Raw genomic sequence first — 72,089 nt, 5'->3', positions numbered from 1 at the left:
ATTATATTAATTGATTTTTTAATGTTGACTCAGTTTTGCATACCTGAAATAAATCCCACTTGGTTTGGTATGAATTCACTTTGTACATTTTGGATTTGCTGTGCCAGTATTTTGTTGAACATTTTTGCATCTTGGTTCATGCGAGAGATTTGTCTGTAGTTTCTTTTTCTTCTAATATCTTTCCTTAAATGTTTGGTAAAACTCACCAGTGAATTCATCTGAGCCTGGTGCTTTCTGTTTTGGAAGGTTATTAATTATTGATTCAATTTCTTTAATAGATATAGGACTACTCAAATTTCTATTCTTTTTGTATGAGTTTTGGCAGATTGTATCTTTGAAGGAATTGGTCTGTTATTATTACTTTTTTTTTTCTTTTCTTTTTTGAGACAGAGTCTTGCTGTGTTACTCAGACTGGAGTGCAGTGGCATGATCTCAGTTCACTGCAACCTCTGCCTCCTGGGTTCAAGCAATTTTCGTGCCTCATTCTCCCAAGCAGCTAGGACTACAGGCATGCGCCACCAGTGCCTGGCTAATTTTGTGTGTGTGTGTGTGTGTATATATATATATATATATATATATTTTTTTTTTTTTTTTTTTTTTTTCTTTTTTGAGATGGAGTCTCGCTCTGTCACCCAGGCTGGAGTGCAGTGGTGTGATCTCAGCTCACTTCAAGCTACGCCTCCCGGGTTATCGCCATTCTCCTGCCTCAGCCTCTCAAGTAGCTGGGACTACAGGTGCCCACCACCACACCTGGCTAATTTGGGTGTGTGTGTGTGTGTGTGTGTGTGTGTGTGTGTGTTTATTAGAGACGGGGTTTTGCCATGTTGGCCAAGCTGCATAGTATTCTTTTATCATCCTTTTAATGTCCATGGGATTTGTAGTGATGTGCTTTCTTTTATTTCTGATATTTGTGTCTTCTCTCTTTATTTCTCTAGTTTGTCCAATTAGAGGCTTATCAATTTCACTGGTATTTTTAGAAAACCAGATTTTGATTTATTGATTTTCATACTGATTTCCTATTTTTAATTTATTGTTTTATTTCTGCTCGAATGTTTATTATCTCATTTCTTCTGCTTGCTTTGGATTTCATTTGCTCTTTATTTTCTGATTTCCTAAAGTAGAAGCTTAGGTGATTGATTTTAGATATTTCCTTTTTCCTAATCTATGCACTCAATGCCATAAATTTCCCTCTGAGCACTACTTTCTCTGCATCCCATGAATTTGAAAACTTTGTCTTCATTTTCATTTAGTTCCAAGTATTTTAAAATTTCTCTTGACATGTTTTCTTTGACTCAGGTACTATGTAGAAATGTGCTTGTTCAATCTCTAAGTTTTTGGGGGGATTTTCCAGCTATTTTTCTATTATCAATTTTCAGTTTAATTCCCTTTTGGTCTAAGATCAGACATATACTGTATGATTTTTATTCTCATAAATTTGTTAAGGTCTGTTTTATGACCCAGAATGTGGTCTCAGTTGGTGAATATTCCAATGTGAGTTTGAGAAGAATGTGTATAGTGGTATTGATGGATAAAGTAGCTTATGGATGTCGATTATATGTAGTTGATTGATGGCACTGTACAGTATCATCCTGAAAACCCCTACTGATTTTCTGCCTACTGGATGTGTCCATTTCAGATACAGGGGTGTTGAAGTCTTCAACTATAATAGTGGATTATCTATTTCTCTTTGCAGTTCTGTCGATTTTTGCTTCATGTATATTTTTTAAAAAAGTCTCAATTGACTTTGTGATTCTAGAATCAGGCAACACTTCATTCCATAAATAGAATTAATGTTCCAATGGGCTGAGAAGAAAAGCTTGGCTTTATAGATAGAGAAGGGCTAAAGAAGCAGAAGCAAAGAACAGACTATATTAATCCTTTCCAAGTTGTTTCTTGTAGGGCAGGAACAGGAAGAGAGAACAATAGAAAAATAACTAATTAGTTTACATCAGGTTACTTCCCTTTAGGCTACTGTTGTTTTTTTTTTTTTTTTTTAAGGACTAAAGCAGAGGAAACTTTATTTTCATGTCAATTGGATATTTAAACTGGCCTATCTGGGAAATTGGCTGTTCTCTCTCTCTCCTGATTTTTGGAAGGTTCGATAGCAGTTTAGGTCCGGTAATGTGGAACTTTAGCATGAGTGACTTCATTTTGATTTTTAGCCTGGTCTGTTGGGGCCTAGTGTAGGAGCTTAGTCCAAAACAATGGACTTCTATAATTTTTTAATTAGTTAATTAATTAATTAATTATTTTTGAGACGGAATCTTGCTTTGTCACCAGGCTGGAGTGCAGTGGCGCCAGCTCTGCTCACTGCAGCCTCCCGCCTCCCGGGTTCAAGCGATTCCCCTGCCTCAGCCTTCCAGGTAGCTAGGACTACAGGTGCACACCACCATGCCTGGCTAAATTTTTGTATTTTAGTAGGCCGTGGGGGGGGTTTCAGCATGTTGGCCAGGATGGTCTTGACCTTCTGACCTCATGATCCACCTGCTTTGGCTTCTCAAAGTGCTGTGATTACAGGTGTGAGCCAGCGCACCTGGCCCCATAATTTTTTATTTGACAATTTCCCCCTTTTGGTCATCCTCATCTAGATTTCTCTCCTCCCCATTGAGAGCATGACCAAAATTTAGGGCATCAGGACTACTCTCAGTTACCATCATTTTGGGTTTCTGGTCTCAGCATGCCATTTATAGGTAATGGTGGCCTCCTCATTATCACGTGTTTTCTTTGAGTTTCTGTTTTTCCAGCTGGAGAGAGACCATTTGACATTAGGCAGATGGCTGTACTGGAAACATTTAAAACTTTGAGAGGATACAGCGCACCAGAGAGACTACTACTATGACTATCAGGGGTATAATACCAAGAATTTGAAATATGTTCCTTAGCCAGAGTCCCCATGAACTGAATCAACTGAAATCAAATGACCAGACAAGGAGTCTATTCATTTTAACCATGTGGTCTGCTCTATAATACTCAATGTATTTTATTTATGTGCAAGAAGAAGTGCCATCAATTGCACAGATTCCTCCCTGTTTAATTAGTAGGTAATCTAGCATCCTGGATTAAATTAAGACAGTGAGTATAAATAATCTGCAGAAACTACTGATTGTGAAATAGTTACCACAGCATTATGCTGTGAAGTGAAAGAGGTTGTCTCATGTTGTTCTGTTGTTAGGTGCATATATGTTAAGGTGCATTCTGTTGTTAGGTGCATATATGTTAAGGTGCATTCTGTTGTTAGGTGCATATATGTTAAGGTGCATTCTGTTGTTAGGTGCATATATGTTAAGGATTGTTATGTCTTCTTGGAAAAAATAGACCCCTTTATCATTATTTAATGTCCTCTATTTCTAATAACTTTCTTTGGTCTGAAGTCTGAGATTAATATAGTTACTACTGCTTTCTTTTGATTAATGTTAGTCTTGTATACCTTCATCTATTATTATTATTATTATTATTATTACTTTGTAGAGATGGAGTCTCACTACATTGGCCATGCTGATCTCGAAACCCTGGCCTCAGCACTTCTCCCACCCTAACCTCCCAAAGGTTAGGAGGTTAAGGTGGGAGTAGGATTATGGACATGAGCCACTGTATCTGGCCTACCTCCATTTACTTTTAATCTATATGTGTCTTTATATTTAAGGGAACTTTCTGGTGGGGCCCGGTGGTTCATGCCTGTAACCCCAGCACTTTGGGAGGCTGAAGTGAGCGGAACACCTGGGTCAGGAGTTTGAGACCAGCCTGGTCAACATGGCAAAATGCTGTCTCTACTAAAAATACAAAAGTTAGCCAGGCATGGTGGTGGGTGCCTGTAATCCCAGTTACTTGAGAGGCTGAGACAGGAGAATCACTTGAACCTGGGAGGTGGAGGTTGCACTGAGCTGTGATGGCACCACTGTACTCCAGCCTGGGCAATACATGAGACTCCGTCTCAACAACAACAACAACAACAGCAACAACAACAATAACAATAAAAGAAGTAACTTTCTTGCAGAGAACATAGAATTGGGTCTTGGATCTTGCTTCTTTTCTTTTCTTTTTGAGACAAGGTCTCACTGTTACCCAAGCTGAAGTGCAGTGGGCGATCTCGGTTCACTGCTCCCTTGAACTCCTGGGCTCAAGTGATCCTCTCACTTTAGCTCCTCAAGTAGCTGGGACTATAGGCACATACCATCATGCCAGGCTAATTTTTGTATTTTTTGTAGAGATGGAGTTTCACCATGTGCCCAGGTTAGTTTTCTACTTGCTGCTCTTGTTCTGTGTCCCTGTTTTTGTCTTCCATTCTTTTTCTGCCTTTTGTGGTTTTAATTGAACAATTTTTATGATTCCATTTTCTCTCCTTTATGAGCATATCAGTCATACTTCTTTTTAAAGTTTTTTTTTTTTAGTGACTGCCCTAGAGTTTGCAGTGTACATATTTACAACTAATCCAGGTCCACTTTCAAATAACATTATGTCATTTCTAGGGTAGTATGAGTTCCTTATAATACTAAAATAATTCTAATTTCTCCTTCTCATTGATTTTATTATAGCTGTTATTTATTGCACTTTATACAAGTATAAATAGCCATATATATGCATATACACAATCAAATATGTTGTTGCTATTATTGTTTTGAACAAACTGTTATCTGTTAGATCAATTAAGAATAAGAAAAATAAAAGTTTTTATTTTACTTTCACTTATTGCTTCCCTAATGCTTTTCCTTTCTTTATGTAGATCTGAGTTTCTGACCTTTCTCATTTTCCTTTTCTCTAAAGAATATTCCTTGCAAGGCAGGTCTAATGGTAACAATTTCCTTCTATTATTGTTTGCCAAATAAAGTCTTTATTTCTGTTTCACTTTTGAAGGATAATTTTGCAGGGTACAGAATTCAAAGTTGGTGAGGTTTTTTTTCTCTCACCACTTTACAGATTTTATTCCACTCTCCTCTTGCTTGCATGGTCTCTGAGAGGAAGTTGGATGTAATTCCAGCCCCATTATCATCTAATGGGACCAACATGGTATATGCAGTCTGTCATTGATCAAAACACAGTTATATGGTGAATGACTCTATATTTAAGTCCCAATTCACATTCAACAAAGAGTTTACCTAGTCAATGTCTACTTGTTAGGCAGACAAATGTAATACCGTTTATAGTATGCTTCCTTCGGCCCACAAACTGGACATCCACTAGGTTTATGGTATGCTGAATGTTAAGTTAATATGTTCATAATTGCTTCAGAAATGTGTATAATTACTTTCTTAAATCTTGCCATAGAAAAAAAATTCAATTTTCCATGTACTGAATCATCTGTGGACTGATTATATAGAGTGCATTCAAACAAAAATATTGTTTTCTTCAAAATTCCCCGCAACTGTCTAAAAATAATTACTTCTAAGAATATAAAACAATATTTTACAAACAATAAGCCCAGAAGATCAGTTGAAATGAACAATCACTTAAAATATTAAATATTTATTCCCCACCCCCTTTGCTACATTCGTTATTTTTGAGAAGAACATCTAGAAATCTAGAAATCTTTTTCTTTAGTAGCTTTAACAGAAGCTACTTCTGAACATTTCAGTTGTTTTTCAGCTGTGCTAAGTGGAAGAAAGGGCCCTTGGAACCAGATCAACATGGTTTTGAATCCTCTTTCTACTACCTACTAGCCATGGAAGCTGGGTCAAATTATTTCACCTCTCAATATTCTCTTCAGAAATTGAAGATTAATTCCTACCTGGAAGGCTTTTTTGAAGATTAAAGGAATAATTATTCCTTTACCTCACAGGTATACAAGCTCCTGTGAAAAGCACTTTGCAGGATATCTGACTGGAAATGTGCTCAGGGTTGGAATACCATCCAATTCCGTTTGGGTCAGTGCAGTGTTTCCCAATTTAAAAAACAACAAGCCCGGTGCAGTGGTTCACGCCTGTAATCCCAGCACTTTGGGAGACTGAGATGGGTGGATCACTTGAGGTCAGGAGTTCGAGACCAACCGACCAAACTGGTCAACGTGGTGAAACCCCAAATCTACTAAAAATACAAAAATTAGCCAGATGTGGTGGCACGTGCCTGTAATCCTAGCTACTTGGGAGGCTGAGGCAGGAGAATTGCTTGAACCAGGGAAGCACAGCTTGCAGTGAGCCAACATCATACCACTGCACTCCCATCTGGGTGACGGAGCGAGACTCTGTTTGAACAACACCAACAACAAACTCTAAAAAGGGTCAAATAAATGTTGAGGAAGAGTATATTACACACTCTTTCTTCGGTATATGAAAATGCACATTAGCATTTATTAAGGGCTCTAAGGAGGTTTAATCTGCTGTTTCCAGTCTTATTTGAGTACAGATTTTCATTAATCTCTAGAGAACATAAAGTAATGGTTCTGGGGAGCTCAGTTTGGGGAAAACTGGGCCAGAAAATGGGGATGTATGGGTAATGGCTTTAAAGCTCCTGAGAACAGGATAAAAACTTAGAAAAAAAAATCGGGACAGTTTGTGTAGCCATCCATTCCCATTAGAGTTTCCTCCATTTTCCAATTAGAGTATGGGTCCCTCTGAGGAAGGCTTTTAGAATTTCCCATCAAAGTACCCCTAAAGCAAGGGACAGTGAACACTTATTTTACCATAAAAGCCCATGAGTATCTCCCATGTTACTCCATAAGATATGTTTGTTTAAATATAAAAATAAAAGTTTAATTATTTAAAAGTAAATGATTTAACTATTTCCTACATACATACACACATACACATTCCTACACCCATACACAAATGTACACATATACACACACTTTGTTTCTGATCAAGTTTATGTTTCTAGAAGATGTGTTATATTTTATGCTTCTTGGATATATAAATGCAGACTCTCTGATGTAACACCAAGCAGTCAGGGCAGGAGTACATATACCCCACTATGAGAAGCAAGGCCTTAGGTCAGCCAGTCTACAGATGTTGACTAGGTCTTCTAGTCTGGATACTTTTAGGGGCTGAGCAAGGAAGCTGAGAGACAGTCTGTGCCTTTAAGGAATTCTTACAATGTTGTGTCTCATAACTGTGTCTGGGAAGTGTGCTGAGTGTGAGGACAGAAGAAGTGAGGCAGCTGATAAACTCATGGAATTTAAATCAGATAACATTTAGCACTGACTGATGCTATAAAGAAATTGCAACAGGGATAGAGTGACTGATGGAAGTTACTTGAACCAAAGGGACAGGGAGCTCTTTAAAGATGAAACATTCAGGTTGAAGCCCACTGCTGTGGTGTGAATGTGCCCCCCACAAATCCACACATTGAAATCTTATGCCCCAATGTGATATATTAGGAGGTGGAGACTTTTGGGAGGTAATTAGGTCACAAGAGCCCTCATTAATGGGATTAGGGCCCTTATAAAAGGAACTCAAGAGAGATCTCTCACCCCTTCTGTTATATGAGCACATAGCTAGAAGATGCCATCTGGGAACCAGGAAATAGCTCTTCACCAGACACCAAGTCTGTCAGCATGTTGATCCTGGACTTCCCAGCCTCAGAACTGTGAGAAACAAATTTCTCTTGTTTATAAGCTTACTAGTTTCTGGCATTTTTGTTCTAGAAGCCCAGAGGGACTAAGATATCCACTGATGAGAAGAAGACATGCAAAGGTTTGAGAGAAGTGCTTTCTAAGTCGAAGGTAGAGCACCTGCAAAAGCTAGAGGCTGAGAAGAGTCTGGGCGTGCGTCTTCCTTTGAATTTCTTATAACAGATCCTGAGATAAGGACTGAGTGCAGGTAGTTTATTCAAGTCACCCCAGGAAGCACCAGAGAGGAAATGGAGAAGGTGACCAGGGAGAGAGAAAAACCAATAAAGGGTATGTTATAAGTAAGTTACTGCTGTGGATGATGGAGGCTCATTTCCCCTGGGGCCCTGGGGCTCCTTTGATAAACCACTTGGAGCTTAACTCAGGATCATCCTACCGGAGACCCAAGAGTCTGGGCTGTGTATCTGCCTTCTCCCCTATCTCATTGGTTGAGTACAATTCTTGTGTATTAAGCCCCAGCACTTCTAGGTTGTGCCTGTGGAGGTCAAGCAAACCCCTGAAGAAAGCCCTCAGGCAAACGCAAAAAGAGACACTGTGCTAAAGATGAGAAACTGTCAGAATGCTGAAAACTCTTCAACTCCAGGCAGGATAAGGATAGGCCATCAATAGTGTGTGTCTTCTGCAGAATCTAACTTAAAGCTAACATAGGCCAGGCGCGGTGGCTCATGCTTGTAATCCCAGCACTTTGGGAAGCCAAGGCGGGTGGATCACCTGAGGTCAGAAGTTGGAGGCCAGCCTGCCAACATGGTGAAACCTCGTCTCCACTAAAAATACAAAATTAGCCGAATGTGATGGCTTGTGCCGGTAATCCCAGCTACTTCAGAAGCTGGGGCTGGAATCCAGGAGGCGGAGGTGACAGTGAGTCAAGATCGCACCACTGCAGTCCAGCCTGGGTGACAGAGCGAGACTCCATCTCAAAACAAAAAAAAAAGAAAGAAAGAAAGCTAACTTAAAGCTAACATGATTGGAGCATAGCAGGGGGAACATGGAGGGAGATAAATTCAGAGAGGCAGGCAGAAGCCAGATGATGTGTAACTTTGCTTTTTAAAGTCCACGTGGAATGAGCAGCCATTGGAGGGTTTGAGTGGAGAAGTGGTCTGATATGATTAAGCTTCGGAAAGATCACTGTGGATTTTTTGTGGAAGACAGCCCATAAAGAGGCCTAATGAGAGTCAGCAAGATAGATTAGGAAGCTTTTGTAGTAGTCTGGGCAAGAGATCAATTGGGTTCGGTGGTTAATATTAGTTCTCATCGTAATCTATAAGAAGTATTTGGCACAATTGATCACTTCTTCCTTTTGAAACACTCTCTTGCCTTGGCTTCCAGAATACCACTTTCTTTTGATTCTTCTACTATCTCTCTGGGACTCTTACCCAGTCTTCTTTCTTGGAGTACTCCAGGGCTTCAGTCTGGAACATTTTCTCTATTTTTATATACTCCCTAGGTTATCTCATGCAGTCTTATGGCTTTAAATACTACTCGCACCCACAAGTCTTTCAAATGATATCTCCAGCCCAGAATGCTCCTTTGAAGTCCAGAGTCATTTATGTTACTACCACCTTCATCATGATTTGGGTGTCTGGTTGACCTTATCGTTAGCCTTTCAAATGGCAGTAGAGATAAAGGCTGTAGCAGTAGAGGGAGTGAAAGTGGTAGATTGATGAAACATTTTGGAGGTGGAACCAACACTTAATGATGGATTAGATGAGGATGAGAGAGCAATCTAAGATGGCAACTCAGTTTTGACCTGAACAACTGGTTAGATGGTGGTGCTATTTACTGAAATCAAAAGAAGTAGATTTAATAGAGAAAAATCGGTGGTTCTCTTTTTTTTTTTTTTTGAGACGGAGTCTCCCTCTGTTACGCAGGCTGGAGTGCAGTGGCGTGGTCTTGGCTCACTTCAACCTCCCCTTCCCCAGTTCAGGTGATTCTCCTGCCTCAGCCTCCTGATTAGCTGGGATTACAGGCATGTGCCACCATGCCTGGCTGATGCTTTTATTTTTAGTGGAGACAGGGTTTCACCATGCTGGCCCAGCTGATGTTGAACTCCTGACCTCAAGTGATCTGCCAGCCTCAGCCTCCCAAAGTGCTGGGATTACAGGCATGAGCCACCACGCCCAGCATGTTCTCTTTTGACTATATTATGTTTGAGATACCTGTTAGGCATCCAGATGGGATGTGTGAGATATTTGAGTGCTCCTTTTAAAGGAGAGATTACCTCATGCATTCAATCATATCTCTATTTAAAAAGCCAAGCTAGAATTTTACAAAGATACAATCCATATAAAAGCTCACAGTTTCTCTCTGTGTACTGGGACTAAAGAATTGAAGAACAGTTATCTAACCATCAAACATTTGAAAGGAGTGGAGAACCATCTGGTCTGATAAACGTCCTCTGTAGTATATCCTAAAACATTCACAATCAGGTTAACAATTGAAAAGTCTAGACAAACATTGTCAAATAGACTTTGGTATATAAAAAAATATATTATAGCTAAGTCAATCCTTTTTAAATCCCTTGCTCAAATCCCTCCAACGACTTCCATCCCACTTAGAATAAAAGACCTTACTATGTCTGATCTGGCTGTCCCTAATCTGGCCCCTGCCTTCCTTTTCACCTCCTAACAGCCCCTTTGCTTCTTCAACTCTGCCCACAATGACCTTCTTACGCTACCCTAAACACTCCAAGCTGCACACTCAGAGTCTTTGCCCTTCTTCCCTCTGTTTTAAATTTTCTTCCTTCCAGATGTGTGTGTTTTTTCCCTACCCTCATTTTGGTCTTGCTCCAATGGTTCCTGCCCAAGAGGTCCTACTAAGGCCATCCTGTGTGAAATATCTGACTCTGTCACTCTTTATCCTTTCATTTTGTTTTTGTTCATAATTTTTATCACTACTTAAGCTCAGTCTAAATATTTGTTTGCTCTGTAGTCGTCTCTTTTTTTTTTTTCAGACAGAGTATTGCTCTGTCACCCAGGCTGGAGTGCAATGGCGCGATCTCGCCCCACTGCAAGCTCTACCTCCTGGGTTCATGCCATTCTCTCGCCTCAGCCTCCCGAGTAGCTGGGACTACAGGTGCCCACCACCACACCCAGCTAATTTTTTGTATTTTTAGTAGAAACGGGGTTTCACCATGTTAACCAGGATGGTCTCGATCTCCTGACTTTGTGATCCACCTGCCTCGGCCTCCCAAAGTGCTGGGATTACAGGCATGAGCTACCGCGCCTGGCCAGTAGTTGTGTCTTTCATTAGCATATAGGTATCAATAGGCTAGGGGCTTTACTTTGTCTGTTTTGTTTAATGCCATATCCCCAGATTCTCTTACATTGCCTGACACACAATAGGTACTTGGTAAAGGATTTACTTGAATAAATAAACGAATGATTCTTTTTAAATGTATGCCATCAATTATTTCTTATGTGGCTATAGAATGCTATGTAATAAATATTTGATGGGCAGGAGAAAAATGCCGTGATAGGAAATCTCAGAGCCAACAATGTCAGAGCCCAGATTTAAAGATCCAGGCAAGCAGGCACTATAATCAGCATCAAGGAAAATTTTCCAAATTTAGCAGATCTTTACCAGTCATTCAAGGAAATGCTCCAGTGTGTGATTTGGTGGAGGTCCAGGCAGGGGGAAATGAGAATGGCAATAATTATGTCATGTAGACTTTTGAGACTAGATCTCATACAAAGTAGAACAATCAAGGACCTAATTATTAGACCTGGGGTATATATTAAACCAATGTTTCTTAAACTTTGTTGTACATTAGAACCAACTGCAGAGTTTTAAAACTCTCCATGGTCCATTGTACCTCGTACCAGAAAAGTCAGAGTATCTGGGGATGGGATCCAGATATCAGTGCGTAATTCCAAATGCAGTCAAGTTTGAGAATCAAGGTACTAGACTTTGCTGTTCAAAGTGTGGTCTCCTGGCTGGGCATGGTGGTTCATGCCTGTAATCCCAGCACTTTGGGAAGCGGATCACTTGAGGTCAGAAGTTCCAGACCAGCCTGGCCAACATGGTGAAACCCTGACTACTAAAACTACCCAACTTAATCGGGCGCGGTTGTGCATACCTGTAATCCCAGCTACAGGGTGTGGTAATGCACGACTATAATCGCGCTAATTGGGAAGCCAAGGCAGGAGAATCGCCTGAACACAGGAGGCAGAGGTTGCAGTGAGCCCTGATAGGTCCACTGCACTCCAGCCTGAGCGTCACAGCAAGACTCTGTCTAAAAAAAAAAAAAAATGCGGGCTGGTTCCAAACTGTAAATAAGCTGGAGGTAGTAAGGGTGTTGGGGCCAGTGAGTGACATGATTCAATCTGCATTTGTGACTCATATTGGAAAGGTAGAAATTTTTGATGCATTCTTAAAAAAAACAATATGAGGATAGGATAGTGCAAGAATGAGAATAAGTGAGACTTTTCACTGTTCTTTAATATCAATGTATTTCCACAAGTCTTATAAAATCAGGTTGTGTAGCTTCGTAGTGTAATCACCCAAATATTTAAAACATCGTTTAAAATTAGGAGACTATGTAGAATCCAGCAGTAGATTAGAAATTGTTTTGCTTGGTTGGCTTTGTTAAGATTCTGCTAAATTCTCTTCTTCAGAAATATAACTTTTTATTTCCATATCAATAACATAGTTGACAGGGTTTTTGCCACTTCATATAATTATTTTTATGATTGCAAACTTTAAACTTGTAGCATATTTTACATATTTTTGAAAAATGTTGGTATATTTAAAAATTCCTTTAGGCTGCTAATCAAGCCCCATATGTAACTACACAAGCATATCACCTCATTTTAAATGCATGTGCTGGTTTCATTGTAGAAAGTTTAAAATTCTAGGAAAACTGAGGCGTAAAAGAAACTGAAAGGTCATATGAGGAATTTGATTTATGACGGAAATAACCACTTTTCCTGTTACAAAGTGTTCTATCATATGTGTTTCACCTTTTTAAAAAAATTGCAGTTGGACTTTGATCTAGTAAACTATAATCTCTATGAGATTGGTTCAGACTCTAGGGCTTCCCTCAGTTCTGGGCATGGAGTAGGTGCTCAAAAAGTATTTGATGATTAAATGAATAAAAAGTTATTAGCTGAGAGGAGTCAGGCTTGTCACTGCCCACTCCTCTGGATGGGGACTGCTCTTGGCTGATGGGAGCTGCCTTTCCTGGAGAAAGCTGGGAGGTTAGACTTTTGAAACCACAGCTTTGCCTTGCTTTCTCTCCACTGTCTTATTCAGCTAATGTCCCTGCCTTACAGGTGTCTCCTGCCAGCACTCTCTCAATATGTCACTTGCGCTAAAATCCCTATCTCAGCTCTGCTTTTAGAAAATTTGTCCTGAAACATTAGATATATGTATGTGCAATTACTATGTATTATATATGTGTATATGTGTATACATGTATGTGTGTGTATATATGTACCTATATATATAGTCATATATACATATGGATATGTACACACACACAGAGTTTTCCAAAGTTTATAGCCTGTCCTACAGTAAGAAATACATTTTACATTACGATTTAGTATAAAGGATTAATAAAAAATTAGGCTGGACATGGTGGCTCACACCTTCAATCCCAGCACTTTGGCAGGCTGAGGTAGGAGGATCACTTGAGACCAGGAGTTCAAGACCAGCCTGAGCAACATAGCAAAACCCAATCTCTACAAAATATATATGTATACACACAAACACATACACACATACACATGCATATGTATACCTATAACTACATATATACACACACACACATATATATATGCATTCATTCATTCAACAACAAATATTCCTCTGTTGCCTGTTATGATCCAAGCACTATTCTATTTGATAAGGAAACAGTAATGCATATGGAATTAACATTCATAATATAAAACTTTACAATGTGTTATGTAGGCTAATACATTCTATTTTATTCTAATCTTTTATTTTCAAAAATAATCTACTCTATTCATTTTTTGTAAAAAATGCTGCTCATGACCCACTAAATAGATTTAACAATGTGCTTCAGAGTTGTAGCCATTAGTTTGAAAATACTGCCTTAGATAGTGCCACATCTGATTTTATAAGGTACAGGGATGTTTTTGTTAATACCTTCAGGCATTCAATGTGATACAATATTTAATACTAAGGAAAAATATATTTAACTGCCATATGCATGGTATTATCATCTTCCTCCTTGAAGGCTTTTAGGATTCAACTTTTATTTTTATTACTATTTCCTTTCAAAATACCCTTTTCATCTTCTTCAAGTAGAAGTCAATAAATGAAGCTTTTGCCCTATGTCTAAACTGTCAAGGTCTCTAAGAGAAATGTGCTTTAAAGACGTAGGAGTTAATGGTCACTCTTGCACTATAAATTCTATTGGCAGATATTCTACTAGCTGGTAGATATAAGGATGACTTTCTCCTTGAAAACTCTAATGAGACTTGGGAATAATATACAATCTGTGATTCAGGTACTATCCTCAAAATGTAAGAGCTTTTAAATAATCTTAAAACCTTATCTAAAATAAATCATATTATTTCTTGTTATTTCTTAGAGAAGTAAAGAAATCTGCAGTTCATATAAGTATTTGTAAAGTAAAACAACTTTAGATTTTTTTGCCTAAAAAATTCACTCTCTTATTTGAGAAGAGGTTATAACATATGTATGCCATTTGATTGATTTACAAGTGAGAAAGTTCTGTTTTCCCTAAATATTCTGCCTGGAGAGAGCTTGGAAAAGCCAAGACTGAAGCAACTGTGAATGGTGGAAAGAAAGCATTCTCTTCAGCATCACTTTCGTCTAAATACTAATTTGCTGAGGAAATTGGTAGCCTAGAACCCTAAGGTTATAGTTTCAGTTTCTGGATCTGGTAAATGGGATTATAATCTCAAGTTCCTCACAGGGTTATTGTGAGAAAAAAATATGTTAACATATTGAGTGACTGGCTCATTGTCACTCAACAGACACTTAGTAAATGTTGATTTACACCAATCAAGATTTATCAACACTGGACATTTAGTTAGCTGGTGAGAGAAGCCACAGGACCGTGAGAAAATATTACAAAGTATCCGCTGTGATTGCTTAACACACTTACTGGGACTTACACACCCACATGACAGCTCTGAGAGGGCACATGTAGAGCCCAGTAATGATGTCCTCACTCTGGACATCTTCGATTCTTCACTTTTCAAGTTGCCCTCAGAATACATTTTCTTACTTACATTTTGTGACTGATGTTATTTAGTATCAATATTATTTACCTAGCTGACTCTCCACCTTTCTCATCAGGCTTAGATCTCAATGACTTTGAGTGGGTCCAAGAGTCTAATTCAACCTTGAAAGAATAATATGTATATTTTTTTCAATGTGATGCAGGGCCTGAAGGTGACATTGAAAGAGCAGCTCCAAAAATGCTGTGATTGGCTGCAATGAATATGATTGTTAGACTATCAGCCTGGCTCTTCAGGAAGCCAAGAAGATACAAACCACTGACGGTGATTCTTGAATCAACTAGCCAAGAATGGCTCCTGGCTGCTCAGGATCTAAGCACAGCAGTGGGCCATGGCCAGGCTGTGGCATCTTGTGCTGAGCTGAGGCCAGGAATGTGGCATTCTAGAGCTTCAGAGGATCTCTCAAAGTCCCCTGTTCTGACTATTTTAGCTGAGATATGCCTGGATTTATACTTCTGATCCAGTTCAAGCTCTCTATCTTACTGTTGTCAGTTTGCTCACACTTCTCAGGCTGCTTCCACTCAGAAAATAATACAGTTCCATGATGATCATAGAAAAGTTATTATGTTTAATCTTTCTGAGCCTCAGCTTCTTCACAGGGAAAATAGAGGTAGTAAAAGTACATTTTAGTAGGATTGTTGTAAGATTACATAAAGTAGTGAAAATAAAGGGCTTAATGGAGTAATTGGCACATAGTAAACTCTCAGTAAATGATGGAGCTATTATTATTATTATTCCTAGCAGCAAATATGGCTCATCCTACCTCAGTGTCCAGCTCAATGACTTGGAACGTCAGCTCAATTAAAGGCCTGTCCCTCTTAGATTTACCCAAGAGTTGATGCTGAACAACTATTCTGGGGCAGGGAACCTTTTACAAAATGTCTGCAGTTCCGATGATGGGAAAAGACACAGGCATGAAGGCACCAAGTTAGTTGGATAAATCGAATATATACATTTAAGTATGTGGCTTTTTAAAAAAATGTTCATGGGCCTTTACACATGCATTTGCTATGGAAATATGGTTTTGGTTTTCATGACTCTGAACCCATTATCCATTTCAAGAATAACAATAATAATGGTAGTAGTAATAATAATAATAATAGCTAACATTTGCTGAAAATTACTAGGGGCACTACAAAAACCCTTTGAAGTGGGATGTGTACCTGGCTTGGCGTGACTATAGTGAACAAAGTATTGAAGCAAAAAGAACAGATCTAGCCCCTCTCCTTATTTTTAACTCAGCTCTCCCCACCTACTCTCCACCCACGCCCCTTACCATTCTGGTGTTCCCTAATATATAAGACATCATTAAATTCTAACTGCCGATATTCTCCTCCCACTGGTAAAGTATAGGTACAAAAGCTTTTATTCACACATCAACAAATATTTATGAAATTCCTGCTCTGCGGCATTGGTCAAAGGACTGAAATAGAACATTCCTTCACAGATCACCTAGTCCAGAGGCCTCAGAGCGTCTCCCATGTCCACTGCCCTGGCCAGTTGACTCTGTTACAGTGAATAATCTTTTCAGCTAAACTGCCCATGTGTCAGTTTTTACATGTTTTAATAAGGACAACACTTGTCCTGTTTTATAGCTTATGTGAAAGTACAGCGTTCAGGCCAGGCGTGGTGCTCACGCCTGTAATCCCAGCACTTTGGGAAGCAGAGGGGGGCAGATTACTGAAGTGGTGAAACTTTGTCTCCAAAAAAAATACAAAAATTAGCTGGGTGTGGTGGCTTGCTCCTGTAATCCCAGCTACTTGGGGGACTGAGGTGGGAGGACTGCTTGAGCCCAGGAGGTTGAGGCAACAGTGCGCTGAGATCGCACCTCTGCACTCTAGCCTGGGTGACAGGAGTGAGGCACTGTCTCAAACAAACAAACAAAAAAAAGTATAGAGTTCATTAAAGCAAAAGTTCATGTTCACTGATTGGTAGCTACACTACGATCTTTGTCTTTAGTGTTGTTTGTTGGTCTTTGATATTTCCCAGGCAAGGTGTGGAAAAGGGTGGAGTAGCTCTAGGGAAGTACTGCTAGAAAAGCCAGCTGGAAAGCATGCAGTTCCTGATGGGGCTTTGTGACACAGTGTTTCAGCTCCTGTGTTTTTGGTCTCAGGTTCCTGCAGCCTAACACAATTTGTAATCATTCAGGAGGTGTGTCACTTGGGATTGTTATTGTGTCACCAGGAAAAATATAACTGAGATTGCTGCAGGCTAGTCACCCTTCAAAGGCAAATGAAAGAATGAAAATTCCTCTCTGACAGCTTTTTAAAATAAGGGACTTTTAACTCTGTGTAGTCCACAATTCAACTTGTGGCAAGTATGCCATTATTTTTAAGTGTGGTTTGTTCTAAAGATGCTTACTGCCAATAAGAAGTTTAGGTTGCTGGTGGAGCTTCTGTTTTAATGTAGACTATTTGATGTTAGTGGTTTTGTTTTTCAACTTTCTAGGTAAAAGCACCACAAATAATGCAACTGTAATGTAAAGAAAAGGCAAAATTTTAATACTTTGTTGAAGCATATTGGAAATGTCTCTTCTAAAGGGGTAAGACAGCTTAAGAATTGGTTTTTCCTAGAGAACAAAATGAGGTTCCACTCACAGGACATGAATTTGGCAGCCTTGCAGTTTCTTACCCTAAGTAAAACACCACTGATAACTGCTCCAGTCCTCAAAGACTGGAGAAAACTGACAGCTTTACAGAAATGATAGAGTATCTAACACAACTTTTCTTTATCCATTAACTCGAGGAAGAAAAAACATATAAGGAAGAAAAATACCTATTTTCCTGGTCACCCAACATACCCGTTATTTCCCTTTGTCAAGTGTTAAATATTTTGTAATGAAAATCTATTTTTACAAATAAGGGGAAGGAAATGTAGAGGAGAGAGAGAGGTAGGGAGGAAGATATGGAACGGGAAAAAGGGAAGGAGGGAGAGGGAGAGAAGGTGATGTGTCTCTTGCCAGTATTTCTATGTTCTTAGTATTTTCATTAGGTTTTCTCCTGATAAGCATTCTGTCTCATTCAGGAAATATATTACACTGAAGGAGCTTTTTCATTTCACTCTCCCGAGTCTTGGTTTCTTTATCCTTTAATGATGATAATGCTTGTTCTGTTTCAGAGTGAAGGTGTTGGGATTAATTGTATATTATAGATAAAAATGTTTTGAACTCTCCCAGAGAGACACAGCACAAGGTATTCCTATTGTCATGATCACGAAAGAGACTCTGTACTTTGCTCTTACTGCTTCTTAGCTTCCCAGTGTCTAGACAAAGTATAAGCTTAATGACAGATGTAAAATAATAGAACTGCACAGCAACTCAATGCTTGTCTCATTGAGCCTCTTCTTTTGTATGGAATTGGAGAGTGGGGCTTAGAGTCATTAAAAAACTTTGGGGGGTTGCCACACTTCACAGTCAGTTTCCTTAACTGGGAGGGGATTTCAAGGTTATACAGTTAATTCTTCTCTATATATGCCTATTTTCTTTATGGCTTGAACTATTTAAACTTGAACTACAGTTTTGATTCTGAAGTTTCTAAAATTGGCATCTCTATTTCTGACCAGTATGTTCTCCAGTCTCATACTTCTATTTGTTCTCACAATGTCAGCAATTGGGTAACTGTATTACCTTTTTATTTTTTGAGGGGGTGGGGCAGTGGCACAATCTTGGTTCACTGCAACCTCTGCCTCCTGGGTTCAAGCGATTCTCATGCCTTAGCCTCCAAGAGTAGCTGGGATTACAGGCGCGGGCCACCATGCCTGGCTAATTTTTTATTTCTAGTAGGGACGGGGTTTCACCTTGTTGGCCAGGCTGCTCTTGAACTTCTGGCCTCAAGTGATCTGCCTGCCTCGGCCTCCCAAAGTGCTGGGATTACAGGTGTGAGCCACCGCGCCCGGCCAGATAACTGTATTGCTTTTAATGGCAAGAACCGCAATTACTTTTGCACCAACCGAACAGTTTAATAGAGCTTCCATAATAAATACCACAAACTGGGTGGCTTAAAACAACATAAATGTATTCTCTCACAGTTCTGGATAACAGAAGTCTGAAATCCAGGTATCAGTGTCCCTTTGAGGTCTCTGGGAGACTGTCCTTCCCTGCCTCTTCTTAGCTTCTGGTTGTTGTGGATGGTCTTCGCTGCTCCTGGGCTTACTGCAGCGTTGCTCCAGTCTCTGCCTCCATCCTCACATAGCCTCTTTCCCTGTGTGTGTCTTTGTGTCTCCAAATCTTAGGAAGGTATCAGTCCCCTCCTTAGAAAGATATCAGCTGGGCACAGTGGCTCACGCCTGTAATCCCAGCATTTTGGGAGGCTGAGGAGGGGAATCATGAAGTCAAGAGTTTGAGACCAGCCTGACCAACATGGTGAAACTCCATGTCTACTAAAAATACAAAAATTAGCCGGGCGTGGTGGCACACACCTGTAATCCCAGCTACTTAGGAGGCTGAGGCAGGAGAATCGCTTGAACCCGGGAGGCGAAGGTTGCAGTGAGCCGAGATCATGCCACTGCACTCCAGCCTGGGTGACAGAGCAAGACTCTGTCTTAAAAAAAAAAAAAGGAAAATATCAGTCATTGGATCTAGGGCCCATCCTGACCTAGTACAATCTCCTTTTAATTTCATTACATCTGCAAAGACCCTATTTCCAAATGTAACCATATTCACAGGTACCTGGGGTTAGGGCTTCAACTATCTTTCTGAGGGACAGAACTTAAACCACAACAATGACCTATTCTTATATTAAAATCAACATGGCTAAAATCAACCTCATTACAGTCTTTTAAAATTGACTACATTTCTGTCTATAGCACCACTAGTCCTGAAGTCTTCTAATTTATTTAAGAAACAGAGATAATTTTCAAATCTTCTGTCACACTTATGCTCCATATTTAATTTGTCTTGAAGTTCACTTGTTTGTTCTTTGAAATATCTGTTAATGTCTTGTACCTTTCATTGTTACTCCATCTCTTGTGGTCCAAATTTTCAGTTCCAAGTTATGACTGTTGATTCTAGTGTCTCCCTTGCATAGTCCCTTCCTACTCAAAGTATGTGCAAGTGCCAAGAGCATTAGTATCAGCTATAAGCTTAGAGCAATAAAGAATTGTTGTTCCACCACAGACCCGAGTCTCATTTGGAATCAGAATCTGTATTAAGATCACTAGGTAATATTCATTAAAGTTGAAAACTCTAATGTGTATCAGAGTAACACTGATGACCACTTAATATTTGCCAAATGCCCAATATGTTGGACATTTTTACAGTTGCTTCAAATTCTGTCCCTATCCAGATTCATTACATGAATTAAATCATACATGTAAAATGAAATACCATGTCAGAATAGTAACAAAATTAACAATGGTGTTTAAGATCATTAAATAACTGGAAAAACATGCAGGATATGTTGCTAATTTAAAAATGTAGGTTTTGTTATTGTTTTTAAGAGACAGAGTCTCTCCCTGTTGCCCAGGCTGGAGTACGGTGGCACAAATATAGCTCACTGTAACCTCAAACTCCTGGCCTCAAGTGATTTTCTTCCCTTGACCTCCCAAAGTTCTGGGATTACAGACTTAAGCCACTATGCCTGGCCCCCAAAAACATATTTTTTTTTTTTTTTTTTTTTTTTGAGACTCTGTTGCCCAGGCTGGAGTGCACTGGTGTGATCCTGGCTCACTGCAACCTCTGCCTCCCAGGTTCAAGTGATTCTTCTGCCTCACCCTCCTGAGTAGCTGGGACTACAGACATGCACCACCACGCCGAGCTAATTTTTGCATTTTTAGTAGAGACGGGGTTTCACCACGTTGGCCAGGATGGTCTCTATCTCTTGACCTTGTGATCCGCCTGCCTCAGCCTCCCAAAGTGCTGGGATTACAGGCGTGAGCCACCACGCCACACCAAAAAAACGTAGGTTTTAAAGGACCCACGGTGCCATATTTTGGATACATATATATACATAAGACCAGTGGAATAATGGACAGTATTAGTGCACATTTCTTGTGCTGTTGATTTGGATGAGTCATCTCCATTATGATTTACTTCCTACAGTGAACACATATGAGTTTTGTAATGATGAGAAAAAAAGTTATCATTAAAAAAATCCTAGCTTCTATCCTGTCTATCCACATTTTTATCCCTCTACTTTTTAAGATGCATTTGCTGTGTTTGGAATTTGATAGGACTTCAAATGATAACTGAAGAGGGAGAGGCTTTCAACCTACAGTGGAACCACTCATTATTGCAAGTCACCAAGGGAAAAATTGTAAATATATGATAAACTACAACTAGGAGCAGAAGAGGAAGTGAGGGAGACAAGCTGTGTCTTTGATCCAGATAGCAGCATGACTTTGCCCCTGCATTTGTTCAAGCTAAAGTCAGATTATTAATTTTCTATTGCTGCATAACAAATTACCTCAGACTTAGAGGATTAAAATATAGAGGCATCTGTCATCTCACAGTTCTGTCGATGAGGAATCCAGGCATAGTTTAGACAGGCCCTCTTCTTAGGGTCTAACAAGGCTGCACCTGGGTGTCAGCTGGGCTGCAGTCTCATCTGGAGACTCAACTAAAGAAGAAAGAATCCACTTCCAAGCTCATTTGTGTTGTTGGAAAATTCATTTCATTCCAGCTGTGTAACTGAGAGCTCTGGTTTCTTACTAGTTGTGAGTTAAAGGATGCCCTGAGGCCTTAGGCACCACTTGTGTTCCTTGGCACTCCTCTCTTTGTAGGGAGTTCACAACATGGCTTCCAGGACAGCAGGAAAATCTCTCTTTCCAGTGTTCTAAGACAGAATCTTAGGTGGGAATGACAACCTACAACTTTTTCTGTGTTTTGCTGGTTAGAAGCAAGTCAGAGTCCTGCATAACCTCAAGAGCAGAGAGAGGTCATGACTCTGGGGCATGGAGCCCATGGGAGCCATCTTGGAATCTGCCTACCTCACAAATCAAAATACACTGAGTAGCCTCCAAGAAACTGAAAAAGCAAGGAAAACAGACTTTATCCCAAAACCTAGTCCACTCCCTCCCCAGGCCTTTTCAGACAGGGGCTGCTCATCTAGATGGCCAAAGAGAGGAAAGCGCTTCAGCTTCCAGAAGGCAGAAGTACTTACAAAAGGACGCAGCCACATATATAGCAAAAGCACCTTGGTATGAGGGAAAAAGACACAAGACTTCTGCCGAATTCCTGTCCAGGTTCTGAGGGAAAGTCTGCAGTACAACCTTGGCATTTCCGTTGTTTCAAAGTTGATTCTGATGAGCTGCTCGGTACTTCCAAACACTTGGAAGGCTTTACCTTTTCTATTCACATTTGGCCCGGCTCTGCTTCCATGTTCATCTGAGGCCTTGTCTGACTATTCTAGTGAGCACAAATTTCTTCCTACCCTGAACTTATACATTTGAAAATCTGCTTATCTATATTACCACACAGGTTAGTATGTTTTTGAGCTCTCTTTTATATGTTTTGGATTTTTCTCCTCAACTAAACTGTTCTTTTTTCAAGGGCAGAATTCTTCTCTCCTATTATTCTAAAGCACATTGTACACCACAGGTATATAATTTAGTGTCCTTAATTGGTTAAACTAAAAAAATAGAGTCAGAGAACAGGTAATTTTCATTGTGGTACCTGGATTCAGAAAACTGTTTTAGATGAGACTATACTTGGAGATAGTATGTTATGGTGGAATGTTTCTGAACTTTAGATATTCATGTAAACACTAATTTTTTGCCATATTTGTGTATTACATGTGCTTTCATTTACACAATATTTTTCTTTAAATTTACTTTTTTACTTGACCTAACCGTAAATAATAGAATCCATAAAACCATGTATTTCATATGCTAGTTGTACATTTTACATTTTTTAATTTCACATGCAAAAATAAATTATGTATTATGTACATTCTACTTTTTTTGTATTTGCATGTGAAATTGAAAAATGTGAGATGTACCTACTGTACCTGTGTAGCAGTACTGCCTATGTATTGCCTACAATTATATCCTGTCCCACCAATAGTGTTTATACAACTTGTTGGGAGTTACCTCTATGGTGCAAAACATTTCTAGTCTCTGAACCTGGCCCTCCCTCTTTCAGATCTCAGCCTTCTGAGCCTTAAACCATAGTATAAGGATAGTAATGGTAACAGCTAGTGTTTGTTATCAAGTACTAGGTAAAGTCCTAAGTTCTTTATAAGTATTCATTTACTAAATCCCCAAAACAACCCTGTTACCATCCTCTATTTTTTTTAAAGAAATGGAAACTGAGGCACAGAGAAGCTAGGGAACTTGCTCAAGGTCACACACCTGGTAAACAAGGATCAGGGATTTGAACCCAGACACTCTGACTTCAGAGTCTGACTTCAGAGTGTTTCCTTAATTGCTTCATACACTGCTATATGCTATAGACCATAATACCTGGTCTAACCTGGTATTATGAGGATTAAATGCAAAACAAAACATCACACACACACACACACACACACACACACATACACCCCTCTTCTAGCACCAGACCAAATTTATAGAAATAATTCAATACAAATTAATAATCTTTTTAGAAGATATATCAGTGTATGTTATTTCATCCTTTCATTAAGATCACGAAATGGTATTATATTAATCTTTAAACCCCAGACTGGGTAAGTCTGAGGCCTTCTCATTGAGGCAACTAAGAAAACTCCAATTTTCCAGTGGAGTTAGGGAGCAGAAGTGCATCTGATTTGTGGAATTTTACATTGATCCCTGACACAGGAAAGGTGGCTTAAATTGACCTTCCTGAAAGTTTGCAGGTCGTGAAGACCAATTAGTTGCTATGGTGTCAATAAGTGCAAATTGCTGTAGGTTGTTGGTGAATAGGGAAATCTCCACTGGGTCAGTGCCCAGGGCAATGAGGTACTAAAGGCACGGCAGGTGGTTTGAAGGCAGACACCTTAAAAAAAAAAAAGCCACAACCGTGCTGGGCTTTGGTGTTCCACCCATAAACAATGATACGTTTCAGCTCCTTTCTCAGCCTCTGCATGTATATCAAGGTGCTGATCTCAGCTGATACATCATTATGTGGTCTGAATTAATTTTATTTTAAGGATTATATTTCCTTTAGACATGGTACAGCAATTGAGATTGGACCAAATTCTGTGGAACTTTGGATTATCAGTAAAACATCAAAATTTGACTAATTAATGATCCTTTCAAACAGCCTTCCTTTTAAAGGATTCCATTTTAGAGTAAACAGAAAATAAAAGAGATAATCTCTGAGTGGAAATGTGGAAACCAAATGTTCAACCTTTTTTAAAACCCAATTCAGAACTCAATCTAGACATGCCACTATGGTACAGTAACAGTGGAAAAATAAAAAATAAAAAATAAACTTCTCCAAATTAATGATGCATATACTGTCATAATAAACAGAGTTAACTGAGATAATTAAAAGTATTTTTATTCAGTTAATAAGATAAAGTGTCACAGTTTAGAATGATTACAATGAACTTCTGCAGATACTGTAGAACGGAACACCTTGTCTTTGTAAAAACATAACTATATCCAACAATTGCAATATGTTTTATTCATATGGTGTTTATGTCTGGATATGTCCAAGCTATTTGCTATGTGAACAGTCACACTTGATAGATCCAGGAGGGAATTTCTTGGTACAATGAACAAAAAGAGCTATTTTGTTCTTGTGCTCCAACCTCAGACCAAGGAGAAAAAAAAACTGTCATAAAAATATGGTCACCTTTATGCCTTTAAAACTGTGCTGGTGCCTGGGGAAGGATTCTCAGAATGTAAAAAAATTGGTGACATTACATGGGAAACTTTCTGTTTTTTTCCCTGTAATAGTCAATCTTGTTTAGACAGAAGCCTCTGAGTGGACAGGGAACAGTGTATCATGACCTATGGCAAGGGATTCAGGTGCAAAAGACCCACAAAACCATTACATGGTGACCAATAACTGATTTCTCTACTAAAATTTTACCTTTTAGCTTTGTTTCTGGAGGATTGGATATAGCTAAATGTCTATGTCAAATGCCATAATACAAATTACCTATAACTAAAATTAAATCACTTAATATACCAATTTAATGATGTTTTACTTTCCCTGGCTTCCCTAGGCTGCAAAGACAAAGACATACTCCTTATAATTGGAAGGAAAGAAAAAAACAAAACCCAACATAACCTTTAACAATAAAGCTTTTTGTTATGTAGCTGTAAAAATTCAGCAATTGAAAATAAAAGAGGGCTATAACCAAGAAGAAGGTCTATAGCCATCTAAGGTTATGCCCTGGGGTGTTGCTCCTTCCACATTTCAAGGGTAGCATTAGGTCACCATCAGAAATACGAGTGGATGGAATTTTTGTTGTTGTTCATTTTAGTTCCAATGACCCTAGCAAAGGGCTACTTGCTGAAGCGTGTCTGTTTGCGGAGGTAATTCCACTGGGAATATTTTAGATTATGCTACAGGAATGGCGCTTGCAATGGAAAAACGCCATATAAAGAAACATTAACATAGCATCCAAGCTCGGCTGTCTTCCTGGTACAATTAAGAAGCCAACTCTGTTCCTGAAAAGGAAAAGATTCTGTGTGCAAGTAGTGTGTCCCGTATCAATGACATAATTGTAAATCCATGGCTGTTCACATCCCAGGAGGAAAGCAAGTACTCAAAAGCAAAACAGGACATGAAAAACTAAGACTATTACCAAAAGCTGTGAAAGAAAGCTGCTCTGCTGGCAACTGGGGAGATTGCAACAGATAACCTAAGTGGAGGATGCATGTGAGTGGTGTTGCCTGCTATTTTTCTAAGAGTCATATGGACCAGCAGTCCCCAATCTTTATGGCACCAGGGACTGGCTTCATGGAAGACATTTTTTCCATGGATGGGTGGAGGTGGGAAGGGTAGGGAGGATGGTTTTGCGATGAAATTGTTCCACCTCAGATCATCAGGCATTAGATTCTCATAGCAAGTGCAACCTAGATCTGTTGCATGCACAGTTCACAATAGAGTTCGTGCTCCTATGAGAATCTAATGCCCCGCTGATCTGACAGGAGGTGGAGCTCAGGCAGCAATGCTGGCTCATAGAAGTTCACCTCCTGCCATGCAGCCTGGTTCCTAACAGGCCTCAGGCCAGACTGGCACCGATATGTGGCTTGGGGGTTGGGGACCTCTGATATACACTACGTATCATCATGTAGATTGATGTTCGATGATTTTGCCCATGGAAGTGAATGCCTTACCTCTATAAAAACTAGAACTGGGCTGGGCGCAGTGGCTCACATCTGTAATCTGAGCACTTTGGGAGGTCAAGGCAGGCAGATCACTTGAGCCCTGGCTTTTGAGACCAACCTGGGCAACATGATGAAACCCTTGCCTCTACAAAAAATACAAAAATCAGCCAGACGCAGTGGCAGGTGCCTGTGGTCCCAGCTACTCGCTAGGCTGAGGTTGGAGGATCACTTGAGTCCAGGAGGCAAAGTTTACAGTGAGCTGAGATTGTGCCACTGCACTCCAGCCAGGGCAACACAGCGAGACCCTGTGTCAAAAAAAAAAAAAAAAAGAAAACTAGAACTGGATACTAATGAGTAGGTAGCCTCAGATAGAAAGTGAAAGAACTCATAGTGCTGAACACTTGGAATTAGTCAAATAGAGCACTTGAGGCAAATTGGCCTTAACAAATGAACAATCAGAAAAGTACAGTCTTTCTGAAAACTATTCTACACTCACTGAGTTGAATGTGAAGGCTCAGTACCTGAGAGAAGAAATCGAGCCCCAGTAGGCAACCAGTGACCAGTAACAGACAGATTTTGCACAATTCCAAATAAGGTGGATGAACTCAGATGGTTAGACCTGCCTCTTGTTTAGGGCAACCTAGGCAGCTCCTCTGGGTCCTGTGTGTGGTACCTGTTGATGGGGAGAGAGGTAGGGATTGTGCCTTATTCCTCCTTTCTGAACACCATTAAAATTCTGTTTCAAAAGTTTCTGTCAGGAAGCCTGTAAGAATTGTCACGGTATGGCTTTTTTGTATATTGTGGGTGATCTTGTAGTTCCCTCACTGGTTGAGATGCTGCGGCTCCAAACACTAGTAAGGATGACTCTGTAGGTGACTGTGGTGCAGGGGAATGAGGCTGACTCTGTTTCAGGCCTTGACGTTGGGTGGAAGTGGGGAAGGGTGAGGCTTGAGTGCACAGTGGCATAAAGCATGGATATGGTGAAATGATTGATACCAGCAGTCTGAAGCTGTCTGCTTCAAAACTCCCAATTTAATCAGGTGAAAGTGTGTCTATAATAGAATCACCCTCTGAGATGCCATTTTGTATATGTGGAAAATATTAAAGTACAAAAAACTGTAAGCACTGGATCACTTCCCCCTAACCATTCATCCCAACTAGGTTTTAGCTTCCTGAAGATAGAGACCAACTATTCTTCATTTTTCATGATGGTTTTTTGATTTTCTGTGGTCTCCAGAGCAGTGTCTATCACTTAGATGGGACCTCAAGTAATGCTCCTTGAAGGGATGAATGGAAAAGCAAAATCTAGAAACCAAGATAGGAATGGTCTACAAAATTTTGTTTAAATTTCAAAATTCACTGCTGTTTGGTTTACTGATATCTGTTTTTATTTTATTTTGTTTTATTTTATTTTATTTTATTTTATTTTTGATACACAGTCTCACTCTCTCACTCAGGCTGGAGTGCAATGGTGTGATCTCTGCTCACTGCAAACTCTGCCTCCTGGGCTCAAGTGATCCTCCCCCTTCAGCCTGCTGAGTAGCTGAGACTACAGGTACATGCCCCATGCCTGGCTAATTTTTTTTTTTTTTTTTTTTTTAATTTGTAGAGATGGGTTCTCACCGTGTTGCCCCGGCTGTTCTTGAACTCCTGGGCTCAGGCAATCCATCTGCCTCAGCTTCCCAAAGTGCTGGGATTACAAGCATGAGCTACTGTGCCTGTCCTGATACCTGTTTTTAGAGTTGCTCCTGCAGTGGTGACAGCCTCTTCCTGTTTGTTACACATGTCATTCCAATACGCCCATGAGCCCTGGCTTTGACTTCCTGCAGAACTGGAATCTAGGGGTAGAACTGCAGATGGAGCTAAGAGATGAAGAAGTGCGGGTGATTGGCATGCTTGAGGAAATGTCTGTGACTTAATGCATTTCCAGATTTACATGAAAAAAAATCTTTGGACCACTGGAGAGAGACCTACTTTCATGCAATAAAGAAGAGATTTTAATGCCATGCAGACTGATTTCAGAAGCCTCTCTCCTCAATATACACACTCCCCAGTTACTATACCATGGAATGAGGAGATTGATTAGGTTTATCCATTAGGACATTTGTATTGAAGAACACAGTGAGCAAGAACAAAGAGCAAAAACCCATTGATTTACATGTGTCTCATCGAGTAACATCTTTTTTGGACTTCATATATGTACCCTCATAAGGGATAAATGGAGATGGTTAAGGCTCACAGGCCCAAACTAGAAGGTCCAGGTCTTGCCCAAAGAGGAAGCATTTCTTTGTCTATTTATCTTGTTCACATATATGAACTAGAAGTAGGAAGGAAATTTCAAGGAGTTTAGAGGTATTATGCCAATAACAATTGGCATATTGAACCACGTGGAAGTGTTCAGGGAGGGAAGTGCCAGAGGCAGTGATGGGTCTGGTTTTATTTAGCGCATTTAATAATGATCTGGAAGAGGGGGAAAACACATTAAAATCACAGATTATACTAAATTGACAGGTGGTGTAAACACAAATGAGGGCAAACAAAAGGATATAAAGAATTTAGAACAGAAATGAGATTCCATCAGGAAAAAAACGTGCTCTCACATCTGTGCAAAGTGTCTTAAATCAGCAATGGAAATTGTTTTAAAAGTCATTTAGCTCAGAAAATGTTCATAGGCATTGCTCACATTTATAAGTGCTAACCCCTCCCCACTCCTAGCTATTTTTATACCATTGGATCACCCTGTTTATCCCCATCATTTAAAAACACAATCTAATCATTCTATTTCTCTGAGTCTTTTAAAGATCTCCAGTTTCCTATAGGATCTGACCCAAGCTTCTTAGTCCTGTAGTAGGAGACCTTTTCTTCACTATTCTTGTCCATCTTCCCAGTTTTTCAGAAGTCTGTCTGCCCAGCACTCTTCATTGCTTGCAGGATGAATTATTTGCAGCTCCCTGATTGCATCCCACCTTATTACTAACAGCACCATCTGCTCAGAGCACCATTCCTTTCTCTTTTCTGGGTTATCTCCATATGACCTTCAAGATTCAGTTCTGGCCTCACCTCTTTCCCGGGCTTTCATGCACAGAAACATCCCACCCCTGAGTTTGGTGCCTTGCTTGGCACTGCCATCACACCCACTGGCCACTTCTAACATAACAAGTTGACAATGATGATGGCTATATTTACTGAGCGCTTAATTATGTTCCAGACTCTGTGCTATGTATTTTACATGCATTGTCTTTGAAATCATCACAACAACCTTAGGAGACAAGTAAAATGATCTCAGTTCTATAGATAAGGTAATTTCACGTTAGGTAAAGTAACTAGCCCAGGATTGAACAGCTGCTTAGTGGCAGAACTGGGATTCAAACTGCTTCCAGAGTCCATACTTTTAAAATTATGCTGTTATACTAATTTGCTTCCTTGCCTCTCCCTTATTTATGTAGTCTTCTTGAGGACAGGGACCATGTCATGATCATCTAGCATCTATAGTACCCTTCATGGTACACAAATCTTAATAATAACAACAAAGATAATTAACATTTAATGAGTGCCAATTATGTGTTTTTATTAATAGTCATCCTGACAGGTGTGAAGTGATATCTCATTGTGGTTTGATTTGCATTTATCTGATGAGTAGTATTGTTGAGCATTTTCTCATATACCTGTTGGCATTTGTATGTCTTCTTTGGATGAATGTCTTTAGCCCATTTCTTAATTGAGCTATTAGGGGTTTGTTTGTTTGTTTGTTTGTCGTCATTGTTGTTTTGTCCTTCTCTTTGTGATACATCATTTTGCATTCTCATCTGACAGAAAATAGGCATACTATAGCCATAGGGTTCCACAACAAACAATTGCCAACAAATCCCACCTCAAACACATGGAAGAGACCAAGTACTATGTGCATAATGTATGCTCTGCCAAATTTGCATTAATCCTGCTGACCCACTTTGACTAAGCCATTCTCTTTAAAGTTTAGTCTCACAGAGTATTTTTTATTTTTGTGGTACATGTTATTTTTGGTACTTCATACTTTTGTTGGCACCTCTTATCTTAGCTTTTGCTATTGTTACCTATCAAGGTTTTCTTATTTAGGAGGATTAGCAAGATCCAGGCCCTGATGGTGCCCAGGAGATTCAATGGAAGGCATGTTGACCCAGATTGAAAAGAAAGCTTTCAATCTAGTTGTGCTACTGGGTCAGTCACTTCTTTGCATTTCCATTTTCTCACCTACAAACTAGCTACTCAGGTGTTAGACTGTGGGCCAGCTGCATCACCATCACCAGGGGAGTATTTGATAAATATTGATTCCTAGGTCCTATTCACAAAGACTCTGGTTCCACAGGTGTATTGATCCATTTTCACACTGCTGTAAAGATACTACCTGAGACTGGGTAATTTATAAAGAAAGGAGGTTTAATTGACTCTAGTTCAGTATGGCTGGGGAGGTCTCAGGAAACTTACAATCATGGCAGGAGGTGAAGGGAAAGAAAGGCACATCTTACATGGTAGCAGGCAAGAGAGAGAGAGCATGGGGGAAACTGCCAGACACTTATCAAACCACCAGATCTCGTGAGAACTCCCTCACCAGCATGAGAGCAGCATGGGGGAAACTCCCCCATGATCCACACACCTCCTGTCAGGTCCCTTCCTCATCACATGGGGATTACAATTTGAGATGAGATTTGGGTGGGGACATAGAGCCAAACCATATCAGCAGGTCTAGGGTAAGTCCTAGGAAATGTGTTTTATTTAAGCTCCCCAGGTGGTTTTGGTGCAGTGAAACTTTGTAAAGATTGAGTGATTTCAGATTGAATAATTTTTAGCTAAGAGATAATGCGATTTATTATCCAGGCTCACTTCTTGAAGACTCAGAAGAATATATTTTTTGTTAAAATTGGTAATTTTACATAGAAAAGCCTGTAAAATAAGGGCCTTACACATAGTGGTCTCGGTGAGTGGGTTTCATATTTACTACATTCAGAAATAAGGCTTGTGTTGTTGGGAATTTTTTAATAGTAATAAAAATAGTAACAAAGATTATAGCAGTTTTACCCAGTTTTAAAAGTTTCACATTACATTATTCAATATGCACTTTGTAGATTATTTCCTTTTTACAAATGAGAGAACTGAGACTTCCAGACTTGTCCAAAGTCATAGAGTGAATCAGGAGCAGAGACCGAATTTGATCCCATATCTTCTGTGGCTGAAGGCTGTGATATATCCCTTCTCTCAATAATTGCCATGTGGCCTATGACTGTTCTAGTAGGGCTTCTGGTCTTTATATGAAGAAATGCATTTCAATTTCACAAAGCTTTCAGAGTCTTAAGAAGGGTAGGATTATCAATTACCGAACTGCTGAAAGGCATGGATAGCATGATGCTACTGAAGGCTTTACTGTGCCTCTAGAAATTTCTACAAACTCTGAAAAAATTTACTAGCCTTACTGGAAGAAACTGGCTTGAAAACCACTGGCTTAGAATTTGTGACCTTACACGTAGTTCCTAATGTACATGTTGATGATCTCTTTCTATGATATTAATCCCCTATTCACACCCTTTTGCCAAAAGCATGCATTTCCTTCAATCTCCGCATCTAAGTAGATGGTACCACAAGCAACCTATTATTGGAAGCTCAAAACTAATATTTTGTTTTCTTTACCTTCATTCTGCCTCCTAATTTCTTTCATCTCTAAGTTCTGTTGGCTCTATGTCCAAAGATATCCCCAATTTTGTTCATTTATTTCCACCTTCACTAATACCACTTTAAATTAGACCACCATAATCTCTTTTATGGACCACAAAAGCTTCCTAAGTGGTCTCACAGATTCTTCTCTTACCCACCTGCAATCTGTTCTCTTCACTCAGCAGAGACCTCTTTTAAAATATAAATTTGATGTTGCTCCCTTCCTAAAAACTCTGCAATAAATTCCCATTACATTTGGAATAAAATCCAAGCTTCTTAACATGGCCTTCAGTGATCAAGTTTCTCCTCATATTCCTGATCCCATCTGCTCTCCTTTTGATGGTGTCTCACTGCACTAGTGACACCGGACTTGTGCCGAGTCCTTGAACACATCAAGCTCACTTTTGCGTTTGAACCTCTGCACTTCCTTTTACCTCTGTCTGGAATGCAATTCACCAAAATATTCTCAAGTCTAGCTGCTCTCTAAACTCAGATATTAGCTTGAATATCTTTAGGTATTGCTGTCTCACTGTCCTTCTCCTAGAGACCTCCAAAAAATAAAAATTAAAAAAACCTCCAAGCCACTAATCTATTTTGTTTCCTTTATAGGACTTAGAAAGGCCACACTGTAATTTACATAAAATGTATCAGAATAGATCTTATGATCTAAGGATGGGTTAGCTGAAGTTGCACCCCTGGTGCAGCTAGCATTCTAATCAGGAATTCACTCCCCAAGAGGCAGGTGGGAGGTTGTTAGCTGACGGTGAAAGGCCACACTCCGGAGGAGGCTACTACAAGCAAGCACTTCAGCTATCTTTATCTCAGATAAAGATATTGCACTAATTAGCATAGTGAATGTCAGAAGTGGACTTTTATTGGTGAAATTAGTGCTTTGTTAATTAGCATATGACTGCTAGAAAAATTCAAGGTGGATGTGTCAAAAATATTTTGGTTATATCCCCCAACCTACATGAACATGATATTGAGAGAAAACGCTTTATTCTTAGGACTGGAACACAAAGTTTGATCTACGAATCTTCCACGTGCAGACATTAGTCTAAAATACTCTGGATTGCTTGATGTTGACACTGAGGGTGGCAGAATACTGCTTCCGGAATATTGTCACATCAGTCTTGACTGAACCATTCATGCAAGATTGTGGAGGGAACACCTGAAAGGACAGAGGGGTGGCGCTCCATCAAGAGACAGAACGGGTTTCATCAACTCTCTCATGCCTGTGAGCTAGTACGTTTTATTTAATAAAGTTCTTATGGGTGGCAGAATTTGTTGTGAGTCTTGCTTTCATCAAAAACAAAGTTGTGGGGGAGGAGCTCACTTTCTTCCATCTCAAAGCTTGGGATGATTATAAATATCATCTAACAAAAAGAACCCAAGAGTTACTTGTATCAAGTGGGCTTAGGTTTAATTTACAAGAATTAGTAGATAAAATACACTTGTACATGAACCAGGCGTGGTGGATCACACCTGTAATCCCGACACTTTGGGAGGCCAAGGGGGGGTGGATCACTTGAGGCCAGGAGTTCAAGACCAGCCTGGGCAACATGGTGAAACCCAGTCTCTACTTAAAATACAAAATTAGCCAGGTGTAGTGGCACGCGGCTGTAACTCTAGCTACTCGGGTGGCTGAGGCACGAGAATCACTTAAACCCGGGAGGTTTAAATCACTTAAAACCAAGACTGCGCCACTGCACTCTAGCCTGGGTGAGACAGCGAGAACTCTGCCTCAAAAAAAAAAAAAAAAAAAAAAACGCTTGTACATGTATTTGCTTACTTATTTAGTTCTCCTCGCCATTCTGCCTCCTCTTTCTCAATGTAAACCTCTCAAGAGAGCAGAGGGCTTTGGTGATCTCTTCACAGAGTCTTTACCAGAGCCTGAGATCTCAAAGGCACCTTTTCAGGCACTCAATAGTAATTTTAAATTTCTAAAAAGAGAATAAAAGGAAGAAGAGAAGGAAGGGTGAAGGAATAGAACAGAGAAATGGGCAAGTAATACTGGGGAGAAGAATGAGGAACAGGTGCGTAGAAGGGAAAGTCAGCTAATGAAATAATTCTTAGTCTCAAACAGGCAATGGAGAAGAGTAGCAGAGTTGTGCTTTTCCAAATATGTTTTCTGGAACACTGACCCTGAGAGATGCTATGAAGAAAAACATAGTTAGGGGCTAAGTGAGATGAGTAAGGGATACTTAAATCTCTTTCTCTTAAATATCCACAATGCACATGACCATGTTAAAGACTACGAGAGGCATTTCTAAAGAACACACACAGGCCTAGTTAATTTTGTTTCATCCAGTATTTCCCAAACTTATTTGAGTATAGGGCTCTTTTTCCCTGTGATGTTTATTAATGAGATCTAAAGACTTTAGGAAAGTATAACAGATGTGGACATGAAACTGGCAAAGAAAATACCCATGCTTTCATTATGCTGTGAAGCTGGTTCTGGAGCTAGAGTCTCACCGTCCCTTCCCAGGTGCCTCATGCATGGAGAACATCTGCAGCTGGCTTCTGAGGTGGTCAGATTCTACCTTCTGACCCACCCTTCACCCAGAGAAAGGAAGATGGACTGAACAGTGAACCTTCCTGAAGCAGAAAACACTGAGAAATAACTAGGAGCAAATGCACTGAAAATCAGATATGAACGTGCCACTCAGTGTAGCAGAAAAAATGAACCCACGAGAGTTGCCAGTACAGTGAAACCCACTTACTACATCCTTTTAAAGATCAGCCTAATGCTCACACATGCACAATGCTTCCCTTCCTTGGCCCTCAGAGAAATATTATGAAGGTGTTTCACTTTAGTAAGGTTCATGAGTTTATGGCCTTGAGAATGCCCTTGAGAATAAACTCTAGGGACTCAGAGGGAGGAAAGAAAGCTACTTTTAATGGATTTTGTCTCTATCACCTTTCCAGAATACTGCAACTAAAACATCAGAATTAGTTAAATTTTCTAAACTCAGTAAGTCAGTCATGTCAGGAAGTTAGGCAATTATATTTTAGGAGAGATTCCTAAAATATAAATATTCTAAAATGCATATACATAGCTAAATGTTTCAACAGTGTAAGGGATATATGAATACATGATGCAAAAGTTAAAAAAAAAAAAAAAAAAACAAAGGAAAGGTGTTCTTTCTTACCTCCTGAATTTCATGTTTTGTCCTTTCAACTTGGAACTCTTTGGTCTCACCTTGGCCTCACTAATTGCCATTCATCCTTCCATGTACAGTTTAGATAACACTTAATTTGACAAGGCTTTCCTGAGTCACTGGCTTTGTCTAGGTTAGAAAAGCCTGGTTGGGTATTTCTATTGTAACTTTATCACACTGGGTTGTGTATTTAATTGCTGTTTTGTCGCTAGATTATAAATTCCATGATGACAGAGACTACATGTATCTCATTCACCAGTAAGTCCCCAGAGCCTAATGCATTTGCTGGCAGGAAATAGGTGCTTAATAAATTGGTTGGTTAATATAGTTTTGGTTTAACTTCGAGTGTGTTTGATACTCAATGTTGCGTTTAGGCAAACTTACATCAGCATAATCATTAATTCTATGCCATACATATACTAACAGTCATAGTAACTCATAGAAAGATATACTCTTGGGATTGAGTCCAGGGTACTATAACCAGGATTCAAAGAAAAGCTTAGCTTAAGAATTACAAAAAATACAAAATGAAGAGTTAAGAAATAAAGTTGGTGAAGAGATCTTGAGTTCTGAAAGTTCGTAGAAATGATTCACTTCATGAAAGGGTTGCTTTTGGTTTTAAAGTCAACATTAAATAATCGAGAGGCATTTCATTGTCTAAAATGCTTGATTCATCAAAATGTAGAACAGTTAGTTGACTTTGTGCTTTTATGGTCACATGATTGCAGAGGTCAAGTACTTATATGAAAACCACAAGTGAATAAACAAAAGACCCAGGCCATAAACACACACACACACACACACACACACACACACACACACACACACGTTGATCCTCTTGAGAAATTTATCTGCATGTGCTTTTGCTGTATTTGGGTGTATGTGTGTGAGAGACAGGGATGAAAAAGAGGAAAAAAGGAAAGAAAAATAAAGACACAGGCAGAAAGGGAAGAAATGGAGTTCACAGCCAAATTCTTGGGTATCTGATATAAATAGTCTAACCAAGCAAAAATAAGCAAATACTTGGTTGATATAAACTAAAGTGTAGTGTGTGTGTGTGTGTGTGTGTGTGTGTGCACGTGTGCATGCACCTGTGTATCTGTGTAGGGTCATTTGTTGGTAGTGTACTATGTTCATTGGCCTATTTAAAAGTTGTTTCAAGTGTCTGTAATCTTTGATAAAATTCACCACTATAGAAATACTAAAACAATTTGCTGATGACCAAAATTTGGCTATGCATTACAGAAAGAGCAAATGAAATGAAACAGTTTAGAACTTTGGGTGTAGTTTGTTGCTGCGTAGCAAGTAAGTCTTTTGAGTAGAATCAAGGGAATAGGGAAGAATACAAATTTTTGAAAGTCAAGTCTCAGAATGCTAGTTTGAGTTCACTACAAATTATCCTCACTTCATTCTAAAAAAAGCTACTTGAGCATTTGGAGAGGTACAAAGAAGGAACAGAAAGATAGAGGAGCTCACGACAAGCTATAAATCTTGATGCTTAAATTGAATGGGGGGAGATAAGACAGTACAGTGTAGTACTTGTTAAAAAAAGTGACAAATGGTGTTTGCGAAAGTCATTTCCAATTGGCCATTAATAAAGATGTTGGGATAAGGAAAGCTCCTTGCAGAAGTTTTAAAATTTTAGTCATCAAATTCAGTCTATTTCATTTAATTCCATTTAACAGCTTAGAGTTGATTTAATTCAAATATGTGTAAGGTCTCAAATGGAAAACATTTTGGTAATTTGCATGGCTATTTTCAAGACTGCAAAATCTAATCGTCACAGACAATGGAACCAGACTGTTGGCAATGGAAATAAGGGACAAAAATGACTGATGTAAATCAGCCTTTGATGTGTTAAATTTCTCCCAAGATAAACTAAATCATTGCAAGGTCCTAGCTCACAAAGTGGATGCTCATGGAAGTAGCTGATGGCATCATCAGAGAAATTGCAAGTCCTGCCTGGGGCCATGGTCTACTCGTGGCACACACTCATGCTATCTTCTACCATGAGGAAATAAACCTTTTCATTGTGATGAAGAAGGGTCTCGACTTGTATTATTATGTCGGGGCTTAAACTCCTTTTCCTTCAAGTGTCTTTGGTATGACTGTTAGATTTCTTGCTCTCTTGGTATCCTGGAGATCTACTGGGTACTATAACTATTATAATTGTGGGCCATAACTGTCTTGTTTGGGGGCCGTCTGCTCTTCTCTCTTGAATAATACAGTTTGTCATTGGCCACACATAAATCACAAGCAGAGTAGTTTTCTCTCTCTTGACTTGACAAACACCAAGCACATTTAGAATTCAGCCTTGTAATTAAGCAGGGCCGAATCTCCACAGGCAGGGCTGATTCAAAGGAATTTGCAGACTGGGGGAAGGGCTCCTTATGTTGACCTTGGATGGCAGGTGTTATAGCATCTGAGGGAATTGCTGCTCCAATGCTGTCCTCATCTGTGACCCTAAATTATGTCCTCAGGTTATGTGGTTAGTAGGACTCTGGACACTGAATTTGAGAGAAAAGACCTGAGCCATTATTTCATCTGTAAAGTTTCCTATCTCGGAAGCTGAGAAGAGATTGTGTGTAAATGCTTTGACATCTAAAGAAGAACCAATGGTGATAAAAATAAACATAATATCTTTCTCAAAGTGTGTGGGTGTGCGTTTGTACACCTGCTGTCTGTGTTGTGGTTTAGAACAGGGATACTTTTTCATTATCTCTCCTCTCTTTCCCCTGTCCGAGAACCTAGAGCTCTCCAATGCCAAACACGCATGGCTCAGCTGAATCCTAATGTGTTGCGTTCTCGACGAGAAGATGCTGCTGCTACCCTCTGAGTACTGAAAGACAAGATTTGACATGGTACCTAGACTCTCAAAAAGGATATCCTTGGTAGGGTGACCAGCTCTCTTGATTTGCCCATGACTGTCTCGGTTTTAGCACTGAAAGTCTTGTATCCCAGGAAATCTCTCACTTCTAAGGTTTGAAAGCCTCTCAGTCCTTAGTATTTATGAAATCTCAGCAATGTAAGACACTAGCTTGCAGCTGGCACTTGTGTCTGTTTCTGATAATTTGATTTGGTCTTATATTTACTTGAGTCTTGTGAAGGCAACTGGCACTTCTCTTTGTGCTATGTTCTAACCTGGGAGGTTTTCCAGCTGTAGCTCACTGGACTGCAGGAGTCCACACAATGCCCCGCATGGGGAATCGAGGATGAGGAGCTCCAGGCCTCCTCTCACTACTGTGTCCAGAATTGGTGGGTTCTTGGTCTCACTGACTTCAAGAATGAAACCGTGGACCCTCACAGTGAGTGTTACAGTTCTTAAAGATGGTGTGTCCGGAGTTTTTTCCTTCAGATGTTCAGTTGTGTCTAGAGCTTCTTCCTTCTGGTGGGTGGTCTCGCTGTCAGGAGTGAAGCTACAGACCTTCACAGTGAGTGTTACAACTCTTAAAGGCAGCACGTCTGGAGTTGTTCGTTCTTCCCGGTGGGTTCGTGGTCTCACTGGCTTTAGGAGTGAAGCTGCAGACCTTCGCGGTGAGTGTTACAACTCATAAAGGCAGCGTGGACCCAAAGGGTGAGCAGTAGCAAGATTTATTGCAAAGAGGAAAAAAACAAAGCTCCCACTGGGTGGAACAGGACCGCAGCAGGTTGCCACTGGCTGGCTCCAGCAGCCTGCTTTTATTCCCTTATCTGGCCCCACCCACATCCTGCTGATTGGTCCATTTTACAGAGAGCTGATTGGTCCGTTTTACAATCATTGAGGTAGACACAGAGTCACAGAGTGCTAGTTAGCTAGATACAGAGTTAGCTAGATACAGAGTACCAATTGGTGTATTTGCAAACCTTGAGCTAGGCACAGAGTGCTGATTGGTGTATTTACAAACCCTGAGCTAGACACAGAGTGCTGATTGGTGCACATACAATCCTCTGGCTAGATATAAAAGCTCTCCAAGTCCCCATCCAGTTCAGGAGCCCAGCTGGCTTCACCCAGTAGATCCTGCACCAGGACTGCAGGCAGAGCTGCCCTCCAGTCCCGAACCGAGCTGCACTCCTCAGCCCTTTGGCTGTCAATGGGACCCGACTCCACGGAGCAGGAGGCGGTGCCCATGGGGGAGGCTCAGGCCAGGCCAAGGCGGAGCCCACCACAGTGGGAGGAGCTCAGACATGGCGGGCTGCAGGTCCCTAGCTCTGCCCCAAGGGGAGGCAGCTAGGTAGGGCCCGGGGAGAATTTGAGTGCAGCGCCCGGGGACCGGCACTGCTGGGGGACCCGGCCCAACCTCCGCAACTGCTGACCCGGGTGCTAAGCCCCTCACTGCCCTGGGCCTGCGGCCCTGGCCAGCTGCTCAGTGTGCGGGGCCGCAGAGCCAGAGACCGCACCTGCGGGAACTCGCACTGGACCGCAAGCGCGGTGTGCAGCCCGGTTTCCCACCGGCGCCTCTCCCTCCACACCTCCCGGCAAGCAGAGGGAGGAGGCTCCGGCCTCAGCCAGCCCAGGGAGGGGCTCCCACGGAAGCCGAGGCCGGAGGCCGAGGAGGCGCTGAGAGTGAGGGCCGCTAGCACATTGTCACCTCTCACTACTTCAACCAAAGTGGCTCATCTATATTCTGTTTAAGATATTGGGTTCTTATAGGCCAGGAGCAGCAGCTCACGCCTGTAATCCCAACACTTTGAGAGGACAAAGTGGGTAGATCGTTTGAGGTCAGGAGTTCGAGACCAGCGTGGCAAACATGGTGAAACATCGTCTCTACCAAACCTGTAAAAAATTAACCAGGCGGCCGGGTGCGGTGGCTCAAGCCTGTAATCCCAGCACTTTGGGAGGCCGAGACGGGCGGATCACGAGGTCAGGAGATCGAGACCATCCTGGCTACCACGGTGAAACCCCGTCTCTACTAAAAATACAAAAAATTAGCCGGGCGAGGTGGTGGGCGCCTGTAGTCCCAGCTACTCTGGAGGCTGAGGCAGGAGAATGGCGCGAACCCGGGAGGCGGAGCTTGCAGTGAGCTGAGATCCGGCCACTGCACTCCAGCCTGGGCGACAGAGCGAGACTCCGTCTCAGAAAAAAAAAAAAAAAAAAAAAAAAAAAAAATTAACCAGGCATGGTAGTCTGTGCCTGTAATCCCAGCTACTCAGGAGTCTGAGGCAGGATAATTGCTTGAACCTGGGAGGCAGAGATTGCAGTGAGCTGAGATTGTACCACTGCATTCAAGCCTGAAGGACAGAGCAAGACTCTGGCAAGAAAAAAAAAAAAAAAAAATTTGGGTTCTTATGACCTAGTGAAAAGATTGACTAGTGAAAAGAGATTCATTTGATTCATTTGTTAAACAAAGTTCAAGAACCATATCCCTAGGCAAGTTACTAACTTTATTTAGACCCTAATAAGCCATACAATTTAAAAGACAAGGAACAGGACTCGCCTTTAATGGCAGAGCCTTTGCTTCTTTTCCTTCCTTTTTTTGGGGGCGTAAAACATGATGTACAAATAGTCACATGTTGGTAATTATAAAATATTTTCCACAATTGTGCTTTCTTCCTGAGCTGTCTTCCTAGTCTTGCTGATAGCACAAGTTACCATGTGAGCATTATTCAGAATGTTGGGAGTTGAATGGATGGCACTGTGAAATATGAGAAAAAAATGTGAAAGTTTGCAGTTTTAAAATTTGTCTTAGTATGTCAGAACTTTCTGGGATCCTGTAGGTCAGCCTGGGCATTGACATACATACGTGGTGTTAATATAGATTGATTTAGTCATGAAAGAGATCTACTACACAGCTATGCATCTATATTTTCTGGAAGATAAGTACTTATGTGCTGTAGTGCATGTATTGTCACACACACTTTTGTTCAAACACACACACATGCATACACATACGTCTTTAGAAAGACCCAAATCTTGAACTAGAACCTGTAAGGAAAGTACAATAAAGTGCTGAGATTAAAGAACAAATAGCCAACTGAGATTTCTTGGGTTTGGGTTATGAGAGAAAAGCCGAATTTCAGGTTAAGATTTGAAGAGAGGAACTAAATATAAAGAAAAAAATGCTTAATGAAAATTCAAAGAATTAGGACTAGCCACTAAACACATGAGATGTGTGAGGGAGAGACAGAAAAAAAAAGACAGAAAAGAGAGAGGGATCTAGTCTTTGATTCTGTTCCTTTTTCCACTCTGTCATTGACCTTCTACCATCACGTGCTAAGGTATTAACACCAGCCTTCCTCACCTTACCACCAGTGGTTACTGCAGTCTCTCATGCTGCTAGTTTCTGCATGTATTGGGCATTTTTGTTTGTTTGTTTGGGGACGGAGTCTCGCTCTGTTGCCCAGGCTGGAGTGCAGTGGTGCAATCTTGGCTCACTGCAATCTCTGCCTCCCAGGTTCACACAATTCTCAAGCCTCAGCCCCCGAGTAACTGGGATTACAGGCGCATGCCATCACATCCGGCTAGTTTTGTATTCTTAGTAGGGACAGGGTTTTGCCATGTTGGCCAGGCTGGTCTCCAACTCCTGACCTCAGGTGATCCGCCCACCTCGGCCTCCCAAAGTGCTGCGATTGCAGGCGTGAGCCACCGCACCCAGCCTAATTTTTGTATTTTTTTTTTTTTTTTGAGACGGAGTCTTGCTCTGCTGCCTAGGCTGGAGTGCAGTGGCGCTATCTTGGCTCACTGCAACCTCCACCTCCTGGGTTCAAGCAATTCTCTGCCTCAGCCTCCCAAGTAGCTGGATTCCAGGCACCCACCACTAAGTTGGGCTATTTTTTGTATTTTTAGTAGAAACGGGGTTTCACTATCTTGGTCAGGCTGGTCTTGAACTCCTGACCTCATGATCCACCTGCCTTGGCCTCCCAAAGTGCTGGGATTAGAAGTGTGAGTCACTGCACCCAGCCAATATTTGTATTTTTAATAGAGACAGGGTTTCATCATGTTGGCCAGGCTGGTCTCGAACTCCTGACCTCAGGTGATCCGCCCACCTCGGCCTCCCAAAGTGTTGGGATTACAGGTGTGAATCACTGTGCCTGGTCACTGGTCACTTCATTTTAATATCTCCAATTAACTACTTCATGTGTTTTATTATTATTATTTTTTTTAAGTGGTAGAATCTATATATGGAGAGGGGTTTGCTCGAGACTCAGGAAGGGGCAGGTCTTCATTTCTGTTTGCAGCTTTTAGATTGGAATTAAAATTCGGAAAGGTGCCTGGCTGATGCTCTCAGGCTCTTCTGCACTCAGCCCTATCGCAGAAGCTCTCTTTTCCCATAACATCATCTCTTGAACTGTTCTGCCTTCCTTTTTCTTTCATTCTGCCTCTTTCTTCTCCCTATATATGCTTTTCTGGCTCTGATGTTCACTAAACTGTGACAAAACTCTTTCCTTCCTGATTGAAAACAGGCGGTACAGAGAGGAATTATTTCTGAAATATGAGAGGGTCGCTACTGTCACATTTGTGAAATGACAAGAAAACATCTAAGGGAAAATCTGTGGAGGACATTATTAACTGGGAAGAAATTGGCCACATTCCCAGATGAATCTAGAATATTCTGGGGGCTTTCCTTGTGCTGTTTTTTGTTAGTTAATTTTTTTCTTCTCTCTCTCTCTCTCTCTCTCTGTCTCTTTTTCTGAGGCGTAATCCTGGGCAGACATAAAATGTCGTGAGTCAGGTTATCTTTCCACAAGGACAAGGAGAAGAGGGGTTGTATGTGAATGCGCTAATATGATTCTAAGTGCTTTCAAACTGTTCCTTTTAATTCTGTCTGTGGCATGTAATTCCTGAGGGACATGCACCAAATTGATAAGATCAGTGCTAAAGTGAACTGTCTCTTCTGGTCCCCAGGAGCCTCTGGCTGAAGTGTCAGAATACAATTGTGCATTAGTGGTGTTGCTGTCCTGTAGAAGAAACACTTCAGCACACTATTGACATCACAAGCAAATTAAAAGACTCACCGAAGTTAATATTCTCACATTATAACCACATCTCCTATAAATTATTAAAGCCCACACAATTTATTACCCATGTTAGGGGGGAAAAAAAGCAAGTTGAATCATGAGGCATGCTACTTAATGATTTATTTTTTTTTTTTGGTCTTCAATGTATTGAGGTTTATAAATCATCCTGCTCAACTCTGCACTGCGCCAAGGAAAACGCAGTTGCTAGTCATGCCCTCCTCTCACCAGTGATCACCTATGCACCGGATGGAAGCACACTCATTACTTGAGTATCTATCAGCAGCTCTCTCTTTCAGACTGACTGTTCCTTTTCATTACTGTACTGCTTAAGCATGGCATTGAATGAATATGATTTAAGACTTTAGATGATAGATCCAAGCCTTTTCAGAAATAAATATTAACTTCATTATTTAGGCAAGGTAGCTAAACTGACTTATATTCTATCTCAAGGCTTTTAAGTAAATCAAAGTTTACTTAGAAATCGTGTGATCTAAAGTCTAGTCCTCCAGCTATACCACTAGTCTGTCTTGATTAATGTCATGTTTTTAAACAAATATATTTTACTCCACTCTGAGTGGTGTGTTTCTTTCTCATTCTTGCACTGGACTCGGGCAAGTCATTCAAATTCTGAGAAACACATTTCCTAATCTATTCAATGAGCATGCTGTATTAGTCTCTAAATTATTATCTTCCAGATATAAAATTCTGATAGAGTGCAGAACTGCAAATCAGGCAGCAATTTGCCCTGCTGCTGGTCTTCCTGAGAGCCCTCTGCATATTTGCCTGGGGCATCGCTCTGCTTGCCCTAAGTTAGGTCTAAGAGGCCTGGGGTCTACTTTAGTCCTGTCTGCCCCTTCTTTTCTATGCTGGCCATAGAACAGAAGAAATATTTCAAGAGGAAATGAGCTATATTGAGAAGAATAAAAAGTTTGAGATGGATTAGAGCCACTGAGATTCTCCTAGAATAATGGGCAAATGTTCTAACAACTCTAAATTTCCTCTGGGATTAGTTTATAATTCAAGGCTTTGGCGTCCATTTGGTCTGGCAGTCTTTGCTTATTTGCACATGTGCCCTTAATGGTACAGTCCTATTCCAGGCTGGACATCTTAAGTACAAACACTGATCTATGCTCCGGAACAGTCACCAGCATGTCTGATTTTGAAAATAGCATCACGTATTACTGTCCTAAAGTTAGAAGAAAAATAAACGCTCAAGTGCAAACTAAAAAGGCATGTAAATACAAGTTGTTTTAATACAGCTTCTCTTGTAAAGGCAATTTGATACACATACTTCTTAGGAACTAAAATAATAGACATCAATAATGCATGGGCTACACATTTAATTTGCTTTGCAGAAATAAACAAACATGCCTGTATTTTTCATTTGGAGTCTCAAAACTTGGGAAACATAGTTGGAACTTTTTAAATGTGTTATTTTAGATTACATCTGATAAGCCTGTGTTTGTATCCCTGTCTCTGATATCACCTGAATGGACATCACTTAAGCTTAATGAGCCTTAGTTTTCTCATCTGAAAAATGGAGACAGCAATCCTTAGCTGTTTCCTAGGGCCAATGTGCGGTAGATGAGGAATTTAAAAAATAAAACTGTATGGAAAGATGAATTATTATGTTGATTTTAACTAATAATGATTAAACCCAATGAAATTCTAATTCCATTATCACTGGAATTATTTTTAATCCAAGAAGAAAGTTGGAATTTCATTCATCTCCCGTGAAAACCTATCTCAGACAACATTTACACACTCCTTTTGCTTGAGGAGACCATTGTATAGGTGGGGTAAAGGAGGGACTCATGTTCACCTTCTATCTCCAGGAACTGTACCATGTTGCAGATATCTTAGAGTACACAGGGGCCAGGACTGGTAGTGCTGTTTCTTTCTTGTTGGATTAAATTCAGTAAGCATTTATTAGGCTCCAACCATGTTCCAGGTCCTTATTCACCACAGTCAAATGAATGAGTGTAGTAAAGTCTCACTACACATAGAAAAATAATTTTCCTGTGTAGGTATCCTTTTCCCAAAAATGTGAGTGTTGGAGTGTAGTGAGGACAGAAAGGCATACTTGGGAAAGTGAAGTTCAGGCATTGGTTGCCTAAGATCTTTGGACAAACAGACATTCAACTTATTGTAGAAGTTGTAGGATAATGCCCTGTTGCAGAACAAAGGCTTCAGTGGCCTTTGCTAAAATGTAAGGTCCACTCTGCTGATTACATAGAATCATTGAACCTTATGCTACCCTATATATACAATGGAATCCATAAGCACCCTCCCAAGAGGGGAGGCATTTAGATGAGCTCTTTAAGACTTAGGTATTGTGTACCATGAATGAACATGAAAGGCTGGTGGCATAAATAGCCATTCATTCTGTCAACAACATTAATTGAAAACTCAGGGGTGCATAAAGCCCCATTCTGGTTTATTGAGTAAACCACAAGAATACCTTCACATCTGTATGCAAATATTTCACAACTGTGAAACTGAGGCGTGAGTGCCACTGATGTGAAGAGGCTGTTTAGCAATAACATACACATCAGCTGGGACTTTTCCACATAATGTTTGCCTGACCACTTATGTGTCATAATTTTCTGCAATATACATGTCCTTTAAAGGTGTTATGGCACTTGTAAATACAAAAATTTGTTCCAGCGTCCTCAGCAAAATACCACCAATTGGACTGAAAACCTTGGCAATGTATATTGGCAAAGTAGTAGCATGTGTGCTATGTAAAGGTCCATGTATTGATATTTCTTTGCATTCTATAAAAGCTTCAGGTTTTGAATAGTTGTATTATATGTACGGGGTGAACAAATCTCAATTATTGTAAGACCTTTAGAAGCAATATTTTTTCATGCTTAATATATTCTCTCTTCTCTACTCTTTTTCCTAGCCTACACTTTGAGAACAAGAAATGACATCTGTTTCACTCTATCAAGGAATCTACCCAACCAGCCAAAGGCCTAAGTCCCTTCAAGGCCTTGCCAATATTAGCTGTGTGACTCTGGTTGGATAAATTGCTTAACCTTGTTGAGTTTGGCTAACCGAGACCATTCTGCCCCACCCGTCATTCAGCTCTGCACCTTGAAAGCTGCTTACTCTGAACATCTGTAACTCTGGGAGTGAGGACTTTTTTCTGGCTCTGGGAATACGCTCAGTTTACCAAAAAATGCAAACCAGAGTACCCTACAGTTGTTACCTCTGGAGGTGGACTTCAACCAAAGATAGGTGGAGAGTTGGCAGATAAATATTCCAGCTTCTTTACCCCTTAATTGAGCTAATACTGGGCTGCATTCAGTACCAGCTTTCATAGCTCCCTAGCACGACTGAAATGTCAAGTTGGAAACCATCTTGAAAACATACCTTCTATTGGCTTTCTTCTTGTCTGTCTCATTCCATACTCCCTATCAAAGTTTCTGGGGATCAGCTCAATTAAAGTACAAACAGTCACTGACTTACAGTGGTTTGACTTAAGATTTTACAACATTTTGATGGGTTTATTGGGGGTATGAAATGCATTTCTGACTTATAATATTTTCAGCTTAAGATGAGTTTATCCAGATGTAACCCCATTGTAAGTCGAGGAACAATGAGATTTGCATTTGAATCTTTGTCTTACATTTCTGGGGGAACCCATTAAAGTATTTAATTTTCTCATGTGTAAAATGAAAACAGTGCCTGTTCTACCTATCTGCATGGTTATTATGAAGATCAAATTAAATAATATATGTACACATGCTTTGAAAATTGTGAAACACTAAATAAATTCACATGTTTTAAACATTACTGCTGTTGCTGTTGTGTTTTTTAAACTTTAATTCAAACATGTAAAATATTAGCAAATATAATTCTTTTTTCTTTAGTTTTTCATATGTACTTTCTGCTGTTGTAGAAAGAATTATATTTTTTAGCAAATATAATTCACTGGTGGTAAGCTAAAAATAAAAAAAAATCTGAAAGTAATATGTAAGATAGGAAGTTATTGACAAAGGGTAGAGAATCAGTACCACAGGATGAAGAGAACTTTTCAACTACTACTGTAACACCACCCAACACCCACATAACCCTCTCCCCCAAATGACAGATGTCAAAGGCAAAGGATTAGAAAAGAGACGACTGGCTTTTCCCTATTGTTACATACTTTTCTCAGGAAGAATATCTTTCCATCTTTTCTTTGTTTGGAAGGTGCCTTTTCATTATCTTATAAATTCACAGGGTAGGGACTGTGCTTAAATCCTTAGTGTGTAGAGTTCTTTAAAAATTTAATCTGGTTATTCAAATATTCAAAAAGATAAGGCAAAACCGTCTTACTAACCAAAGACAGACAGATGGGGGACAGACAGAGGGAAGAGTTCAAGAAGCAGCAATTGTACATAGCTCTGTCCACTCATCACCCAAAAGCCGAGGCAAATATTAAGGCAGAAAGCTAGAGACTGCTTAATCCTGTGTGTTACCTCTCAAAAGCAAATGTGTGGGGAATTTTTCAGGAAAAAAGATTTGTTGTGCCGAGAGTTTCTGCAGCTTGATACATTTTAATCACCTCACTCAGAAACCTGTCCCCCCCCGACCCCCTCAAAAAAAAAAAAAAAAAAAAAGGTAAAATCCAGGGATTCTGGAAGTAAAAGTTCATAAATTAAGATCCTAGTTTCCCTCTGAGGAAAACACGGTCGTAGGTGGTGGGTGGTGCGGAGCTCTGATCCGCCCGCTCCTTCTCCTGACTCACCGCTGTTCGCTCTTGCCAAGGAACAAGTCGGTCAGGGAGCCGCGCAGCAGCCATAGCTTTTAAGGATACAGGAAAAACAATCTTGGAGCTGGAGGTGGCAATTCACTGAATTCGAATCACTCTAACAAGCTGCAATGTACAATCTCTGGAGAAGGTGTGAGCTGACTTGATCAGAGGAGGAAAGGAAAAGAATCTCAAAGTGAAAGGACCAGTTTGAATGCCTACCAAGAGTTTGAGAATCCTTACAAGAAAAAATCCTTGTGGTGAAGGTTGGTTCTAAGACATGCGATCGTTTCGGAATGAGAATCCACAAGCGACTCATTGACTGGCACAGTCCTTTTGAGATTGCTAAGCAGATCACTTCCATCAATATTGAGCCAGGAGTTGAAGTGGAAGTCACCATTGCGGAGATGCTTAGGTCAACTATTTTAATAAATTGATTACCAGTTGTTAAAAAAAAAAAAAAAAAAGAGAGAGAGAGAGAGAGAGAGAGATCCTAGTTCCCACTGTGATGGTATTAGGAGGTGGGACTTTGGCTAGGTGACTATGTCATGAAGGTAGAGGCCTCATGAATGGGAATAGTGCTCTTATAAAAGAGGCCCCAGAGAGCTCCCTCACCCTTTCTGACCTGTAAGGACAAGGAGAAGGCAGCTGTCTATGAACCAGGAAGCAGCCCTCACCAGACGCTGAATCTGCTGGCGCCTTGCTCTTGGGCTTCTCAGCTTCCAGAACTGTGAGATATAAATTTCTGTTGCTTATAAGCCACCTAGTCGATAGCATTCTGTTATAGCAGCCCAAATGGACTAAGACACTCAGATATAGAACTACTGTTTAGTAGCCCAAAGAGCTATGAAAGCAAATGCTAAAGCAATACATTCATATTGCAGGCTCATATGATTATTTATATTGTGCCAAGCTAAGTAAGTTTTATTAACGGAATGAAGAGCTTGGCACTTCAGTTTTTGTGACATTGTAATTTTCTTAAATGTTAATCAATTTTGACCACATTTGCCCCAGTACTGAACATTCTTCGGTGCAAATTTAGTTTTAGCGTGTGGTTGACTGCCATGTTGAAATAACGATCTTTGGTAATTGTTAATGATTTTAATGAAGTTGAGTACATTCACAGCAGTTACAGGACTGCCACTGCACAGAATGAAGTCTGTCATTACAGTTACAACTTACGTCCTGCAAAAATACTCTTGAGATGTAAAAATAGGCACATTGTTCACAATCTTTCAATTCGCTTAGTGTTATTACTCCCATGTTTACTGGGAAGGTACAGTTAAGAATTGTCCTCTAAATTTGTTCCCTCAAAGGCTTTTGTTTATCTTCATTTATATAATGACTGACTTTCTTTGTGATCCTTAGTTCATAAAAAGTATTGCATTTCTCAATTTCAAACTGGATTCAAGAGGTTACTTCCCACCCCCTGCCCCCCTGCTCCTGTAATACTTAGCTGGTGCTGCTGGCATAGCACATGTCACACTCTATTATAGATAGCTGTAGAAGTGTCTGTCACCTCCATTAGACTAGGAGTTCCCTGAAGGCAGTAACCACCATTTCATTTTTGCCTTCTTAGCACCTGTCAGTTCCTGACATCTAGTCAGTGCTCAATAAGTGTTTGGTGATTGAATCAAATAGACACAATGCAGTGTGTTTATATTAAATGTGTTTTCTGCTTCACTTTACACCAGTTGCTACTTATCCTATTATACTTATATTCTTATAAAATAATACATTTTAAGACCAGAAAGGCACAATCACATTTGGGTTGAAAATGATTTACTTTTTCAATGTAATTGCTTTTCAAAAGCTGTTTGCTGTCGATTGGCTTATCAAGTTTTAAATATTTTCTTTCTGAAAGGTAGGATTTCAAAAGATTTCTAATTTTTTAAAATGGATTTTTACATTGTCAAGGAGACACATAATAGGTGAGGCCAATCTTTCACCTGATAAGTATGAGAATTCCTACTACATTATGATTTGTTCAATTCAAGCCACTGAGTTTAAATAGGAAAAGGAATGGAATAAATGTTTTTAAAAATCCCAACTGTTGAAAAGTTCTGTAATATAATCTAAAACAAATATACCAACTTAACTTTTTCTTATAATAAGGAAACTGGTAGTTTCAAAAACCATCTGCAGGATAAATGTTTATGGCGCAGAATGACGACTTATCCAAAGCATTGGCATACATTTTCTTAGTTAATGTTTGATGAGGCTTTTCCACTTTGAATTCTTCAGTGAACTAAAAGAAGACTTTCATTAACGATTTTTGAAAGATAATGAGGCCGTGATCCCTTTCCAGATGTTTCATTCGTCAAATAATTGTGATCTTTCTTCCAAATAGCCATGGTTGCTTGATTCCTATTTTCTTGTTTATTGAGCAGTGATTTATAAAGATGAAGAGAAGTGCCAGGCAGATGATGGGGATCGGATATATTTCATCTGTCTCCAATGTACAAAATCTTGTACTCTGCATTATTATAGATTCAGAAGTATATTTATAAATCTAAAAATTGGAAGCTTGTACTCTCCTGAGCCCGTGTATATAAACATATAATGAACAATATTCTTTATGTGTTTCTACATACATACATAGTTGTCTATCTATGTACAGAAATATACAGAAGCCTCTATTTTTGAACTCTCCGAAGCTTCTTGCTTATGGTCAGCCATGCCAACAAACTTCGCATAATTTAGGCATCATTTTACCTTACAAAAAATTGGAGCCTCTTTAGATTCATTACTAAAGGATAATCATCTTAGTTGTGAATAGAGATACTCTTTTTTAATGGTTTTTGCTTAAAAGCATAGGTACACTTTTAACTGTTTGTCTACAGAAGGAACTCAAGAATATGGCTTCTTTGCAGAATTTTCCTTTGGGTCTAGGAAAGAGACTTGAATTTTTGCTGAGAGTAGACTATTCTAATTATATTTTCAAATATTTCAAAGTATAGAAATAAGAGGTAATAGAGCCCAAAACCCAAATTAAGGTGCATTGAAAAAGCTACATTAAATAAGATAGTAGATAAGTGAGTGATCACAAATAATGCAACATCAACAATAATCAAGCTAAGGCTCAGTGTACACTATGCACTAAACACTATTGTAAACACTTCATGTATTAGTTCATTTTTGTTCACAGTGATCTCATGAGGTAGATACTCGTATTAACCCCGATTTACAGATTAGGAAACTGAGGAGTCACAGACATTTAAATATCTTACCCAAGTTTACAGCTCCAGTAAGGGATAGCGTGGGATGGAAACTGGAGCAACTGGTCTCTAGGGTGATTGTTATTACACTATTTAATAGTGAGCACCAGGTGATATGAGAACTTTGAGCTATTTGTGTTTTATCCTGCTACTGCACATGTTTTTTGTTATTGCTCCCCAAACTGTCATTCCATTCTGTTCACTTTGACTATGTTGGTTCTAGTTTTGACAAATGGGCAAAGAAAAGTGGTAACACCTATCAAATACAAAACCAAAATGAACAGGAATTATTTTGCATCCTTTTTGGCATTATTAATATTCTTGTATTTTGACCATCCTATTTCCATTCCTTAGAAATTAATGAAAATGTGTTCAGGTCATAAACAGAAATATAATTGGGGTAAATGGGTTATCCCAAAGAAGGAATGGGAAAGTACCTATACCCAGCTACTTCCCTTCCCTGAGAAGGGAAATTGCTTTACTTGAGCCATTCCCCGACCCAGGCAGCCAACAGTCAATACTTTATTGATATAAGGAATATGAAAGCTCCTCCTTCCCTGCCTGCACCCCCTTCCCCACCCCTACACACATACTCTAAGGGCGAATTGACCTCTGGTGCTCCAGAGCTTCTTGTAGGACCAAGCTCTCACAGTTTTCAGCTGAACATACTTCTTACTTAGCTTTCTTCCTTAACCCTGTCCTTCCTTGGCCTTCCCCCAAAGTACTCCCTCAATAAATCTGTTTTATAAGAATCATTTTCTTAGTTTCCGCTTTTAGGGATCCCAAGTCAAGTTGAATGATACTGGAAGTGGTCCTAAGAAGCAGAGACTAAGCTGACATTCGGGAGGTGGATGGTAATAAGGCTCTTATCCCTGGTGGTAGGTGCATTATTAATCCCTGGCATCATATACCAGGGTGATTGTTAAGATCAGGGGTCAGCAAACTATGGCTGTGGGCCAGACCCAACTCACTTCTTTTTGTAAATAACGTTTTGTTGGAACACATTCATTTAACAAATTTTAGACAGAACTGAGTATTTGAGACAGAGACCATATGATCTCAAAGCCTAAAACTTACGATCTGGTTCTTTCCAGAAAATATTTGCCTCCTCTGGCTGAAATTTTCACCCATGATGGCAAACTGGGTTGAAATACAGGTAGAAGGGGATACAGTAGCTGATGTAATGTCTCTGGCTTTGAGAGGTATGGGGAAATTGGAACTCTAAAGTTATGGCTAATTGTTGCTAAATATCACTGATGCATTGAAGAGATAAAATAATAGGATGTATTAGGTATTTATTGCTTTGTCACAGATTATCACAAATTAGGGAGCTTAACACAATACACACTTATTATCTCCATGTTCTATGGGTCAGGAGTCCAGGGATGTCTTAGTTAAGTCCTCTACTTTAGAGTCTTTTACAAGGCTACTATCTAAGTATCATTTAAGGCTAGGGTGTCAACAGAAGGTTCAACTGGGGAGGTATCCACTTTCAAGCTTATGTGATTGTTGACAGGGTTCAGCTCCTTGTGAACTATTCACTGAAGGCCATCCTCAGGTTCTTGCCACATGGGTGGCAAGATTAATTGATCAAAGCCAGCAAGAGAGGGATTCTGGTAGCAAGAGGGAAGTGACAATCTTATGTAGCCTAATAATGGAAGTGATGTCCCATCACTTTTGTCATATTCTGTTGGTTAAAAATAAGTCACAAAGCCAGCCCATACTTAACGGAGTGGATTACACAATGTCATGAACACTACAAGGCAAGGCTTACTGGGAGCCATCTTACAGTCTGCTTAATACACAGACTCAGTTCTATTATTTGGCATTTAAAGCAAAATGTGAGAGTCGGAAAACCTCATTAGCATCATTTAAAGAGACATCCTTCTCTTGTAGCTAGAAAGCAGACAGATTTGGAGATCAGGCTCATGGCTCATTTGTAAGTGGAATAACTTTAATGGAGGCTAAATTCTCAGCCTAGGCAAGTTTCCTGTGCAAAATTTAGGGCTCTGAAATAAAGGAGTAGTACTCTGAAGTTTGGGATAGGAATATCTGAGTAGATGAGCACCTTACAACTGCATCGTCCCCTGAACATGTGTGGCTCACAGAAATGGCTAGTAAGCCCCCTTTTCTCTTGTTGGAAGTGAAAGCTTCCTTCATGAATACTATGCCACGGTCTCAAATGAGGCAGATGCCTTATAAGACAATCCTCAGATCTGCCTGTGCTTTCCCTCATGTGGAGGTCACGCTGATAATTTGGGCCACATTTCAGCATGACCTAGCTAGGGAATTGATGGCCTGCTAAGGAAGGAAATGAGTTACATACTCCACGTGATATCTAGGACTTGATTGCATGTATGCTCAAAGAGTATGCCTGGGGGAGATCCTGAGGGTCCTGGCAGAATATAAAGCTATGTAATGGACAGTTTTCTCATATGGGGTTGTTCTGTTGAAACAGGATTTAATACCTAGCAAAGTCTTATATGATAGGTCTAATGTAAGACTGGGATAACTCTTAGTAGCTTGGAAAAAGTGATGGGTCACATGAAATGAAGTAGAGATCCTGGCACTATGGTAATAGATTGTGGAGAAAGAAAGAAACCAATTTAAAAAATGAGCATGCAAAAATGGGTTCATTATGGAAGACTGAAATACCCGTATCTGACTATGTTCCCTAGGAGAGCTTGGAGGACATGTTGTTTATTAACATGATGAGGAATTTGCTGATCAGGCAGATTCCAACATTGTGGGGAAGCATAGTCCTTCTTAAACCAGGGATAGAAGGACATGTGATTAAAAGACTGGGGTCCATTGTAGCAAGGGGATGGTAGGATTCCAGATTAACAGGGGCCACAGGGAAGCACTTAATTGTCAGAAGCGAAGGGAGTGCAGTCACCACAATGAGAAACTGGGTTGAAATGGCTGCTGTCTGGGTGGGGATGGGAACTATCCCAAAGTATCCATGGAAATGGTTACTATGTGAAATGGCAAGATAGATGAGTCACCAACAAGGGTATTGGTTCACACACATAATCAAAAGAGGTAGAAAATAATGAGCAAAAGTTTGACTTGGATATCTCAATGAAAAGTCATAATTTCTTGCCTTGTCTTCATACCTGAGTGAGTTCTCATAACGAGAAACTATTGACTGAAGGAGATGCTGGGTCTCCATGAGACAGGAACTACAACATTATAGTAAGTGTGTGACTCCTCAGTTCTTCCCCAAAAGCACCAAGAGGTATTTACTCAGAAAACTGTACACTGGAACAAAGGGAATGCTCAGATCTTTTTAGGATTGGTAGATATAAGATATGAGTTGATGCTGACAGCACCACCATGGGCCGCTTGTTAGAGTATGGACATGTAAGTGTCAGGAAATAAAAGGAGTTCTGATCTAGACTTATTTCACAGTGGGTTTACTGGGTTTACACACTCATTTAATGATCATTTTTCTAGTCCTTGAATGTATAATTGGCATGAGCCAGTTAGAGGTTGATAGAATTCTCCCATTGTTTTCTTGACCAACTATTGTACTACTGTCAAAGTGGAAAGTCTTTGAAACTATCCTCTGTGGTCAAGTTAGTAAATAAAAACCGGTTATCACATCCTGAGGAAAATTGTACAGATTAGTGCAATAAATAAATACTACTCTCAAAATAGATAGTCTCAAAGATTTAAAGGATACATAGGTGAGGATTCTCTATCTGCATGTAGCTGAGCAATCGAGACCATATACAAATTAGATCATGGAGTTCTGAGCTAAGTACTGCCAACTGAACCAAGTTATAGTTTCTATCACAGCTGTTATGCTGCATGTAATATATTTACTAGGGCAAGCTAACCAGATACAAGATATGTGGTTATTGTTCTGGCAAATGTGTTACTTTTAATACCCATTAGGGAGGGGGGGATCAGAAGCAGCTTGCATTCATATGGATTAATAACAAGAGTCATGATCTGTCCCAGTGTTATGTGAGTTCTCCAGCTTAGTCCAAATATAGTCTGTAAGGACTGGGACTGTACAGACATTCTACAGGGCATCATCTTTGTGGACCATATGGATAAAATCATGTTAATTGGACCAGGGAACTCACTTTATAGAAAAGGAGGTATGGCAATGGGCACATGCTCGTGGAGTTCACTGGTTCTACCACACTCTGGCCCAGTTACAGCACCAGTTTAGAGATGGTATCCTATGAGGATAAGTATTATCTTTTGGAGTATAGTGTGCACTTTAAAGCAACAGATACTATATGGTTCTCTGTCCTCAATGATTAGAATACATGACTACAGGAATCAAAGAGTAAAAATAAGAACTCCACTCAACCATCACTCTCAGGGACCCATTCTTGCAACTACAGGTTTTGTGAGTCTAGAGGTCTTAAGTCCCAGAGGAGGGAAACTTACACTTAGGGGATCTAGGAAAAGTCTCAGTAAACTTAAAGCTATGGCTATTGCCAGATTACTTTGAGCTCCTTGTGCCAATAGACTGGCTGGCACAAAAAGTTACTGTATTGGTAGGATAAATGACCCGATTAGCATGAGGAAGCAGAAATGCTGCTACATATTAGAGACAGGGAGCCATGTGTTTATCACTCAAATGATCTGTTGGGCCGCATCTTGGTATTCTCATGCCTTGTGTAACTGTAATAGGCAAGTACAGCAACTATAACCAGATTAGGGCCTGGTAATCAGGTGCTTAGACTCCTACCTAACTTTTGAGAATTTGGCTTATGCCTTCAGGCAATCCATCTAGACCTGCAGAAGTACTCACCCATAAGGAGGAACATCTAGAAGAGTGATGAAGGGGTAGATGATGATTATGTTATGGGCTTGGGACACACTTGCAGCAGTGGAAGCTATAGTTTGTTTTACTCATCTTTATCTTATACAGGAGCCCAGGACATGTGAGTAACCAGAATCCTGAAGCTGTTGTGCCCGAATGGAGTAAACTAAATGTCAGAAGCAAGAGGTTCTGAGCATTGCAAAGGGTGGCCTACAGTGGCTGCTGTTAGTATCCTTCTTGCTCCCCAGCGGCTGTAAGGGTTTTTGGCTGCTAACAGCTCATAGCTCTCTCCTTCCCAAAGATTAGCCCTCAGCTGAACCAAGCTAACTTACCTGAGAATTATCCTCCCTGGGGATAAGAGGAGCTAACTCTGTAGTATAATATATGCTTCAGAGCTCCCCAAAGGAGCAGGCTCAGCTAAGGCCAGTTTTCATCCTTCTTAGCTACCTTCGTCCCTGCTTCTGCCTATTCTGCTCTTCTTGCTTCCCTCCTCCCAAGAACACTCCCTTTGTAAATCATTTTCAGAACAACTTTAATCTCTGGCCCTGCTTCTAGGGATTCTGATTTAAGCACCAATCTTCTACTATTAACTATACTGGAAACGTATTTTTTCTACCCATATCACTCTGACCCAAACCTGATAGTATGCACGTGAAAGGTTGTGTACATTGAGGTTGCCAGTTTTGTTTTGTTTTTAATTTTACCTCCTGAGCCTAAAATCTCTCCTTAATTTATGATCATAGCAAAGGCTCTCATTTTCAATTCCCAACCTCTCTATAACTCATAAAAACTATTCTATTTTTGTCATTCTCCAAGCCTTCCTCTATACTGATGCTAGCTATTTTTTAAAACACGATTCTTATCATGTTACTCCCCTGATTAAACATTTTGGTGACTTTCCACTGCTTCCTGGATGAGGTCCCCACTCTTTAGCATAACATACAAGGCTTTGTTTATTGGGCTGCAATTTGGAGCCGAATTATGATAGACTGTTCCTCCTACCACACAGCCTGTATACCATATGCTATAGTCATAGTCAACAACTTCTTCCTCCTTGAATAAGACATGCTTTGGTTTGAATCTATGTTATTTCTTCTGCTTGGAATGGCCACTTCTTCCTTTTCTGCTTGATGAATACCTACTTATACTTTAAGATGCACCTTAATTTATTAACTTTTTTGTGAAATTATTATTCACCAATCCAGTACCTCTTTCCAAACCCAAAGAAGTATTAATAACTCCCTTCTTTGTCTTCTTATAACACTAAGCACACACCTGTATTACGACGCTTGTCATATTCTTTGTTATTGTTTATTAACATGTTTTTCACCTCCACACAACTTTGAATGTTCCAAGAATCATGTCTTTGTACATCTAATATCTCTCACATGGCTTAGCATTGTTCTCAAATAATGTGTATTAATTGAAGGAAGAACTTGTCTTTTTCTTAGATAGCTTCACAGCCTGACAAGTTGATGGTTCTGTCCTTGCTCCTGTCTTCAGTCATTTCCCTCTTGTTGGCGATTTTGAAACTGAAGAGTCTCTGGACAGCTGTCTGTTCACCTAAGTCTAATGACTCTCCATGGCGTCAGTCCATCATTGCTTGAATTATATAACTTTCCCTCTATGCACTCAAATACATTCATGCTCCCTGTGATTTGTAACAAAGGAGGGTTAAGAAATAAACTTTTAGCTTGGCGACATAAATGCAAGCTAACATTTTCTCTCTCCTTGAAGGTGGTAGGAAGTAAGGAGAAAGTGAGAGAAAATTGCTTGACAAGTAAATAAATCCCCACCTCCTTCATAACTTCCTCTCTGTGCTGTACTCACTCTGAATGCGAATTTAATTGGTCAGTTTTTCTGCTTCATCTAGACTTACATATAACCATAAAATGATGCTTTTTACATTTTTAGCTTTTTCTAAATAAAATTATTTCTTTACATTTTTGAGGGGCTGGATTGTGAATCTCACCTAAGGGAGTTCAAATAAACACATTTTTTTAACTCCGGTGTATTATTAGAAGTTGTATTAGTGATCCTTGATTAAACTAGAAGGTAAAAATGATAATAAAAAGGCCCTGCATTATAGCAAACCCAATGGTTAATGTGGCATAAAACATGGTTATGAGACTCTGGCCTGATAATATTCATTTTTTTTTCCCTCCAGCCACATTCTCAGCCTCAGCTCCTTCATCTCCCTCTGACTTCAAAGGAATCTCTGCATGAAGAGGGAGGGTACACAATAGAAGAATTGGCCCAATTATCCCCTTCTGTTTGGAAATGGGTGAAGATTACGGATATGTTTTACTTCTTCCTGTGCTTTGGACTATATAATGTCAATTACCTCAAGCAAAACCTCCTACCCTGGCTAATACATAGATTTGGATTATACCAAAAATTGCATAAAATTGGAAACAAGACATTAACAATAATCCATAATGGTGTAACGTAATAGAACACATGTTTATATTCACTGACTTTAGCTAGTACCAAAAAAAAAAAGGTAAATTAGTTTAGAGATTTAAATTTTATATTTATTATATCCTGACCTTTTTGCTCCTCCTCCACCACCTTGTATTATGAATGAGGTAATTAAAAAGAGTCTATTTATTTTTTGTTCTGCTATAGCAGAACAAAAACATTTTTGCCCCCTTAAATGTGTTTGTGTGTATGTGAATGTGTGTGTGTGTGTGTTGTGTGCATTGATCATTTTAACCAAAGTGTGAAAATGAAGTTGTAATGCTAAAGGCCAAAGGAATGAATTAACCTGACCTGTTAATTAAAAGACCGTGCTTGAAGTATTAACCAGGAACCACTGTTGGACTTTTCATTCTCAACCAAAAATGAGAAGGCAAGCACAGTAATCCCACATCACCTCTGGAAATGATGTCAGGAAATGTTTTCGCAGAGTCAGCTACTGGTCAAGACTTACATCAAGTTAAACAAAATAATGAAGGATCAGGGATTCTAAAAGGGCCAAAAGTTCTAACGGGAGACCTTTAGCCCCTTTGCCTGCAATGCATAATAATACTTCCTGTTTGTTTGATATGTCCTTACCATACTCTGAAACAACAAACACTTATAACTTCCATATTAGGAACGAAGTCTTCTGTCCCCACCCTTCCTGTTTACGATTATTTTCCACAGAAGTGAATCAGTGCCGTTTGAACTACAGAATGAATATGACACCAAGAACAAAAACCCCAAATAGACTAATCTACCTGAAGCCATGTCTTATTAAACTTCCAGAATATTTGGGAGTGTCCATACTACAGAATAATTACATATAACTATATATAAATTTAACTAAGGTTGGCTTGAAGTTTAAAATGTCTTTGATAAAAACTCCACTTTCCTTATGTGAGTCTAGATAGATCATACAGTTTAAGATTCACCAACAAAAGCTTGTAGCAATAACAATAGTGGGAGGCTTGACTTCTAAAAACAGCTCTTTCCTGTTAGCTATTTCTGCCCACAAATACGGTTGATTGCAGGTAAGTAACATGTAAGTATTTTTATCATTACTAAAGGAGTTTGGACATATATAATATAAAGGAATTTTAAAATTAATTGATTGTTGTTTAAGCCTCCAGCTTTAGTGGCTTGTTATTATTTTTCAGTCAGCACTTAGGCTTTACTTCCTAATGCCCCAAGAAAACAGAGCAAGACACTTGAACACAAACTTTCCACCAGGTAACTCTAGAGTTTATAAGCAGCAATGAATGACATTTCCTCAGGAAAATCTTAGAAATTATCACTGTTGCTCTTTTTATTAGTCCATGTTTAACCTGGAGCTAGAAACTACGTCCCATTTATTTCCGTCTCCAGAATTTGTATTACCAACTGTACTATGTTGAAGTTTATATGACAGGCCATTTCAACACTTTTGTTTAGTTAAAGAGGAGTGCATCACTTTTAAAGAAAAGCACGATTGCCAAAAAATATAAACAGCCCTAACTTTGATTAATATAAATATTTTAAAACCAGAACGTTCTGTTACATCTTACAAAAACAATTCGAATACAGCTGATGGGAAAGAAAAAGTACTTTCATATATTAGACAGATCCAACAAAATACAGCTGCAGACCAAATTTTAAGTAAATATGAATTGTTTGTCTTTTCAAAGGGCTATGGTATTTACTTAAATGGAGTTATTTTAGAGTACTTTATGTTTCATTAGTAAAAACGAAAGTTTTCAAGATAGTTTTATTTTTGAAGTATCCCATTTAAGTTCCAAGTCCTCTAATTTAAAAATGCCATTAAAATTACTCCCCCTGCCCAATGAGGGTTATTTGCTAATAAGCCACTGGACAAGAGATGTGTGAAGTGAATAGATGAAGAAAAACATTGACAGCAAAAGGGAGGTCTAGGGGGTGAAGTTAGTTTATTAGGCCCTGTTTGTCACGAATGGCCCTGCTGCACATATAAAAGCAAATCCCTCTACCTTAGAAGATTAATTCTGAAGGAGGCACTCTTAGGTCAAAGTATACATAAGCGTGTGCCTAATCTCAGAGAAATCAGGCTATTTTCTCACAGCAATTAAGCAGAGGTCTGGGGTTTCACCCACAGTGTATTTAAACACAGGATACAATTAAACCCCAACGTATTAATATCTTTGCTCTGCAAAATTACCCAGGAAATAGATTTTGCCCTCTTTCAAATGAAAAGCAAGTCAAGTTAAGAGAATAACTTGATTCTTAGCTAAGTTGCTTGAAATAAGTGTATCGTAATTTCTTCTAATTGCAGATGTCTTATAGACAGAGGTAGTTCTTACTTTACAATAGGGTAAGAGTTATAAGCTTTCTAGTTCCTTTAATCTAAATAGCAAATCTTAGAAGTGTGCTTGAAAACGTATTGTTTTTAAACTGTGATTAAAATTCTGACCCAACATATGTGAAAAATCAATTCATTATAAAAATCTGAGAACTCACTATTTACCGTCAGCAAAATACCTTCAATGAGGAGAAGCTTTGCAACCAATGCGAAGAGTAAAAAAAGTAAACATAAATCTTAAGCAGTCGAGCGCTCGGAAGGGATTGCTATCTACAGAGGTTTTTCTGGAAGTTATTTTGTTCATATACTCATCTCAAAGAGCGAATCTTCTAGGGAAAATTGTAGCCAGTTTAAAATACCGCTTCACAAAGAAAAATAAAAACAACAAACAACTTTTATTTGTTGTACATCAGTTCCCTAAAGGCAAAATTTTTTTAATAGTATAAAAGTTATATTAAATAAACTCCTTTATTCAGATCTTGAAAAAAATAACCTTTCAGGTACTAAAAGATTTTTAGTACAAATATTGTTACTTCTACATATCAAGTTAGTATTCCAATTTATTGCCAAACCAAATTCTCTTTGGCTTTTTTAGAGAATAGTAGGGGAAGGAAGTTGGTCTTGGAATAGGAAGGGATACAAATTTATAGTTTATCCTTTACATGGCTGAATCAATAGTTTTTTCTTTTATATAGGAGTTTCTAGCAAGATAGTTGTTGGTGTACGGTACAGCAGAATACCCAGTGAGAAACCCTTTAACCCATGACACATGAGAATGTTCTTATACATTAATAAAGCTGTAAGAATGAAGCAATATAGGATGAATCAGATGTGGGAGAGAGTGCGTTGTGTGTTGTGTGTTGGGGAGGCTGTGTGGTTGCCAAGGTATTTTCCCATCTAACACTCCATTGTTGCTTTTAAGAGGAGCTGAGTACTTAAGGTAAAGTGCACAAGGCAATGTGTCTTTGAAAGCACACTATAAATAGTTTAGGCACTTTTTGGATGTGTGGTGGGATATGTGAAGAGGCATGCAATCTGAATTTTACGAAGCATTGTTTTAATAGGACCAATGACTTTAACAGTACTTCTTGCCGACATCACTGGCAAATTGGTCTATTCTGTAACCTTTACAATTAATTGCAGCATATCCCAAAATGAGTTACTTATTAAACAAATGTTTTTGTTTTTTTTTTTTTTTTAGGGCAACTGATCTTTAAATGATTATTTCTCAGCACTTGCAACAAAGAATCTCACCTCTCACCTTTATACTTCTGATGCTACAGTGAGTGAATCCATAACCTTTTCACAACATGTAAGGAATGTGCCACACAATATGGAATTGCAATCACTAATGAACACTTTTTCTTTTAAGGGGGAGTCTTATTACTTATTATTAAATTATTGCAATACACAGAAGCCATGCAAAAGTATAAAAATAGTTATTTTGATCAATCTGCAACCATTTTAGAAAATATTAACTCCAAAAACACCAAAGAATAATTTACTGCTAATGACAAGTTTCTACTGACATTTTGTACCCTTAACTTATTTTTAATTAAAAAAAAATATATATATTTTTTTGAGACAGAGTCTGACTCTGTCTCCCAGCCTGGAGTGTAGTGGCATGGTTCGGCTCACTGCAACCTCTGCCTCCCAGGTTCAAAGGATTCTCCTGTCTCAGCCTCCCCATTAGCTGGGATTACAGGTATGAGCTACCACACCTGGCTAATTTTGTATTTTTAGTAGAGACAGGGTTTCTCCATGTTGGCCAGACTGGTCTCAAACCCCTGACCTCAGGTGATCTGCCTGCCTTGGCCTCCCAAAGTGCTAGGATTATAGGTGTGAGCCACCACGCCTGTTCTGTTTCCCCTTAACTTCTGAGGCAGAGGTGTGTGTGGGGGGGGGGGGGGGGGGGGGGGGGGGGGGGGGTGGGGGGGTGTGGGTGTGGGTGTGTGTGTGGTGGTGGGGGGTTAAATACTGTATTTGATTGGAAAAGCTTTGTCTTGAAAGTTCAGGCATTTATGCAATATTTGTAGGCAATTTGATTTAAACATACATGCAACTATAGCACAGTACCCCTTTCCACTAACTAGAAAGAAACGCTTTGAAACTCCAGAAGTATTCATGAAATGTATATCATGTAATGTTAGAGATTTTAAGATTGTGCTTTCCTCAGAAACACACACTTTTGTAAGATGAAATGAGTATAATCAAGTCGTGGTTATCCTTAATTAAGTGGAGATGGTAATTATAAACTGTATTCTTTAGGAATCAAGTCAAATCTAACACATATTTAGAAAAGCTAATGCTTTCTGGGATCTTTTAACATTGGTAAAGATATTCACACTACTTTAAGTCCCAATGGCCTTTTCTTGAGTAGATAGCACTAAAGTTTACACTTTAGTGGAGCTGCTGAATCTGATAAAGATTTCATTAGCTTAAATATTTTCCCGCTTAAAGAAACTGATATTCCGATCTTGAAAAATTCCAAGGAAGAGTTTTTGATTTGAAGGATTAAAACACTATAACAAGCTAGCAGTTTTTACTTTACATACATTTTACTGTAACATTAATCTACAAATACCTGCTTAAGTTCAAGAATAAACTTTTTTTCTTGCAAAGCTGACCTTATTTGTAAAATGCTGTTTTAGAAAGGTGTTGGAGTGACTCATAAAATATTTAAATATCAACCCTCTACAGAATAAAAAGACATTTTTCACTTGTGTGTTCTCTCTTTTTCCCACATCTTTTACAAAAGGAGCATATTGGAATGAATTACAGAGAAATCTGAGAAAATTTTTCTTAAATGATGAAAAATAATTGTTTGGAAGGAATGTTCACTCACAGTTTTCTTTTCGGCTCTGATTTGGTAATGTTTTGTAAAGCATAAGAACAGCCACAAGCCTTCATCAGAGAAATCAAAATTAATATCCTTTGGAAACATTGGGCTCTGAAAGAAAAGGAAAATAATAACAGAGATATGACATACTTGGCTCCCTTAGTTTAATTTCGAAAAAGGCAAATCAATTATTATATTGGCATGTAATCACAAAGAAAAATGCACAGACTTAAGAGCAAAACGACTCATTGTCGAGACTTCCAGGGTCTTATTCATTCATTGTGGTGGCTGCTGACAAACAACAGAGGGAAATCAACAATGCTGGATAACATAATCATCAAGGGCTTCTATGTCTGTAAGCCATTTAAATTCCTGACATTGAATATTTATAGTGAGTGATACTCCTTTAACATAGACCATATTTCAGTCAGCTCTCAGCACTCCTGACCTTCTTTCATACCCACATTCCCCTTGGCTTCATCAAGGCCCCCTCTAGCCTCACGCCTGTTCAAAAGCTGGGCACCCAGTGTCACTGGCAGTTTCTCAACTGCCCACCCATTTTTCAATACCCCTGTTTTCTCTTCACACCAGTTAATCGTTAGCATACTATCTGCCCTTTCACAGGCAGCCTCCAAGACACAGTTGTATTCATTTTGTACTTATCAATACAATGTAAATCAGCATGGGCTTACCTCCTTGGGGTTAGTGAACCTACCTTGTCTGTGAGCACAGACAGCACTTTGGTCACAGATGTGACTGGTTAACTGTACAAGCAAGGAGGATAAATCCACATCACAATACTTCATTCACCAAGGAAATCTGCAGTGGATTACGGCTTCTCTATGGTTAAGTCTGGTCTTAATTTACTGCTTTTATTCAGTTTTCAACCACAAACGAGCCCCTTATGAGGCATTCACTATGTAGAATTGACAACTCTTTTTATCTACTTGAAAAATATTTTTGGATAATAATTTATGGTTACAAAATATTTTAAGCAGTTTGAATAGTTATATTATATTCTTTCTGTGCTTAACGATGCAGTATCCCCTGTAAAAATGGAATGCCAGGCAATCTGGTAATTTTACGTACAGTATTTATAACAACAGAGCAATTTGGCCATCTAGAAACACAAATTAAAAAAAAAAGCTGTGCATATTTCATAGGAAGTCTTTTAAAGACTTTTTTTAAAGCTCTTAAATTGCATCTCAGGAGAAAATCAAAGTTCAGAACAGTATCTAAAGGCCCTATATATGGGAAAAAATAATTTTGGCAAGCACTGTATTTTATTTATGGGTTATTATGCTTAAAATACCATATTTTGAACACGCTTCAGAAGGAAAAAAAGCTGCAGATCTCTCTGAAGACACAAGGGAGAATTCATATGCTGTTTATATTTTATACATGAAACCAAAATGTATGGGTAGGTTTGCACTTTTTCACCATCAAATATATTCTCTTAATTTATATTCTGGATTAATGCTGTCTTTAAAAAATCCATTTGAAGATGCTCATTATTATTGGGCATGGAGTAGTTTTCAAGGTCTGATTGCCAGTAACTGGAACTACTCTAGAAATCCCTGATAGGCTGAAAACACATAATAAACCTGTAATAAGTAGCAAGTGCCAGGATCAGTTTGTCATTTTAGATGCACGTCGCCTAGTATTGCCAAGCAGTGATCTTGTAACTGGAAATGGAACCCATGTAAATAAGATGGAATGTATTATATAAATGGAGACAATGTAAGCAGCGTGGTTGATGTTCTTTGAGATGTCAGCGTTCCTTTTGCATTGCTTTAGATTGAACCATGGGTACACAAAACTTTAGAACTTTCCCCTTGGCAGAATTTGAGCACTTTCAGACTCATTGATAGTAAGAGATTCTTCCCATTGCAGAATGAACTCCCCATAGGTAAACAAAGGAAACATTCAACTGAGGTATTAGCTGTGTTTTCCTCATTAGCGGCTACACTGTTCAGGGCAGGGAATGAGTGTTTGGGGAAAGCATCCTTGGCATTAACAAGAAGGAAAGGACATTGCTTTTTACAAGGAGGAACACTTTATATGATTTTCTAAAACATCTCTCTTCAAGTGCCATATGTAAATCATATCTTTTTTTAAAAAACACAAATTATGCTTGTGCTTTGGGGGGGAACTACATAAACGTGCAATAGAAAAATAATGAACTGTATCACTTTGGTTAGTTAACCAATTATTGCCTCTTTATAGACTCAGATGCTGTTTGAGTTGCATCATAAAAACAGGTGGGGTTTGTTGTTTGTTGTTTTCACCGGTTTGAAATTTTGCTCAAAAACATTTTTTAAAATGCTGTCATTCTTACTGTTTTAGAACTTGGAGCATTCTGCTTTTTAATCTGGTAGCTAGGTTTCATTACCTTAATAGATGTTCTAATGAAGGTGTAAAAGAAAAGGTTAGAAAGGAGACAGATTAGGCAGTGGAAGCATCAGATTCAAATGCCACTTAATATAATTCCTAAATCATTTATATTAAAATTGTTTCATTAACAATATTACAACCACCCTCTGTTCAAACACATTAAAATATAGATAAGAACAACTTTACTAGTGGCTTATAGAAGCTAGGAATTAGGACGACAGTGATGAGCTAGACTTCTCTGTCCTGGCAAAAATAGTTTCCAATTACTAGCCATGGATCAGTGAACAACAGATTCCCTAGGAATATTTGGTACGTTCTCTCTGATCTTCCTATACCTGTGTACCTGGATACCAGTCTCATTTTTCCTTCCTCTTCCTGACAAGCATTACATGTGAGGTAAGAGTGGGAGGGTCATTTAACAATGAATTTCCCCATTGTATAACCATTACAAAGCTATCAGAGCTAACTAACTTATTGTTTTCTAAGTCACTGTGCAATTTCAAGGTTTTAATGGTGCTTAAAATATAATACCCTGTGTCATTTATTTCTTGAAGTGAAAACTGGTGCCAGCCTTTGGAATTCATGTAAAACAAGTGGTTCAATATGGTTTGAAGAGAGAATGAAAACTTGATAAGCAATTAATCTACTTTAAATGCTTTCCTAATGGTTTGCACCTTTTCTTATTGATTTTTTAAAAATTCAGATTTATTCAGAAGAAAATCAAATTAAACATACATCCAAATTTTTGTACAGCACATTTGTTAGAGTGAAACCCACATACACAGTGAGGCAGGGAAGACTGAATAATTAAATAATTTGAAAATAAAGGTGTGCCTGGTTAAACAGTATCAACTTGAATTTTTTGCCTAGTGCTCTGAAACTATGGGAAATATTTGAAATGGGAAACTGGGTACATGAGCATAGAGAAGGAGCTAATTTCCCAACAATAATCCTGTGACTGACACTTGGTTTGAGAAAGGAAATTGTCCTGTCTGACTGCTGATTTGCAGAGGCGGAGGTTTAAGAGTTAGGACAAGCCAGAGGCATCACTGTGACTCCAAGGCACAGCTATAAAACAGAGCTGAGTCTGCTTGGTATGTCTGCCTGTCAGTGTATCACCAAGGAGCCTAGTGAGACATTAGAGGAAACTCACCAGCAATGTCATATTGTCTGAGAGACAATGCACACACAGAGAAGACTTTTGTGGGGAAACCATGTGAAACATACAGAATTAAGATGTAAGGTAGAAGGACTCAAGGAGTCCAAGAGTAGAGGAGGGGGCAGGGACTGCATCTCAATGGTGAGTGCGGCCAAGAGAACTAGAGCCCAGCCCAAATTCATGCAGGATATCAAGAGTCAAGTGCTACCAATGAAAATATCATGACTTTTCCAACTCAGCAGAGATAGTGCCTCTCCCCCAGTCAGCAGTGTGGTACAGGGCACAAATGACAAGTCCAAAGAGAGGAAAATCAATGAAAGGTTGAAGAGTTACCAGAGTAGAATTAACAGGGACAGTAATAGAGTCAGAAAGCTTGCTCTTGAGTAAACGTGGAAGGATTCTCAGGAGCATCTGCAAGCAAGGCTACTTCAAGAGATATTGCTTATAGAAAAATGATAACCATGCCTGAAAGGACAAACATGGGATCCAACAACATGATGTCTACATCCAAGACTACGACTGAGACTGAGATCATGTCTTTCTATTTCTTAGTGAGAAAGTACTGGAAGTTAAAGAAAAGCTTATAAACTTTATTTAATAAAAGCGTAAAACTTATTCAATAAGTATGATAATTGCATATATACATACATACATATATATGCGCAAATGCCTAAATTAATTGCTTGGTAAGCATATTGCTTTACCGACATTTTTTAGTTAAGAACACTGGTTACCAGTGTTGCAAGCTGCAGAACACTTACTCTGGTGCCATGCAGAGACACCTGAAATGTGGGTGCGCCGAACTAAACATTCCGCCACATTTTTGGCACCTAGCAAAGACTGGCCTTGATTGAATCTGCTGCACACCCGGTAACCCAGATAAATACTACATGCCTGTCTTCTGAATGGGGGTAGCCTCTGATTTGAGGATTGCCAAGTAACCCAATTTTAGAATAGCACAAGTTTTAATTATATGTTTCATTTAACTGGCACCTGTCCTTGGAGGCTGTCATTAAAATCTAAAAAGCTATGATGTGGGAACTATTATTATTTATGATTTAGAGGGAAGCAAAAATAAATAAAGAGAGAAAGAAAAAAGAAAGCAGAAAAGCTGAGAGGTTTGGAGGAGTGGTAGAAGTGGAAGACTAAAAATTCCACTGGTGAAAAAGAGCAACATTTTAATGACCTACAAAAGCAATAGAAAACAAAAATCCAGATCATTGAATTTTTGGTGTTTGAGGTATAAGTTTACTAAATACCTACCTCATCCACCACTTCATGTTGTGTGTAGGGTACACCCGTCTTTTCCTGGGTAAAATGAAAGCAAAAACCTCTTAAATAAAATGCTTAATCCTGAGAAAGAGATTTTATAAAATAAGTTCCATCAATTTTTAAATCCCATACTATTTCATCTGTTGAAGAAGAAAATTCTGAAGAGGGAAGAGGTTGAGATATAGATGACACAAAATGGATAATGTGTTGTTAATCAATGATATTAAGTAATGGGTACATGGGGTTTTATTTTACTATTCTGTTTACTTTAGTATAAATTTGGAATTTTCCATACTAAAAAGTTAAAAGAAATTCAATTTAGAGAAGCATTCAGATACTAGTGCATATTTATTTGGGTTAATTAATTCATTTTATACTGCCAAATTTGGCCATAAACACAAGAACAGAACATCTTATATTAATTATATTATATTACTATATTTACATTAATGATCTCACTGTAACTATATCAACTTCTCCCAAAATCGGGAAACAAAAAAATCTGTATGTATTTTTCTAGTCTCTGAATTTACAAGCAGGCATTTTATAATAGTCCTGGGTTTCCAGACTAAATGCCAAAATATGCTTCCCATTTAGATCAAGTTCAACTTTAACTAAAAATAATTAGCCCTTGCTCCTAATTCTAATGGAAATGTAAGACTCTTAACTATTCAGTGATAGTAGCACTATTAGATACTGCTGCTAACAGTGATTTATATGAAATGATTAGCAGACTGTTTCTCTTGTGGGTATGTGCAAAATTTGTGCTAAACCAAAAGCAAAACAATGATAAAAACTACTGCTTTTTAACCTTTCCATGAATTTAAATTAAAAAAAGTGTACTGGAACTACTCATTAATAAGACCTATTACGCTTAGAAGAATATTTTACATTCATCTGTACTTCATCAGACAAGTTCATGACCTTGGTAGAATTACTATAGCTCCTGCAGTTTTTAAACCTGCATGGGGGAAGACACAAAATATTGTTTTATAACCAGAAAATTTTACTAGAATTGACAGAAACAAGAAAACACACTTCGCCATTGAGTATGTGTTTTGAAATTAGTCCATATAAAACTAAAGGTATTGTACGGATTGACTTTTAATCCTCTAGCTACTTTAAACAGAAGCAACTAAAGAGAAGTAAGTATAATGCCATAGTTTTATGTTTAATAGGAAATTTTGGTGCTAACCTCTACTTTGCAGCTAGAAGTACACACGGAGGGGAGCTACGAGCTTTATTTCACAGTATTCTAAATTATCTGGTAATGATAAAAGTATAAAATATTTCTCATTAAGATTTTTGTTTTCCTCGCTAAATGGCGTTTATTTTGGAAGTTTCCTAATGTTCAATTTTGTCCTGCTTTCCCTCAGATTTCCTGTTGAATGACATTGTGTGAAAGCTGTTACTATTCAGGCTATTGCCGCTAGTGAAGGTCCCACTAAAGCAGTGAAATGAGTCCAGTTGCATCTCCTCCACGCAGCCTGAGAAAATTTTATTCACAGAGCTGATTCATGCTACTTCTTTGGATCGGCTACTGGCAGCACAATAAGGGATGAATGAAATAAGCACTCAGCAGCTGAATGCCCTTAAAGACCACTTGGGAACTTTATTTGGTGCCAAATAAAGTGACCTGCCAGTGTCAGCTGCGGGAAGCATATTGTACTGGGCTCTGCAGTCTGTCCTAGTTGTCCATTCATTTCTGAGGAAATTTTCAGGTATTGAATTTTAATCCATGATGCCCAATTATAATTTGAGACCCTTTTACACTAGAGTCTGGGCTTCACCCCATTTGGCAATTAAGTCAGAGCTGCCTAATACATGATTTTAATTTCCGGAAAGCAGGTGCTTCCTTTGGTCAGTCACCAATCTCTGATTTTTCCTCCTTCTGCAGCTTAAACTATTTTCATTTTCATCTTCCCCCTCCCCCACCACCCACTTCTATAAGTTCACTGCATGTTAGATAGTTTTGCTGCTTAAGCCTATCGGAATTCCCTTAGGCGTCTTTTGAAGTACTTACAACTTAAATTCATTCTGTAGGTGTCTGTTTGAGATCCACTCTGTAATAACTTACTGTAATGCTTTTCCAAGTAATCTGAATAAAGGCATGTTTACAACATATTCTAACACTTGCAATTATGAAGCAGACGCCCCAGGATAGCTACTGTCTGTATTCGCTTTCTTTGTCTCCTATTTTTACCAGTTCAATTAGAGACTTCTCTAACAATGGAAAAACTATTGTTGTCTGAGTCTTTGAGACCGTGTGTCTTCTCCAACCAGTATTTCATCATATAAAATAAGACTTGATAGATCACTTTATAATAAGAGAAAGTCAAATATAAGGATTCAAATATGAGGTGCCTGATTTGGAGGCAAATATTGCACAATTCAATCCTATCTCAAAAGTTCTCCTCCACACACATGCAATAATATGGTGTGTTCTTATCTTTCAAAACTACTTTGTACAGTATGGAGCCAGTACCAGTAGAGCCAGTAGAGAGGAAACTGGGAAACCAGATGTCAGTTTGTGCCAACAGGGGACAGCTTTTTATCCCTTCCATTGCTATGAATGAAAATAGTGAAGCTGCCTACTTCACTATTTTCATTCCCACACATGAATTATAAAACACTACTGCTATAGTATTTCACTATTTTCATTCCCACACATGAATTATAAAACACTACTGCTATAGTATTGCTGGGATGGCCATTAGTAAGGTTAAATTTAAATCTTTGGTGATCATAGACAGACCTATGTCATTGAGACGGAGGTGAGTAAAAGGGAGAGGAAGCCAAGAAACAGAGTGGGAAAGGGAAAAATAAGTTATAAAGAAACAAGGAGAGGAAAAAAGTTAGAGGAAAGGGAGAAAAAAAGACGGTGCCTAAATTGGGGACATCAGTTTGCTTCATCTACTCATCTTTTGGCTGTTCTCTGCAGGCTGAGCTCACAGATTCCTCTGCTTCCTATCTGGACTCTCCTGAACGCTGTCACATAATTAGCCAAGGATTAGCAAAACCTGATAGCCTTTAATGGTATCCCAGGGAAATGCTTCTTTTAAAAAGAACAGATCAACTAAATTCTGAATGTGAAAGATATGAAATTAGAGAGCTTTGCAAAAATACTCTGTTGCATAACAAAAGGATTTATTTAATATTTCACTTAAAGAGTTAGCCCTCCTAGATTATAATGAATATGATTTGATTAAAACGTGTGAAATTGTTGTTGGTAATATTTCTCAAACTATATTTGGTAGTATTTGTCAAACTATGTTCCAATAAACATTCATGCCCTGCTAGATATTAAGTGACAGTTTCTTTAAAAAGCATGCCCTTATCAAATACATTTCAAAACACTGCAAATCATATTCGCCCTCTGAGTGAGTCACAATGCTTATTACCATATTATAAGTGCTGAAAAGTTCTACAGTGAAAAAAGAAATCTGTTTAATTTTGTTGAACACAGCACTTTGCAAAATAATTTGGCCAGGAAACTTTTTTCTCCTTAAACCACTTTAGTAATTTGCATTTTCTGTAATACAGTTATAAAGCAGTATATTCCGGTAATGGTGTTTATGATTTTGTTGTTTTTACTCTTGTTTTGAAAAGTAGAAATAGCTGAAATGCACAGTAGGTGTTTCTTTGGGACCTGTAATATTAAAGTTTAATATGTCTGTTTAATGTGAAGTTAATAAACTTGGATATGAGCTTTGTACCTTATGATACTGCATTTTTACCATACCTGTTTACTTTTCTGTATCCCCCATCAGCCTCCAAGCACCTTAAGGGCAGGATCCATGTTTTGTTTTCCATTGTATCTTTGAGAACTTACCTAGTGCTTGGCACATTGTAGGTGCTCAAGAAATAAATGAATAAATATTTGTTGGGATGAGTGAATGAACACTGTAGTAGACATAATAAGTTTTAAGCTATAGATATAACCACATTAAAATGTGGGTTTAAAAAAAATAATGCGTGGCCTCAAAGTAAAAATAACTGCAGTAAAAGTGAGAATGATTAAATGGAACTTATCTTTAATAGCTTTATCAGAGGCCAATAAAGTCCTCACCAATTACTTTATTGTCTGATGCTTCATTGCTCCTGTTAGCCAGTCTATTTGAAGTCAATATTCATTC

General features: G+C 39.1%; 1 pseudogene; it reads left to right on the top strand.

Moving 5' to 3' along the window:
- The first annotated feature begins 21,923 nt into the window (after positions 1-21,923).
- LOC115900731 lies at positions 21,924-47,948 on the top strand (annotated as a pseudogene).
- Positions 47,949-72,089: the final 24,141 nt, after the last annotated feature.

Source organism: Rhinopithecus roxellana, chromosome 12, assembly GCF_007565055.1.
Source record: "Rhinopithecus roxellana isolate Shanxi Qingling chromosome 12, ASM756505v1, whole genome shotgun sequence".
In the NCBI taxonomy this organism is placed as follows: Eukaryota; Metazoa; Chordata; class Mammalia; order Primates; family Cercopithecidae; genus Rhinopithecus; species Rhinopithecus roxellana.
This window is presented reverse-complemented; position numbering and strand designations above follow the sequence as displayed.